The sequence below is a fragment of the Lolium perenne genome, chromosome 3, assembly GCF_019359855.2.
Source record: "Lolium perenne isolate Kyuss_39 chromosome 3, Kyuss_2.0, whole genome shotgun sequence".
In the NCBI taxonomy this organism is placed as follows: Eukaryota; Viridiplantae; Streptophyta; class Magnoliopsida; order Poales; family Poaceae; genus Lolium; species Lolium perenne.
In genome coordinates this window covers 171,104,118-171,176,206 of record NC_067246.2, presented here as the reverse complement: position 1 = coordinate 171,176,206, position 72,089 = coordinate 171,104,118, and the positions used below count along the sequence as shown (strand labels likewise).

At 45.5% G+C, this 72,089-nt stretch overlaps 1 long non-coding RNA gene across 5 annotated transcripts; it reads right to left on the bottom strand.

Annotated features, from left to right (window-relative positions):
* Positions 1–36,080: 36,080 nt before the first annotated feature.
* On the bottom strand, positions 36,081–40,733 carry LOC127342640 (uncharacterized). Of its 5 annotated transcripts, none has more exons than XR_007876794.2 (3): positions 39,750–40,708; positions 39,439–39,575; positions 36,081–39,347 (listed from the first exon to the last, which is right to left on the bottom strand). It is a non-coding gene; the product is annotated as an uncharacterized lncRNA (long non-coding RNA). The 5 variants fall into 5 exon arrangements; XR_011755567.1 differs by having other exon boundaries at positions 36,081–38,201; positions 38,750–39,347; positions 39,439–40,706; XR_007876793.2 differs by having other exon boundaries at positions 36,081–37,893; positions 37,971–39,347; positions 39,439–40,703.
* Between the last annotated feature and the right edge of the window lie 31,356 nt (positions 40,734–72,089).

Here is a 72,089-nt window from a genome sequence, read left to right as displayed (position 1 = left end):
CCCCTTGCACCACTGCCCTAGCCACCTCACCACCATGCGCCAACGCACCTCCTACGCCACCCTAGCATCGCCATTGTCACGCTCGAGGACGACACACGCCGGCCGACGCGCGCCCTGGACGCGCTCACCATGCCGGTGACGTCGCGCGTGGACATGCGCGCGGACGTCACAGTACACGTGCCGCGCAGCCACCTCGCTCACGCCCTGGACCCCCTGCGAGCACCTTGAGCCTCGCCGTGACACCGCGACGCCGTTGGACACGCTCTCGACCACGACCCGCACCCGCCGTCGCCGGAGAAGCCAACCCTGGTCCGCCGCGGGCGCGACAGACACGGAAGCAACGCGACATAACCAGGCCCTCCCCGACCACGCTGTCGCCACCATTCGCCTCGCCTGGACACGTAGAGCATCGCCATGACCACGCCTAGCTCGACCAGCCGCCGGAGAAGCCGCGCCATGGTCGCCCGCATCACTGCCCCGCCACCCTCTCTCAATCCTATAAATAGGGAGTTCCCTGGACAGAACCAAGCACACCATCTCACTCCCCACCTCTCACTGCTTCTCAACCACCACTCCACCCATCGAATCATCGCCAGAGCCGCCCCAATTTGGAGATCGGAGCCGCCAGTACCTGGTGGACGCCGCCGTCGATTGGAGCCGAACCAGGAGCTGCCGCTGCTACCAGGCGACTCGCCGTCGTCCACAACTTCACCACGCACACTGCCATCCCTCGCTGGAGCACTGGTTAGCCCGCCGACCCCCTACTGCCGCCGCCGCATCGTCGGGTTCTCGTCGGCGACGACGATGAACCACGGCCGTTGATCTGCGTTCTAATCCAACGCTCCACTTTAAAACGTACCGCTTCGGTGACGCTGAGTCACTGACGCGCCGACCCCACCCTGTCAGCGCGCCGCGCGTCTGTGGACCGTGGTTGGGCTGGACTGGGTTGGTTTGGGCCGTTTTTAAATCTGGCAGCCCGTTTAGTTTTCCCGCCGGCCTGTTAATTCAAATCTAGTTTAAATATTTCCAAATGAATTTCAATACTGCTGCCACTTTCAAATTCAATAGAATTAAATTGGCTCAACCAAATTTGATGAACTTTATATTGTTGGAAAGCTACTGAAATTCCCTACAACATGCCACTGGCCCCATGGCCAGATTCTTTGTAGAATTAATGTGATAAAAATAACAAGACAGGGAGTTTTCCCTATTCAAATAATTCTTAAAAATCAACCAAAATAGATATTAAGAAAATTCCAACTCTAATAGCTCACATTTGACTTACACTAATTGTTTCTGCAATAAAATGGTGTGGTCACTTTGCATGATCATGCCCTAGTTTAATTAATGGATCATTTGACTAGTTTAACTAGTTGATATTGTCCAAAACTATTAAAGTAAATTATGTGGAGTCTTATACTTCATTTAAACTTGTCTCACATGAATTCATGGGATGTTTGGACCCCTGGTCCCAAACTCTCTTATATGAATTATTTGAGATTTAAATCATATGTAGTGATATTAAATGATATGAGGTGATCCACCTCATTTAAATCATTTTCCCAAATGATGATGATGAACATTTGACTTAGGTCAATATGAGTTCATACATGATTGTTTGAGAAATTAAATCTTAAGAAGATTTCAATGAGAGGAAATTATTTCTCAAGAACCCTATGGAAACTATCATTTACATATGAAATACAAAGAAGTGAATTCTATTTAAACCCCACAACCCATGTACTCTAGTTAATTTATTTGTGTGCATAGAGTAGTTTGTGTGTTATATGTGATGTATGGAATAGCCATTGAATTAGTGAGTAATTATACTCGTATTCCAATTTAGACGGTAGCACCGGAGAGTACACCGAAGAAGAAGGTTGTTACCAGGAGGAGGAGGAGGAACAGTTTGAGAACTACCAAGGCAAGCTAATATTCTTGCAAAGTGCAAAGCCCCTTGGGGCAAGGCACCATGTTCTTATCTTTTCTTATATGAACCCATCCCAAGTTTTTACTTTACAAGTTTTTACTTGTTTTCTAAATGAGTTACTTTGATAGTTAACTTTGGTCCAAGTACAAGTTGATTACTAGAGTAGTGAGTTAGTCTTCTCCAAGCAAAGCAAGTTAGCACCCCTCATGAATTAGAGCTAGTGCTAATGAATTAAAACTTGACTACTCTAGATGGGAACAATGTGAATTTGAAGTGATTTTGAAACCTTGGAATGAAGATGCATTCCATTGAATGATTTTTGAAGGTGAATGTGAACAAGAGAAGATGGTGATTTTTGATAAAACAATGGTGTTGGTTTGGATGCGATACCTTTCCAATTATTAAGTACCCCCACAATACCTGATTATGGGTAGGGCTTAACTGGAAGTTTATGCGTCTTAGTATGGGTTCCCTCTAAACAAGCGTCATCGGGGTTATGCCGAAAGCTACCTCTACAACAAAAGAAATGATATGATATGATGCGAAATAAGGTGAATGTCCGGCCCAAGCCCTGTGCAGTTCCCAGGCTGACTGTCTGTCTTCACTGGGAGGCCAAGCTCATGGGGAGAGGTGCTCATACTAGGATTTGTAAGTGAAAGGTTATGGTTGATGATCCGCGTACTGTGTTACGATGATTCGGGGTAATCCCGACGGATGAAATCAAATGTTGTGGCACAAGTGTGCAACCTCTGCAGAGTGTAAACCTATTCGAATAGCCGCGTCCACGGTTACGGACGGTTGGAAAGGCCATACAGTTTCCGATGTCATATCTTTGAAAATGATGTTGAAAAGGGTGATGGTGAAAGGATTTGTGGTGGATTGAATTGAAATCACCACTTGAATGGTGGGAATGACACTAATGTTCCCACTTGAGTTAGTTAGCACTTGAATAAGCTTTTCTCAAACTTTGTGAACTAAAACTAGCTTTATGCAAATAAACTAGAGCTTAGCAAACCATACTAGAAATGTCTAGCACTTACATTAGTATTAGTTTGCGAGTACTCAACGTACTCACGGCTTTGTCCCTGGCTATTCAAATGGCCAGAGTATGAAGATGACCAAGGAGATGACCAGCAGGACGCCTACGACAACTAAGCGCCTTCCGACGTCAAGCGTTGGCCTGTGGACTAGAGAGTCCTTGTATCTTACGCTTCCGCTATGTTGAACTATGAACTTGTGTTTGTTCGTTGATCAATAGATCAACTATTCGTGTAATATGGATCATGTGATTCCAAATTTGTAAGACTTATGGCTTGTAATGAATAATGACTGTGATACTTAACTATTATGCCTCGCAACAACAATATTCCTGGGATTGCGATGTATGACATAATAGGCATTCGGACTTAAAAATCCGGGTGTTGACAAGTTGGTATCAGAGCCATTGTTTGACTTAGAAGACCTTAGTTAGAAAGGGCTTTCTGAAAAATTTAACTTTGAAATCAAATGAAAGAAATTATTTGTGAAAATTTACTACACTCTTATCTTTGAGACTTTGCCAAAATTTGATGAATCATGTCTATCTTATTTGAATCAACTTAAAACTTTGCCACACTTTGCACTCTCTAACTTACTCATCCAATTCTCTTTCAGATGGCGCTGAATGAACCCATCAACACCAAGTTTTACCAGCTTGGGAACGGAGGAAGCTTGATCTTCGAGCACGACCTCAACGCCGTCTCTGACTTCCTTGGGCGCCCACACCCCGAGTTTCACGGGGTTCAGCTGGACGACACGCCCGGAGGAGAGTTGCAGTGGGTGATCACTGCCGACTTGAGGGGCAAGATGGAGCCTCCCACCTCGGAGAGGATCCTCTTCTCCTTCCGCGAGAGCAACTGGCTCGACGGACTCGCATGTGGCCTTCAGGAGGCACTTGCGTGCCTCTGTGGACAGAACGTGGTGCGCATCCTCGCCTCTCGCTACGCCCACCTTGTGAGGCGTGATGCCGCGGGAATGCCCATGGAGCTGCAGCCGCACCCGGAGTTGAGGCACCATGCTGAGCACCTGGACTTCATGCTCTACCAGACTCAGGGGGACCTCGACGCCTCTCGCGCTTACGCGAACCAGACCCATGCTCACATCACCGAGCAGGGTGAGGCGATCAAACTACTCAACAACGACCGCAAGAGCCTTCGCCAGCAGCGTGCCAAGAAGGACGCTACGATTCGTCGCCTTCGCGCCCGGATCGCGTCACTTGAGGCCACTGTCAAGGCCCAGGAGGATCAGATTCGTCAGCTGGAGGATGACGATGGAGGCATCGACATTCAGGGAGGAGACGCCTTCCTGAGCGACGACAACGACTTTGAGGAGGACGAGAACACCGAGGAGGAGGACTACGAGTTCCTGGAGGCAGGACCCGACGACTACGTCCCGATCGATGTCGATGATGAGGAGTAGTTGCACTAGTACCACTTATAGTAGGTGTGAGTTGTATCCCGTCCTTTGTATCGTAGCATGAGAATGGTTCTTAAAACCATTGGAGTATGTGTGTAGTTTGTACTATGTGTTGCATGAATGAATGAATGTTATGTTTGTCATGAAAAGATTACAAGTTTTCAAATGTTTTTCAAACTTAACCAAAATGAACCATAGAATGTTCCCTCTCATCTCATAATCTTCTACATCTTCAGATGGCCCCTCCAAATCGCACCAACGACGCGATGTTGCAACTGCTGCAAACCATGCTTGCAGACCGGGAAACCGAAAGAGCCGAACGCCAAGCCAACCTCATCGCCTTGCAGAACATCGCCAACCAAGGCCATGGAAATCATGACCACCCCGGATCCAAGCTCAAGAACTTCCAAAACACCAACCCTCCGGTGTTTAGCAAGACCGAGGAGCCCCTCGACGCCGACGATTGGCTCCAGACTATGGAGAACAATCTGGAGGTAGCCGGAGTGGAAGCCAACGAGAAAGTCCTGTTCGCCACTCACTATCTCGCTGGACCAGCCCGCGCTTGGTGGACAAGCACCCGTGCCATGAACGGAGGTCAATTCATGACTTGGGAGGATTTCAAACTCAAGTTCAGCAAGTACCATGTACCCCCGGGTCTTATCAAGAAGATGAGGGATGAATTCCGTGAGCTGAAACAAGGTCGCATGACGGTGGCTGAATACCGCGACAAGTTTCTCACTTTGTCAAGGTATGCCCCTGATGAGACCGACACCGTTGAGAAGAGGAAGGAGAGATTCCTGAACGGACTGCATGATGAGATGCAGACTGTCCTCGTCAACATCCCCTTCGCCGACCTCGAAGCCCTTGTTGACTCCGCCATCCAGATGGAGGGCAATTTAAACCAAGCCAATGAAAACCGCAAGCGCCGCATGGTGAATCAGAGTGGATCAAGCCACCCCCAGAAGTTTCGCCCTAGCTCAAGCGGAGGTTTCACTCCGAGAAACAACAAACCCCAGATGCAGAACTCTCGCCCCGGTTATCAGAACCGGAGTGGAGGAAACTCCAAGCCAGGAGGCTACAACAACAACTACAACAACAACTACAACCGCGCTCCACCCCGAGCCCCTAACAACAACAACACCAACACCAACACCACTCCCAGAACCGGAAGCAATGCCGTTCCCGTTGCGAACAAGCAGGACAAGACCACTATCACTTGTTATGAGTGTGGTGTAGTGGGGCACTACTCCAACGAGTGTCCCAAGCGTCTTGCCAAGCTCGCCGGCAACACCGCTGCACCTGCTCAGCAGCAACGCCGTGTCTCCACCGGCAAGAAGTTCGCCCCCAACAACCCCAACAACCGCAACGGCCGCCTCTACCACATGAACGCTGAAGAAGCCAGGAAGCACCGGATGTTGTACTTGGGTATGTTTTCATCAACCACATCCCCGCGTAGTGTTGTTTGATTCCGGAGCATCTCATTCTTTTGTCACCGAAGACTTTGCATCAACAAGTAAAATTCAACCCCTCAGTTTGAAGCATGTTATGATAGTTCAAATCCCCGGATCAACCACCAAAGCCAGAAAATTTTGCAAAAATGTGCCAATCAAAATCCATGATGTAGATTTCTTTGCAAATCTAATCATACTTGGAACCAAAGGTTTGGAAGTTGTCCTAGGAATGGACTGGATGTCCAAGCACAATGGATTGATAGACTGTGCCAAGAAAGCCATAACCATGACTAGCAGCACCGGTATCATAGTTGAGCACGTCTCTGAAAAACTACCCAGAAAATTCACCTGCAACCAAAGTGTATCCAAGCCAACTCTGGATCAAATCAGGGTCGTTTGTCGCTACCCTGATGTGTTTCCGGATGATCTGCCCGGTATGCCCCCGGATCGGGATATCGAGTTTATCATCGAGTTAATCCCCGGAACTGGACCCATAGCCCAGAGAGCTTACAGCATGAACGCAACCGAGCTTGTGGAGCCGAAGAAGCAAATAGATGACATGTTAGCCAAAGGTTTGATTAGACCAAGTGCATCCCCCTGGAGATCCCCCGTCTTGTTTGTCGACAAGAAGGATGGTGCAAATCGTTTATGCACGGACTATCGTAAGCTTAACGATGTCACCATCAAAAACAAATACCCCCTACCCAAGATCGAAGACTTGTTTGACCAACTCACCGGATCCCGAGTTTTCTCCAAGATAGATCTTAGAACTGGATACCACCAACTGAAGATCCGAGCCACCGACATTCCAAAAACTGCCTTTACCACCAGATATGGGTTGTATGAGTACAACGTCATGTCGTTTGGACTGACCAATGCCCCCGCTTATTTCATGAATCTCATGAATAAGATCTTCATGAACTTTTTGGACAAGTTTGTCGTTCTGTTCATCGACGACATCCTCGTCTACTCCAAGTCCGAAGAGGAACATGAACAGCATTTGGAGATTGTTCTAGAAACCCTTAGACAACACAAGTTGTATGCCAAGTTTAGCAAGTGTGAGTTTTGGCTGGAAGAAGTTGGATTCCTCGGACACATCTTGTCTGCAGGAGGAATTGCCGTAGATCCCGCCAAAATCAAAACTGTTATGGAATGGCAAGCCCCAACCACACAAACCGAGGTCCGCGCTTTTCTTGGATTAGCCGGATACTACCGCAGATTTGTAGAAGGTTTTTCGAGCATCGCTTGACCAATGACCCAACTGCTGAAAAGGGACAGAAAGTTTGAGTGGACCGACAAATGCGAAGAGAGCTTTCAACAGCTCAAAAATAGACTGACAACAGCCCCAATCCTGATCATGCCAGATATCGCAAAGCCCTTTGACGTATATTGCGACGCCTCCAAGACTGGACTTGGATGCGTACTTATGCAAGAAGGCAAGGTTGTATCCTACCTTTCAAGACAACTCAAGCAACATGAACAGAACTACCCAACCCATGACCTCGAGCTTGCAGCCGTGGTCTTAGCCTTGAAAGTTTGGCGTCATTACCTCATGGGTAATCGCTGTGAGATCTACTCCGACCACAAAAGCCTCAAATACATATTCACCCAGAAGGAGCTGAACATGAGACAACGCCGATGGATCGAATTGATCAAGGATTACGACATGGAGATTCACTACCACCCCGGCAAGGCCAATGTGGTAGCGGATGCTTTGAGTCGACTGCCGTGCCAGTTGAACTCCATGCTCGCAACCGAACAGCCCAGCTTGTATCAAGAGTTTGAACAGTTCAGACTTGAACTTGTAAGTGAAGGATTCCTAGCCAGCATAGAACTGCAACCCACCTTGGTTGGTCAAATCAAGGAAGCCCAGAAGGACAACGCTAGCATTGACGGAATCAAGAAACAGATAGCCGCAGGAAAAGCCCCCGGATTCACGGTAGACGAAGCCGGAGTGCTTTGGTACAAAGAACGTCTCTGCGTACCATCGGACTCTGACTTGAAACAAGTCATTCTGCAAGAAGCCCATGACACCCTTTATTCAATCCACCCCGGAGGTACCAAGATGTACCAAGACCTAAAAGAACAATTTTGGTGGCACGGAATGAAGAGAGAGATCGGTAGCTATATCGCTAAGTGTGACATCTGTCAGAGAGTCAAGGCAGAACATCAACGACCCGCCGGACTGTTACAACCCCTCCAGATTCCGGAATGGAAATGGGACTCCGTAGGAATGGACTTTATCACCGGACTGCCCAAATCCAGCAAAGGCAATGATTCAATATGGGTAGTGGTCGATAGATTGACCAAAGTCGCCCATTTTATCGCCGTCAAAACCACCTATCAAGGCCCCAAGTTAGCTGAACTTTACATCTCCAGAATAGTCGCTCTACACGGAACCCCCAAATCGATAGTGTCAGATAGAGGATCACAGTTCACCTCAAGGTTCTGGCAGAAAGTGCATGAAGGACTAGGCACTCGCCTAAATTTCATCACCGCCTATCACCCTCAGACCGACGGACAGACTGAGAGAGTAAACCAGATACTGGAAGACATGCTTAGAGCATGCGTACTGGAATACGGATCCAAGTGGGAAGACTGCCTACCTTACGCAGAATTCTCTTACAACAATAGTTACCAAGCCAGCCTACAGATGGCCCCCTTTGAAGCCTTGTACGGAAGGAAGTGCCGTACCCCCCTGAACTGGTCAGAAGTCGGAGAGAGCCAAGTTTTCGGCCCAGATGTTCTTCGCGAAGCCAAAGAGAAAGTCCACAAGATCCGAGAGTATCTCAAAACGGCGCAATCCAGACAGAAGAGCTACGCCGACAAAAGACGTCGGGAGATGACTTTTGAGATCGGAGACTTCGTCTATCTCAAAGTATCCCCCTTGAAAGGAATGCAAAGGTTCCAACTGAAAGGAAAGCTTGCACCCCGCTATGTCGGACCTTTCAAAGTCCTCAGCCGCCGAGGTGAAGTATCTTATCAACTGGAGTTGCCTGAAGAAATGTCGGCGGTGCACGACGTGTTTCACATCTCACTTCTCCGGAAGTGCCTTGAAGTCCCGGAGAAGACCGAAGTGTTCAAGAACATCGATCACCGATCGGTGGATATCAACAAGGATCTGACTTACCGCGAAGTGCCGATTCGCATCTTGGAAGAAGCTTACCGAACCACCCGCACCCGAAGCATCAAGTTTCTGAAGATCCAATGGAGCAATCATACCGAGGATGAAGCCACATGGGAACGCGAAGACTTCATGAAGAAGGAGTACCCAGATCTCTTTAGTACCTAACTTTCTTTTCGATCTCGGGACGAGATCTTTTGTAAGGGGGAAGGGTTTGTAACACCCCAAATTTCAATAAAAAGAAAGTTAGAGAATTCCAGAAAGCAAAATTTCAAACCAACAAAAACTTTTCTATTTGCATATAGTACCATGCATAGGACTTGTGCATTTGATTGATATGCCGTGATGATTGTTATTACTTGTATTTGCCATGCTCTAAAACCCTAAGGTGATCATATGAAGATCACCAACTAAATAAATCAAAGAGGAAGAAAATCCAATAATTGAAAAACCCTAAAAACCCTAACATATGCTCTATGGCATTTTTATAAATTTTGACCCTAGACCAATTTGGTCTTCACCATTAGTTGAATAATGTTATTAAACACTTATTACAACTTTTGGAATCAAAGCTTCACAATTCAAATGAAATCCAAACACAAATTCCACTCACATATGATAATGGTCAATTTTGACAATTCTAGTCTGATCACCACTTTGAGCCCTTGCCATTCATTTTTCCCAAACCAACTCTTGCTAACTCTTTGCACCATTTCAAAGTCAACATCAAGGTGAACAACTTTGATGAAGATCACCATGCCAAAATCATCTTTGATCATGAGCAAGGCTCATCCAAAGTTTCAACTTTCTCACATATGCAACATTCCCCACTTAGCCAATTTTGCAAATTTTGGAATTCTAAAAATTCCACCACCACCTCAAATCACCTCTGGTCAAATACAACTTATATCAACGCTCACATTTCAAAAACATTCACCATTTGAATTATTTCAAATTTGGATATTTTTGGAATTTGCAATTTCAGGCACTATTTGCAACTATTGCAAATAGTGAATCTACCTCACCTAAACTACCCTAATCTATCACATTGTGTTCCCTGGTCCCCTTAAACCCTAATTGATGCATAGTGAGGCTAAGGAGAGGAGAGAGCAAGCTAGGGCATGGCCATGCCGGCCATGTCCCCGAGCCCGTCGACCTCCCTTCTCTCCCCTTGCACCACTGCCCTAGCCACCTCGCCACCATGCGCCAACGCACCTCCTACGCCACCCTAGCATCGCCATTGTCACGCTCGAGGACGACACACGCCGGTCGACGCGCGCCCTGGACGCGCTCACCATGCCGGTGACGTCGCGCGTGGACATGCGCGCGGACGTCATAGTACACGTGCCGCGCAGCCACCTCGCTCACGCCCTGGACCCCCTGCGAGCACCTTGAGCCTCGCCGTGACACCGCGACGCCGTTGGACACGCTCTCGACCACGACCCGCACCCGCCGTCGCCGGAGAAGCCAACCCTGGTCCGCCGCGGGCGCGACAGACACGGAAGCAACGCGACATAACCAGGCCCTCCCCGACCACGCTGTCGCCACCATTCGCCTCGCCTGGACACGTAGAGCATCGCCATGACCACGCCTAGCTCAACTAGCCGCCGGAGAAGCCGCGCCATGGTCGCCCGCATCACTGCCCTGCCACCCTCTCTCAATCCTATAAATAGGGAGTTCCCTGGACAGAACCAAGCACACCATCTCACTCCCCACCTCTCACTGCTTCTCAACCACCACTCCACCCATCGAATCATCGCCGGAGCCGCCCCAATTTGGAGATCGGAGCCGCCAGTACCTGGTGGATGCCGCCGTCGATTGGAGCCGAACCAGGAGCTGCTGCTGCTACCAGGCGACTCGCCGTCGTCCACAACTTCACCACGCACACTGCTATCCCTCGCTGGAGCACTGGTTAGCCCGCCGACCCCCTACTGCCGCCACCGCATCGTCGGGTTCTCGTCGGCGATGACGATGAACCACGGCCGTTGATCTGCGTTCTAATCCAACGCTCCACTTTAAAACGTACCGCTTCGGTGACGCTGAGTCACTGACGCGCGGACCCCACCCTGTCAGCGCGCCGCGCGTTTGTGGACCGTGGTTGGGCTGGACTGGGTTGGTTTGGGCCGTTTTTAAATCTGGCAGCCCGTTTAGTTTTCCCGCCGGCCTGTTAATTCAAATCTAGTTTAAATATTTCCAAATGAATTTCAATACTGCTGCCACTTTGAAATTCAATAGAATTAAATTGGCTCAACCAAATTTGATGAACTTTATATTGTTGGAAAGCTACTGAAATTCCCTACAACATGCCACTGGCCCCATGGCCAGATTCTTTGTAGAATTAATGTGATAAAAATAACAAGACAGGGAGTTTTCCCTATTCAAATAATTCTTAAAAATCAACCAAAATATATATTAAGAAAATTCCAACTCTAATAGCTCACATTTGACTTACACTAATTGTTTCTGCAATAAAATGGTGTGGTCACTTTGCATGATCATGCCCTAGTTTAATTAATGGATCATTTGACTAGTTTAACTAGTTGATATTGTCCAAAACTATTAAAGTAAATTATGTGGAGTCTTATACTTCATTTAAACTTGTCTCACATGAATTCATGGGATGTTTGGACCCCTGGTCCCAAACTCTCTTATATGAATTATTTGAGATTTAAATCATATGTAGTGATATTAAATGATATGAGGTGATCCACCTCATTTAAATCATTTTCCCAAATGATGATGATGAACATTTGACTTAGGTCAATATGAGTTCATACATGATTGTTTGAGAAATTAAATCTTAAGAAGATTTCAATGAGAGGAAATTATTTCTCAAGAACCCTATGGAAACTATCATTTACATATGAAATACAAAGAAGTGAATTCTATTTAAACCCCACAACCCATGTACTCTAGTTAATTTATTTGTGTGCATAGAGTAGTTTGTGTGTTATATGTGATGTATGGAATAGCCATTGAATTAGTGAGTAATTATACTCGTATTCCAATTTAGACGGTAGCACCGGAGAGTACACCGAAGAAGAAGGTTGTTACCAGGAGGAGGAGGAGGAACAGTTTGAGAACTACCAAGGCAAGCTAATATTCTTGCAAAGTGCAAAGCCCCTTGGGGCAAGGCACCATGTTCTTATCTTTTCTTATATGAACCCATCCCAAGTTTTTACTTTACAAGTTTTTACTTGTTTTCTAAATGAGTTACTTTGATAGTTAACTTTGGTCCAAGTACAAGTTGATTACTAGAGTAGTGAGTTAGTCTTCTCCAAGCAAAGCAAGTTAGCACCCCTCATGAATTAGAGCTAGTGCTAATGAATTAAAACCTGACTACTCTAGATGGGAACAATGTGAATTTGAAGTGATTTTGAAACCTTGGAATGAAGATGCATTCCATTGAATGATTTTTGAAGGTGAATGTGAACAAGAGAAGATGGTGATTTTTGATAAAACAATGGTGTTGGTTTGGATGCGATACCTTTCCAATTATTAAGTACCCCCACAATACCTGATTATGGGTAGGGCTTAACTGGAAGTTTATGCGTCTTAGTATGGGTTCCCTCTAAACAAGCGTCATCGGGGTTATGCCGAAAGCTGCCTCTACAACAAAAGAAATGATATGATATGATGCGAAATGAGGTGAATGTCCGGCCCAAGCCTCGTGCGCTTCCTGTGCTGACTGTCTGTCTTCACTGGGAGGCCAAGCTCATGGGGAGAGGTGCTCATACTAGGATTTGTAAGTGAAAGGTTATGGTTGATGATCCGCGTACTGTGTTACGATGATTCGGGGTAATCCCGACGGATGAAATCAAATGTTGCGGCACAAGTGTGCAACCTCTGCAGAGTGTAAACCTATTTGAATAGCCGCGTCCATGGTTACGGACGGTTGGAAAAGCCATACAGTTTCCGATGTCATATCTTTGAAAATGATGTTGAAAAGGGTGATGGTGAAAGGATTTGTGGTGGATTGAATTGAAATCACCACTTGAATGGTGGGAATGACACTAATGTTCCCACTTGAGTTAGTTAGCACTTGAATAAGCTTTTCTCAAACTTTGTGAACTAAAACTAGCTTTATGCAAATAAACTAGAGCTTAGCAAACCATACTAGAAATGTCTAGCACTTACATTAGTATTAGTTTGCGAGTACTCAACGTACTCACGGCTCTGTCCCTGGCTATTCAAATGGCCAGAGTATGAAGATGACCAAGGAGATGACCAGCAGGACGCCTACGACAACTAAGCGCCTTCCGACGTCAAGCGTTGGCCTGTGGACTAGAGAGTCCTTGTAAGACTTATGGTTTGTAATGAATAATGACTGTGATACTTAACTATTATGCCTCGCAACAACAATATTCCTGGGATTGCGATGTATGACATAATAGGCATTCGGACTTAAAAATCCGGGTGTTGACAGAAGGTGATGGATTGCTTCGCTTAGTTTCCTGCATGGCATACACGTAAACATTAAATACGAGCCTCGATCGGCTCTCAGGTTATCCTGTGAATCGGCTCAAGGAGCCGATCCACCCATGATTCGTATTGGATCTACGATAACATGGTGGTCCTGCTTGATCAATATTGAGTTAAAACGACCTACGACGATTTAGGGTTTTCACCATGTAATGGGAACGTCCTACACGTGATTGAGCCTGGCAGCCACACAAGATGATAATAAACCAGCCCTAGACAAGGCCTAAAAACCAACATGGAGTTGATTCTCGGAACATCTTCTCTAGGGCTAGCAAACTACACCCTACGTGCTACTGGATCCTTCAACCCGTTTGCAAGGCCTAACTATGTAGATATTAAACTAATCCTTGAAGAACAAGGAGCAATCGTAACGGATCAGATCTACTAAATAACGACTAAGCAAGGTGCCACCCTTGCACCTCAGATCGGTACAAGGGTGGCTAGATGTCTAGGGATAGCATAGGTAAAAGCATGTATAAAGGTAAAACAATGCTAACCCTAACACATCTACGATAACTACGTTGCTCGCCATCAGCAAGGCTTCAGCACGAGCAACGCATGAACAACGAATAAACTCGATACTGCCTAGATCGCGAGATGCGATCTAGGCAGCATGGTGCTTACCCGGAAGAAACCCTCGAAACAAGGGGTTGGCGATGCGCCTAGATTGATTTGTTGTGAACGTGATTGTCCTCTTTCTCAATAACCCTAGATACATATTTATAGTCTGTAGACTCTCTAACGTGGGAATAATCCCAACCGTGTACGAGCTAAACTCCTTTAATCCTAACCGATACGTATCCTACTATATTTACAGATACACGGGCAATTTAGCCCAAACTCTTGTAAAGGCCGATTCATGCATATTTTCCGTGTATATTCTCCAAGCCCATCTCAATCACGGCCCACCTCTGATCCGGTTAAATTCTGGTGATAACGGGATCAACATCATCTCCAGTTTCATACTCATTGTCCTCATTAATGATCATAACTTTGCGGTTAGGACAATCTCGCTTGAAGTGACCCTTACCACCACATGTATGACAAAGCATATCACGGTTGCGCGCTGTCGACATGTTAGAACTAGTTCCACTTGCTGCATGGACGGGCTTCTTGGTGTTGGATACCGTAGAGACCGGCTTGCTAGACGAAGTAGGAACATCCGCAGGGCGTGAAGATGGCGCCATGGAGGGCGGCGTCCGGGGTGTGTAACGCCCAACGCCTGTAGCACGGCCCTTCATTTGCAGTTCTTCAGCCAACTGTGACTCAGCTTCTCTTGCATGATGTAGTAGCTCGTTCATAGTAGCATACGTGTGATGACGCACAATGCCTTTGATGTTAAACCTGAGACCATTCAGAAATCTCTGTAGTGTCATCTCAAGAGACTCACGGACACGGGCACGCTGCATAAGCATCTCCATCTCCTTGTAGTAAGCATCAACTGTCAACACACCTTGTTTCAATTGGGTCAACTTGTCAAAGACGGAACACAAGTAATTGGTAGGCACAAAATGAGCTCTCATTGCCGCCTTCATAGCACGCCATGTGATAATGGGCAGCTCACCATCTTCTTCTCGAACATGAACAAGTCCATCCCACCAACGCAATGCATAGCCATCAAATTCAGAGGAAGCAAGCTTAATCTTCCTATCTTCAGTATAGTCAGGATGTAAACGCCATGATCTCTCAATCTTCAGCTCCCATGTGAGATATTCTTCAACATCAGTACCTCCTTCAAATATGGGAATTGAGAACTTGGGCTTACCCAAACCATCTTCTTGTTGTTGAGGAATACGTTGGGCTCCGACGAGGGCAAAACCACGACCATGGAAATCACCAACACCACGGCCAATACCAGGACCCATACCACGTCCTTGACCATTAGCAGCTTCATCATTGTCACCTTGCACACTGCCATCGTCATCAAGCGGTGGTTGTTGTGGTTGCACCATAGTACGTATCTCACCAACGGCATTGGTCAACGTTTGTATAGATGCTTGAAGAGTCGTCATCGATGTTTGAACGGTGTTAACCGCTGTGGTAGCCTCATCGACCTTCAAGTGGACACTCTGAATATCTTTATCCAACACGTCAGTAGCAACTCGTATTTGACGTTGCATATGATCACGAAGTGCCTCAAATTCACACCAAGTAACTGTTGTTGCGGCGTCCTTTTTCTGCATCACATCAACATCCTCAGAAGACATGATTAGTAGGTTAGTGTACTAAACAAAAATCTTTGGTGGTACACTCACAACTCACTCAAAACTGATAAGAAAGGTAAATCTTACCGCTCCAAAGTGAATTAGTATTGCTTACCAACTTGGATTGACGGACTAGTGCACGGATGTAGCGAAGCGAATATCAAGGGTATAAGAACAAATCACACGACAAAGCAGGCTATATGTGAGGCTGTAGGTGGGCTACCTATTTGCACCAATAACAAGCTCTAGCGTTGACCATAGACAACCAATGATACTCACACAAGGCGATAAATGTGGCAATGCAACTATATGTAGGAAAGGTTGCAATGCACTAGAGAGACGCTAGCAAAGCTCAACGAGACAGTCACAAGATTGCTCAACTACGGGTGCAGTAAAGTAAACTTAGGCCTTCACTTGATTCTTCTAGCACTTCACTTTTCTTTTCTTTTTTGGATTTTCTATTTTGTATAACACGCAGCTATGAAGCTCTTTTTGCTTCTTTTCAATTTCCCTTTTTTTGACGCAACTCCTTGATAACACGGCCAACAAAATATGGAAAGCACCAAAACCCTAACGAGCAGCTTGTCGAGCGGTAAAACTAGTCTCTTATGGGGAAGTTCCTAGTCACTTTATATCGAAAGGCTGTGGCTATGGTTGGGAACAAGCACACTGTACGCTATGTGGACTTGGAGTAATAAAAACTGACACCACTGATAAAGTAAACACAAGACAAATGTGGAGACTCAAACCCTAACAATACTAGATTAAAGAAAAAGATACGCAAAAACAACTACGAAAAGCAACTAAAACTCGAAATTAGTGCAATCTAAGGCTATGGCAAACCCTAACCCTAACTTTTTATGGATTTTTCTGGATAGGAAAACACTCACAACTCAACTATGGGGTGGATTGTGGATGGCTTACCGAGGAAAACTGGAAATCTGATACCAAGATGATATGGGATTGCCCGATCTTCTCAGTAAGCGACGGGTGGTGATGAACACACGATGGTAGCAGCGGATGGAATCGATGATGATGAGGAGGATAACTTGTATGACGCTGACGAAGTCTCTCGATTGATTCCTGTCGCCAATGCAACAACTCTCAACCCTGCAAGATATTCGCAACTCCACACACTTGCGCACGTAGCCGCCGACCACGAAGCGGTAGATTGCAATCTTCTAATGCCCAATGGAACAATAGATCACACAAACTTTCAGTAGCATAAAACTCCAGATCACAACGAATTGGAGAATTGGGGAACAATAGTTTTACTTAGCAAACAACTATGAACGGATGAAGCCCGGTGATCAGAGGGGTACGTGAGCACCCCCTGGCTACTCGACATGTGTCTAACGGCATCCAATGTTCCGTTAACACTCTACAAAACGAATGAAGACACTCGAGGAGACACAACTGCTGCTTGCCGCTGCAGCGCGAGCAGGGATAGACACACGAACCGCTGCGCAACGGCCAACAGCGGCTTGCCGGCGGGCGGTGGCCGCGACTACAATGGGTCGGCGGCGACGGAGACTTCAGCTACGACAGGGACAACTGTAGGCCGCGACTGCAGAAGCTCGTCAATACAAATCATGTCCTCAAAACAAGTTGAATCAACAGATCATAAAAAACAAAAGGGATTTGAGGTCCAGGGCTCATCAATAGATAAGATTTTTTAGAGGAATTGCAACCCAGGCCCCCGCAATCATGGTTGCCTTGCTCGCGGCAGAGAACAGGCAGGAGCAGCTGCTCATGTCGAGCTGCACAACGAGCTCCACCGCCGCTGCCGGACCCTCAGCTCCGCCCCTCCCCTGCCAAATCTTTTTCTCTCTAATTCAGCTCGTGGGAGGAAACTGTGATAGCGTGGCTTGGCCTCCATCCGTGCGAAGAGCTGGAGCGCGTCATCGTCCATGCCAGCCTGCGCGTAGCCGCAGATCATGGCGTTCCACATCCCCAGCTGCCGGCCCGGCTCCGGCACCATGCCGAACACCCTGCGCGCGTTGCCCACCTGCTCGGTGCGGAAGAGTGTCTGCGCGTGGTCGACGAGGCCAAGGCGCGCGTACATGGAGAGCAGCGCGTTGAAGGGGAACCGCTCGCGGCCGTGGTTGAGGAACCCGATCCTGAGCGCGAAGGCGTGGGCCTCGCGGCCGAGGCAGTGGCCGGCATCGACGGGGAGGTGGGAGCAGGCGAGGAGCACGCTGATGCGGGCCTCGGCGAGCATGGCGCGGAGTGATACGTCCAATTTGTATCACTATTTTATATCATAATTTGCTGTTATTCATTGATATATTTCATATTTGGAGATGATACTTATGTTATTTCATCTATTTTGCATGATTCATGATTATTGGAGGATCGCGCACCGGAGTCAGGATTCTGCTGGAAAAAGCGCCGTCAGAATGCAATATTTCGGAAGATCAACAATTGACGAAAGTTATATGAAAAATCCTATTTTTCCAGAAGATGACGAGAGCCAGAAGGAGGAGCCGAGGAGGGCCACCATGGGCCCCCCTCACAGGCCGGCGCGGGCCCTGCCCTGGCCGCGCCGCCTTGTGGGGAGGGGGCCCAAAGCCCCCTCTGGCCTCCTCTCCTTCGCGTATTTCTTCGTCCCGAAAACCTAAGCTCCAGGAAATAAGTCGCGAAGAGACACAGCCGCCTCTGCGGGGCGGAGAACACCAGAGAGAAAAGAGCTCTCCGGCAGGCTGAGATCTGCCGGGGAAATTCCCTCCCGGAGGGGGAAATCGACGCCATCGTCACCGCCATCGAGCTGGACATCATCTCCATCACCATCACCATCATCTCCATCATCATCACCGCCGTCTCCACCGCTGCACATCGTCACCGCTGTAACAATTTGGGTTTGATCTTGATTGTTTGATAGGGGAAACTCTCCCGGTGTTGATTTCTACTTGTTATTGATGCTATTGAGTGAAACCGTTGAACCAAGGTTTATGTTCAGATTGTTATTCATCATCATATCACCTCTGATCATGTTCCATATGATGTCTCGTGAGTAGTTCGTTTAGTTCTTGAGGACATGGGTGAAGTCTAAATTTTAGTAGTGAAGTATGGTTGAGTAATATTCAATGTTATGATATTTAAGTTGTGGTGTTATTCTTCTAGTGGTGTCGTGTGAACGTCGACTACACGACACTTCACCTTTATGGGCCTAGGGGAATGCATCTTGTACTCGTTTGCCAATTGCGGGGTTGCCGAAGTGACAGAAACCTAAACCCCCGTTGGTATATCGATGTAGGAGGGATAGCAGGATCTCAGAGTTTAAGGCTGTGGTTAGATTTATCTTAATTACTTTCTTGTAGTTGCGGATGCTTGCAAGGGGTATAATCACAAGTATGTATTAGTCCTAGGAAGGGCGGTACATTAGCATAGGTTCACCCACACAACACTTATCAAAACAATGAAGATTAATTAGCCGTATGTAGCGAAAGCACTAGACTAAAATCTCGTGTGTCCTCGAGAACGTTTGGTCATTATAAGTAAACAACCCGGCTTGTCCTTTGTGCTAAAAAGGATTGGGCCACTCACTGCAATTATTACTCTCGCACTTTACTTACTCGTACTTTATTCATCTGCTACATGATGACCCACAAGTATAGGGGGTGTATCGTAGTATCTTCGATAAGTAAGAATGTCGATCCCAACGAGGAGCAGAAGGTGTTGAGAAGTAGTTTCGATGAAGGATTCACTGTAAATGCTCACAGACAAGTATTCAGGGGGGTTTGATGTAGCAGATGAATAAAGTACGAGTAAGTAAAGTGCGAGAGTAATAATTGCAGCGAGTGGCCCAATCCTTTTTAGCACAAAGGACAAGCTGGTTTGTTTACTTATAATGACCAAACGTTCTTGAGGACACACAGGATTTTAGTCTAGTGCTTTCGCTACATACGGCTAATTAATCTTCATTGTTTTGATAAGTGTTGTGTGGGTGAACCTATGCTAATGTACCGCCCTTCCTAGGACTAATACATACTTGTGATTATACCCCTTGCAAGCATCCGCAACTACAAGAAAGTAATTAAGATAAATCTAACCACAGCCTTAAACTCTGAGATCCTGCTATCCCTCCTGCATCGATATACCAACGGGGGTTTAGGTTTCTGTCACTCCGGCAACCCCGCAATTGGCAAACGAGTACAAGATGCATTCCCCTAGGCCCATAAAGGTGAAGTGTCGTGTAGTCGACGTTCACACGACACCACTAGAAGAATAACACCACAACTTAAATATCATAACATTGAATATTACTCAACCATACTTCGCTACTAACATTTAGACTTCACCCATGTCCTCAAGAACTAAACGAACTACTCACGAGACATCATATGGAACATGATCAGATGTGATATGATGATGAATAACAATCTGAACATAAACCTTGGTTCAACGGTTTCACTCAATAGCATCAATAACAAGTAGAAATCAACACCGGGAGAGTTTCCCCTATCAAATAATCAAGATGAAAGCCAAATTGTTACAGCGGTGACGATGTGCAGCGGTGGAGACGGCGGTGATGATGATGGATATGATGATGATGGTGATGGAGATGATGTCCAGCTCGATGGCGGTGACGATGGCGTCGATTTCCCCCTCCGGGAGGGAATTTCCCCAGCAGATCTCAGCCTGCCGGAGAGCTCTTTTCTCTCGGGTGTTCTCCGCCCCGCAGAGGCGGCTGTGACTCTTCGCGACTTATCCCCGGAGCTTAGGTTTTCGGGACGAAGAAATACGCGAAGGAGAGGAGGCCAGAGGGGGCTGTGGGCCCCCTCCCCACATGGCGGCGTGGCCAGGGCAGGGCCCGAGCCGGCCTGTGAGGGGGGCCCATGGTGGCCCTCCTCGGCTCCTCCTTCTGGCTCTCGTCATCTTCTGGAAAAATAGGATTTTTCATATAACTTTCGTCAATTGTTGATCTTCCGAAATATTGCATTCTGACGGCGCTTTTTCCAGCAGAATCCTGACTCCGGTGCGCGATCTTCCAATAATCGTGAATCATGCAAAATAGATGAAATAACATAAGTATCATCTCCAAATATGAAATATATCAATGAATAACAGCAAATTATGATATAAAGTAGTGATGCAAATTGGACGTATCAACTCCCCCCAAACTTAGACTTCGCTTGTCCCCAAGCGAAACTGAACTCGGTAAACAGGACCACATGTTTATGGAGTGAAGAGTCGATAAATAAAATACGGACAAGAAGCATCATATTCATTCACACAAGACATTCTAGTAAACAACTTCCTCATATAATTCAACTTGAAACAAGTATAAGGTAATCACAAATAAAGGTGCATAAGAAATCATAGCTGGTGATGGCAAACTTCGTTCTTGGTCAAAGAACAATTAACAGGTTATACTTATCTATCGAGCAACGCTCTTATGTTAAATTTTATATGGCACAACTTGCATACTCAATCATAATAATCTTCTTATGATCATTGATAACTTTCAAAGCTATATTCATTCAGATAAAACTTGTACTAAACAGGGAAAAGTAAAAGACATGATGAAGTAAATCACAATATAATGGTTTGATCACAACAACTCAAATGCCTGCTTAAGATGGAGGGAAATAGGTTTACTGACTCAACATAAAGTAAAAGACAGGCCCTTCGCAGAGGGAAGCAGGGATTAAATCATGTGCTAGAGCTTTTTCAGTTTTGAAATCATATAAAGAGAATAAAAGTAACATTTTGAGAGGTGTTTGTTGTTGTCAACGACTGGTAGCGGGTACTCTAACCCCCTTGCCAGACAAACCTTCAAAGAGCGGCTCCCATTTAATTTTTATTTTTGTGTGGCACTCCTTCCAACCTTTCTTTCACAAACCATGGCTAACCGAATCCTCGGGTGCCTGCCAACAATCTCATACCATGAAGGAGTGCCTTTTTATTTTAGTTTTATTATGATGACACTCCTCCCCACCTTTGCTTTCTCAAGCCATGGCTAACCGAATCCTTCGGGTGCCGTCCAACAATCACATACCATGGAGGAGTGTCTATTTAGGTTAATTAATTTGGGACTGGGAATCCCATTGCCAACTCTTTTTGCAAAATTATTGGATAAGCGGATGAAGCCACTAGTCCATTGGTGAAAGTTGCCCAACAAGATTGAAAGATAAAACACCACATACTTCCTCATGAGCTATAAAACATTGACACAAATAAGAGATAGTAAATTTTGAATTATTTAAAGGTAGCACACGAAGTATTTACTTGGAATGGCAGGAAATACCATGTAGTAGGTAGTTATGGTGGACACAAATGGCATAGGTTTGGGTTGAGGTTTGGATGCACAAGAAGCATTGCCTCTCAGTACAGGTCTTTGGCTAGCAAGGTTAATTAGCAAGCATAAGAGTCAAGGGAAACAAACAAATATACATGTGATAGAAACAATCATGCATCTTCCTTGTAAGCACAAACAATTTTAACTTCGGAATAATAAGCTATGAGCTAACAAGAAAGGAAGATAATGAAACAACTACATGTATTTCTCTTTTCTATTTAAACCTCAAAGTGCTGTTGCTATTGACCAATGCTAAGTTTGCCAAAACCAAATAGATTTATTCAATGCTCCCAAAGTGATACCAATACTAATAACAAGATGAATCATATAATAAGGATTGCAAACTAAAATATGATGTGCAATATGTAAATGATAAGACTTCTCATTAATATTTCATAACGATAACTCACACCAAGGGATACATAGACAACCAACTAAAGGAGAGATACTTCCACACTGCAACCCATCTTATATGATAACTTCCCTACTCATGATATGACACTACTTGATAGTAAAAAGTAAAAGGTAGTGATGATGTGATACCGCGGCACTCCTCCAAGCTTGGAACAAACCAAGGGGATGCCAATACCGATGATGAATTACTCCTTCGGCGGTGGTGATGATGAATTCTTCCCGCGATTCTTACAGATCTCCTTCAGCTTCAGCTTCTCAGTTTGGCAGTTCTGCACTAAGACTCGAAGAGATTCATTATTATCTGAAGTTGGCGGTGGTGGCCTTGTGATGGGAATCGAGTAATATTCCAGCATTCTACGGAGTCGGTAATTCTCCTCCTGAAGTATCTCCACTTCTCTTCTTAGGGCACGGTATTGATCACAAAACTCATCGGTAGCCCGTAGAGCTTCTTCCAACACGGGGAAAGAATCGAGGCTAAGAGCAGGTGGTAAGGGTCCCTGCAAGTTATGAGAAAAAGAACGTCGAGTGTCAACAGATCCCACCAAGATTTGCTTACTCCCCACGGCTTGTTGCTCTTGTTTTGATGACACCCTCTTCACTTCTTCCTCTGAAAGCCCCTTGCCCTTGTTGTTGGAGACCATGGTGCTTCTAGATTGAAAATAGATCCTGGCAAAAACAGCTCGAAACAAAACACGTCGAGAAAACGATATACGGACCTCCAGGGGTCCGGGGGATTATATAGCAGGAATTTTCACGACAAAAGGAAAGTACCAGGTCGAACCAGAGTCGGAGAGGGGCGACGAGGCGGCCAGCTCATAGGGCGGCGCGGCCAGGCTGGGGCCCGCGCCGGCCTATGGGGGCACGCCCTCGTGCGTCTCCTCCACTCCGTTTCGATCTCGTAATTTCTCATATATTCCAAAAACAGCAAAAACATTGTTCGGAAAGTAAATTGCGAACTTTTTATTACCAGTACTGTTACCTATTCAAAGTCGAGTTCTTGGCGAACTGTCAATTTGACCTTTAATGAAAGCCTCCGGTGTTTCCACTCGAATAACATCAACATCTACATTGTAAGAATCACCTGAGATATAATGCTTGAGTCTTTGTCCATTCACCACTTGTGTGGCATTGCCTTGGAGAGAGCTAATTTTAATTGCTCCTGAACGATACACCTCGTCAACAACATATGGTCCTTCCCATTTCGAGAGTAATTTCCCCGCAAAGAATCTGAGACGAGACCGATACAATAGGACTTTATCTCCAATATTAAATTCTCTTTTGATAATCCTTCTATCATGCCATTTTTTAACTTTCTCTTTAAAGAGTTTAGCATTTTTATAAGCTTCACTTCTCCATTCATCTAGAGAACTCAATTGTAGCAATCTTTTTCTTACCGGCTAGTTTAGGATCTTTATTGAGTTCTCTTACAGCCCAATAAGCTTTGTGCTCTAGTTCTAAAGGTAAATGACAAGCTTTTCCATAAACCATTTTATAAGGTGACATACCCATGGGATTTTTATAAGCAGTTCTATAAGCCGATAGTGCTTCCTTCAATTTACTAGCCCAATTCTTTCTAGTTTTATTAACAGTCTTTTGCAAGATAGCTTTAATTTCTCTATTTGATAGTTCTACTTGCCCACTAGTTTGAGGATGATAAGCGGAAGCAATTCTATGATTAATACCATATTTAGCAAGAGTTTTTCTAAAACCACCATGAATAAAATGAGAACCTCCATCAGTCATAATATATCTAGGAACTCCAAATCTAGGAAAAATAATATCTAAGAGCATTCTTAAAGAGGTCTCACCATCAGCACTTTTTGTAGGTATGGCTTCCACCCATTTAGTAACATAATCAACAGCAACAAGTATATGAGTGTTACCTTCTGAAGAGGGAAAAGGTCCCATGAAGTCAAATCCCCAACAATCGAACGGTTCAATAACAAGGGTATAATTCGTAGGCATTTCATTGCGTCTGGAGATATTACCAACCCTTTGACATTCATCACAAGATAAAATAAACTTCCTTGCATCTTTGAAGAGAGTTGGCCAATAAAAACCTGATTGTAGAACCTTTTGCGCGGTTCTATCTCTGGCGTGATGTCCTCCATAAGCACTACCATGACATTTACTCAATATCTCTTGCTGTTCATATTCGGGAACACATCTTCGCAGAATACCATCCACTCCTTCTTTATATAAGTGTGGGTCATCCCAGAAATAATGCCTCAAGTCATAAAAGAATTTCCTCCTTTGCTGAGCTGAAAGGGTTGGAGGCAAGTACTTGGAAACAATAAAGTTAGCATAATCAGCATACCAAGGACTGTCTCGCGAGCTCACCTTTATTACAGCCAATTGTTCATTTGGAAAACTATCATTAACAGGAACATGATCATAAGCAATATTTTCCAATCTAGACAAATTATCAGCAACAGGATTATCAGCACCTTTCCTATCTACAATATGTAAATCAAACTCTTGCAACAGAAGTACCCATCTGATAAGCCTCGGCTTAGCATCTTTCTTTTGCATAAGGTATCTAATTGCAGCATGATCAGTATGTATAGTAACTTTTGAATCAACAATATAGGATCTAAACTTATCACAAGCAAAGACTACAGCTAACAATTCTTTTTCAGTAGTAGCATAATTTCTTTGAGCAGCATCAAGGGTTTTACTAGCATAATGAATAACATTCAATTTTTTATTTACTCGCTGTCCAAGAACAGCGCCTACAGCAAAATCACTAGCATCACACATAATTTCAAATGGTAAATTCCAATCAGGAGGTTCAACTATAGGAGCAGTTGTTAAGGCTTTCTTTAGAGTTTCAAAAGCTTCCTTACAATCATCATCAAAAACAAAAGGTACATCTTTTTGAAGAAGATTAGTAAGAGGCTTTGAAATCTTGGAGAAGTCTTTAATAAACCTCCTATAAAACCCAGCATGACCAAGAACACTACGAATACCTTTAACATCCCTAGGATAGGGCATCTTCTCAATCCCTTCAACTTTAGCTCTATCAACTTCAATACCTCTCTCGGAAATTTTATGTCCCAATACAATTCCTTCATTAACCATAAAGTGGCATTTCTCCCAATTAAGAACAAGGTTAGTTTCTTCACATCTCTGCAAAACTTTATCAAGGTTCCGCAAGCAATTATCAAAAGAATTCCCATAGACAGAAAAATCATCCATGAATACCTCTACAATACTCTCGTAAAAGCCATGAAAAATAGCAGACATGCATCTTTGAAAACTAGCAGGGGCATTACATAAACCAAAAGGCATGCGTCTATAAGCATAAGTTCCATAGGGACAAGTGAAAGTGGTTTTCTCTTGATCCTTAGTTTTAACAACAATTTGTGAAAACCCAGAATAACCATCAAGAAAGCAAAAATGAGTATTCTTAGACAACCTTTCTAACATTTGATCAATAAAAGGTAAAGGGTAATGATCTTTCTTAGTAACCTTATTAACTTTTCGATAATCAATGCACATTCTATACCCTACAACTACTCTTTGAGGTATGAGCTCATCATTATCATTAGGCACAACAGTCATTCCTCCTTTCTTAGGAACACAATGCACAGGACTAACCCATCTACTATCAGCAATAGGATATATAATACCAGCTTCAAGAAGTCTCAATACCTCATTTCTTACCACATCCTTCATCTTAGGAATTAGACGACGCTGAGGTTCAACAACAGGCTTCGCATCATCTTCCATATTAATGGCATGTTGGCAAATAGAGGGAGAAATCCCCTTCAAGTCATCAAGAGTGTAGCCAATAGCTCCTCGGTGTTTCTTCAATATTTCCAATAACCTTTCTTCTTCAAACTCTGAAAGCTTAGAACTAATAATAACAGGATATATTTTCTTATCATCAATATGAGCATATTTAAGATTATCAGGCAATGGTTTTAAATCAAAGACAGGATCTTCCTTTGGTGGTGGTGTTGTACCCAGATCTTCTACCGGTAAATCATGTTTAAGAATAGGTTGACGAAGGAAAATTTCATCAAGCTCATCTCTTTCTTCCCTAAAAACTTCACTCTCACTATTCTCCAAATGTTGCTGCAAAGGATTATTAGGAGCAAGAGCAATAGATGCACACTGTTCAACTCTAAAATCATTATTAGGCGAATCAGCTTTATAAGGAGTTTTGGCAAATTTAGAGAAGTTAAACTCATAAGATTCACCAGCAAATTTAGTCAAAATTTTCTCTTTCTTACAATCTATAACAGCTCCACAAGTATTTAGAAAAGGTCTACCAAAAATGATAGGACAATATTTACTAGCAGCAGAACCAAGTACCAAAAAGTCAGCAGGATATTTAATCTTACCGCATAGAACTTCCACATCTCGAGCAATACCAATTGGAGAGATAGTTTCTCTATTAGCCAGCCGAATAACCACATCAATATCTTCAAGTTCACAAGAACCAATTTCGTGCATAATCTCCGTGTAAAGCTCATAAGGGATAGCACTAATACTTGCACCAATATCACATAAACCATAATAACAATGATCTCCAATTCTAACAGATAACATAGGAACACTAGCTTTCCTAGACTTATTAGGATGTGAAACAATATTAGAAGCATCTTCACAGAAAATAATATGACCATCCTCCACATTTTCAGTCACAAGATCTTTAACTATTGCAACAGCAGGTTCAACTTTTATTTGTTCTTCAGGTTCTATAGGTTTCTTTTCACTTTTATGAACCGCACTATTTATAACAGAGTACTCCTTCATTTTAGCAGGGAAAGGAGTTTTTTCAATATAAGCTTCAGGAATAACATGATCAACAGTTTCAACTACAACACATTTATTAATAGATGAATCAATTTTATCTTTATACGGTTCATGATACTTATCAAAGTTTTTCTTAGGCAATTCATAATGAGAGGCAAAAGCTTTATAAAGATTTGCAACAACTTGAGAATCAAGACCATAAGTAGCACTCATATTACAAAATTTATCAGTATCCATAAAAGCTTCAATGCATTTGTAATCATAATTTATACTTGATTCTCTATCTTTGTCGTTCTCCCATCCTTCAGTATTCTCCTGGATCCGATTAAGAAGGTCCCTTTTAAACTCTTCTTTGTTGCGTGTAAATGATCCAGAACAAGAAGTATCCAGCAAGGTCTTGTCTTGAAAAGAAAGTCTTGCATAGAAATTATCAATAATAACATTACCAGGAAGCTCATGAATGGGGCATTTGAGCATTAAAGACTTCAATCTCCCCCACGCTTGGGCAATACTCTCTCCATCATGAGGCCAAAAATTGTATATGCGGTTCCGATCTTTGTGAATTTCACTTGGAGGATAGAACTTAGAATAAAATCGGGGCACAATATCATTCCATTCAAGAGAATCCCCATTATCCAGTAATTTATACCAATGCGCCGCTTTACCAGACAGCGATATAGAGAATAGTTTCTTCCTCACTTCATCCATAGCAATACCTGCACACTTGAATAAACCGCATAATTCATGTAAGAACAGTAAATGATCTCCAGGGTGGACAGTTCCATCCCCTGTATAACGGTTATCCACTACACGTTCAATAATTTTCATAGGTATTTTGTATGGTATTTCTTCCTCACCTGGCGCCTCATCCACTACCTTTGCAGTAGTAGTAGATTTTCCAAATAAAAACTCAAGAGAAGATCTTTCCAAAATGAATTATGGCAGCAGGCAGAAATAAAATCAGCACAAACAGTAGAAATTTCCCTTACCAATTCCACTTACCAATAGCGCTTCACACCCCGGCAACGGCGCCAGAAAATAGTCTTGATGACCCACAAGTATAGGGGGTGTATCGTAGTATCTTCGATAAGTAAGAATGTTGATCCCAACGAGGAGCAGAAGGTGTTGACAAGCAGTTTCGATGAAGGATTCACTGTAAATGCTCACAGACAAGTATTCAGGGGGGTTTGATGTAGCAGATGAATAAAGTACGAGTAAGTAAAGTGCGAGAGTAATAATTGCAGCGAGTGGCCCAATCCTTTTTAGCACAAAGGACAAGCCGGTTTGTTTACTTATAATGACCAAACGTTCTTGAGGACACACGGGATTTTAGTCTAGTGCTTTCGCTACATACGGCTAATTAATCTTCATTGTTTTGATAAGTGTTGTGTGGGTGAACCTATGCTAATGTACCGCCCTTCCTAGGACTAATACATACTTGTGATTATACCCCTTGTAAGCATCCGCAACTACAAGATAGTAATTAAGATAAATCTAACCACCGCCTTAAACTCTGAGATCCTGCTATCCCTCCTGCATCGATATACCAACGGGGGTTTAGGTTTCTGTCACTCCGGCAACCCCGCAATTGGCAAACGAGTACAAGATGCATTCCCCTAGGCCCATAAAGGTGAAGTGTCGTGTAGTCGACGTTCACACGACACCACTAGAAGAATAACACCACAATTTAAATATCATAACATTGAATATTACTCAACCATACTTCGCTACTAACATTTAGACTTCACCCATGTCCTCAAGAACTAAACGAACTACTCACGAGACATCATATGGAACATGATCAGAGGTGATATGATGATGAATAACAATCTGAACATAAACCTTGGTTCAACGGTTTCACTCAATAGCATCAATAACAAGTAGAAATCAACACCGGGAGAGTTTCCCCTATCAAATAATCAAGGTCAAACCCAAATTGTTACAACGGTGACGATGTGCAGCGGTGGAGACGGCGGTGATGATGATGGAGATGATGATGATGGTGATGGAGATGATGTCCAGCTCGATGGCGGTGACGATAGCGTCGATTTCCCCCTCCGGGAGGGAATTTCCCCGGCAGATCTCAGCCTGCCAGAGAGCTCTTTTCTCTCTGGTGTTCTCCGCCCCGCAGAGGCGGCTGTGACTCTTCGCGACTTATCCCCCGGAGCTTAGGTTTTCGGGACGAAGAAATACGCGAAGGAGAGGAGGCCAGAGGGGGCTGTGGGCCCCCTCCCCACATGGCGGCGCGGCCAGGGCAGGGCCTGCGCCGGCCTGTGAGGGGGGCCCATGGTGGCCCTCCTCGGCTCCTCCTTCTGGCTCTCGTCATCTTCTGGAAAAATAGGATTTTTCATATAACTTTCGTCAATTGTTGATCTTCCGAAATATTGCATTCTGACGGCGCTTTTTCCAGCAGAATCCCGACTCCGGTGCGCGATCTTCCAATAATCATGAATCATGCAAAATAGATGAAATAACATAAGTATCATCTCCAAATATGAAATATATCAATGAATAACAGCAAATTATGATATAAAATAGTGATGCAAATTGGACGTATCACTACATCAAAACCCCCTGAATACTTGTCTGTGAGCATTTACAGTGAATCCTTCATCGAAACTGCTTGTCAACACCTTCTGCTCCTCGTTGGGATCGACATTCTTACTTATCGAAGATACTACGATACACCCCCTATACTTGTGGGTCATCAAGACTATTTTCTGGCGCCGTTGCCTGGGAGTGAAGCGCTATTGGTAAGGGAAATTTCTACTGTTTGTGCTGATTTTATTTCTGCCTGCTGCTATAATTCATTATGGAGAGATCCTCTCTTGAGTTTTTATTTGGAAAATCTACTACTACTGCAAAGGTAGTGGATGAGGCGCCAGATGAAGAAGAAGTGGAGGAAGACTCGCGCGCATACCCGCGTGCTACCATCGCAAGCATCGAGGTGGTGGATAACCCTCTTAGTGCAAACAGGAGCGCAAGAATTCGCACCGGAGGAAGGGTCCCACGTCATTACCTAGCTCCAAAGACATCTTCTTCAGGCACTCACCACCCCTTCCGCAATCTAATTTACAATAGTCAAATTGAAAAGACTCCCAAGGCAGCATTGCCTAGCAATTGGGATATAGATCGTTCTAACACTGCAGGAAGGATGAAGCCTGAAGCTGAAGGGTGGGGAAATAACTCCAAGAATTGGGACTCGCCGTCGGACATACTTCTTAATCACGTCGAGCACAATTCGGAGATGATCCGCAACCTCATGTACAAGATTGATGAGCTTCAGGAGCTTGTTGAGAAGCTTGTCGAGAATTCATCATCACCACCGCCAAAGGAGTAATTCATCATCGATATTGGCATCCCCTTGGTTTGTTCCAAGCTTGGGGGAGTGCCGCGGTATCACATCATCACTACCTTTTACTTTTTACTGTCAAGTAGTGTCATATCATGAGTAGGGAAGTTATCATATAAGATGGGTTGCAGTGTGGAAGTATCTCTCCTTTAGTTGGTTGTCTATGTATCCCTTGGTGTGAGTTATCGTTATGAAATATTAATGAGAAGCCTTATCATTTACATATTGCACATCTTATTTTAGTTTGCAATCCTTATTATATGATTGATCTTGTTATTAGTATTGGTATCACTTTGGGAGCATTGAATAAATCTATTTGGTTTTGGCAAACTTAGCATTGGTCAATAGCAACAACACTTTGAGGTTTAAGTAGAAAAGAGAAATACATGTAGTTGTTTCATTGTCTTCCTTTATTCTTAGCTCATAGCTTATTATTCTAAAGTTAAAATTGTTTGTGCTTACAAGGAAGATGCATGATTGTTTCTATCACATGTATATTTGTTTGTTTCCCTCGACTCTTATGCTTGCTAATTAACCTTGCTAGCCAAAGACCTGTACTGAGAGGGAATACTTCTCGTGCATCCAAACCTCAACCCAAACCTATGCCATTTGTCCACCATAACTACCTACTACATGGTATTTCCTGCCATTCCAAGTAAATACTTCGTGTGCTACCTTTAAACAATTCAAAATTTACTATCTCTTATTTGTGTCATTGTTTTATAGCTCATGAGGAAGTATGTGGTGTTTTATCTTTCAATCTTGTTGGGCAACTTTCACCAATGGACTAGTGGCTTCATCCGCTTATCCAATAATTTTGCAAAAAGAGCTGGCAATGGGATTCCCAGTCCCAAATTAATTAACCTAAATAGACACTCCTCCATGGTATGTGATTGTTGGACGGCACCCGAAGGATTCGGTTAGCCATGGCTTGAGAAAGCAAAGGTGGGGAGGAGTGTCATCATAATAAAACTAAAATAAAATGGGCACTCCTTCATGGTATGAGATTGTTGGCAGGCACCCGAGGATTCGGTTAGCCATGGTTTGTGAAAGCAAAGGTTGGAAGGAGTGCCAACCCAAAATAAAACTTTATGGGAGCCGCTCTTCGAGAGTTTGTCTGGCAAGGGGGTTAGAGTACCTGCTACCAGTCGTTGACAACGACAAACACCTCTCAAAATGTTACTTTCATTCTCTTTATATGATTTCAAAACTGAAAAAGCTCTAGCACATGATTTAATCCCTGCTTCCCTCTGCGAAGGGCCTGTCTTTTACTTTATGTTGAGTCAGTAAACCTATTTCCCTCCATCTTAAGCAAGCATTTGAGTTGTTGTGATCAAACTATTATATTGTGATTTACTTCATCATGTCTTTTACTTTTCCTTGTTTAGTACAAGTTTTATCCGAATGAATATAGCTTTGAAAGTTATCAATGATCATGAGGAGATTATTATGATTGAGTATGCAAGTTGTGCCATATAAATTTTAACATGAGAGCACTGCTCGATAGATAAGTATAACCTGTTAATTGTTCTCTGACCAAGAACGAAGTTTGCCATCACCAACTATGATTTCTTATGCACCTTTATTTGTGATTACCCTATACTTGTTTCAAGTTCGATTATATGAGGAAGTTGTTTACTAGAATGTCTTGTGTGAATGAGTATGATGCTTCTTGTCCGTATTTTATTTATCGACTCTTCACTCCATAAACATGTGGTCCTGTTTACCGAGTTCAGTTTCGCTTGGGGACAAGCGAAGTCTAAGCTTGGGGGGAGTTGATACGTCCAATTTGCATCACTATTTTATATCATAATTTGCCGTTATTCATTGATATATTTCATATTTGGAGATGATACTTATGTTATTTCATCTATTTTGCATGATTCATGATTATTGGAGGATCGCGCACCGGAGTCAGGATTCTGCTGGAAAAAGCGCCGTCAGAATGCAATATTTCGGAAGATCAACAATTGACGAAAGTTATATGAAAAATCCTATTTTTCCAGAAGATGACGAGAGCCAGAAGGAGGAGCCGAGGAGGGCCACCATGGGCCCCCCTCACAGGCCGACGCGGGCCCTGCCCTGGCCGCGCCGCCTTGTGGGGAGGGGGCCCACAGCCCCCTCTGGCCTCCTATCCTTCGCGTATTTCTTCGTCCCGAAAACCTAAGCTCCAGGAAATAAGTCGCGAAGAGACACAGCCGCCTCTGCGGGGCCGAGAACACAAGAGAGAAAAGAGCTCTCCGGCAGGCTGAGATCTGCCGGGGAAATTCCCTCCCGGAGGGGGAAATCGACGCCATCGTCACCGCCATCGAGCTGGACATCATCTCCATCACCATCACCATCATCTCCATCATCATCACCGCCGTCTCCACCGCTGCACATCGTCACCGCTGTAACAATTTGGGTCTGATCTTGATTGTTTGATAGGGGAAACTCTCCCGGTGTTGATTTCTACTTGTTATTGATGCTATTGAGTGAAACCGTTGAACCAAGGTTTATGTTCAGATTGTTATTCATCATCATATCACCTCTGATCATGTTCCATATGATGTCTCGTGAGTAGTTCGTTTAGTTCTTGAGGACATGGGTGAAGTCTAAATGTTAGTAGTGAAGTATGGTTGAGTAATATTCAATGTTATGATATTTAAGTTGTGGTGTTATTCTTCTAGTGGTGTCGTGTGAACGTCGACTACACGACACTTCACCTTTATGGGCCTAGGGGAATGCATCTTGTACTCGTTTGCCAATTGCGGGGTTGCCGGAGTGACAGAAACCAAAACCCCCGTTGGTATATCGATGCAGGAGGGATAGCAGGATCTCAGAGTTTAAGGCTGTGGTTAGATTTATCTTAATTACTTTCTTGTAGTTGCGGATGCTTGCAAGGGGTATAATCACAAGTATGTATTAGTCCTAGGAAGGGCGGTACATTAGCATAGGTTCACCCACACAACACTTATCAAAACAATGAAGATTAATTAGCCGTATGTAGCGAAAGCACTAGACTAAAATCCCGTGTGTCCTCGAGAACGTTTGGTCATTATAAGTAAACAAACCGGCTTGTCCTTTGTGCTAAAAAGGATTGGGCCACTCGCTGCAATTATTACTCTCGCACTTTACTTACTCGTACTTTATTCATCTGCTACATCAAAACCCCCTGAATACTTGTCTGTGAGCATTTACAGTGAATCCTTCATCAAAACTGCTTGTCAACACCTTCTGCTCCTCGTTGGGATCGACATTCTTACTTATCGAAGATACTACGATACACCCCCTATACTTGTGGGTCATCACGGAGCTCGGGGGCGTGGCGTCGAAGAGCGTGAGCGCCGCGGCGAGGTCCCCGCAGCGCGCGTAGGCGGTGAGGAGCGTGTTGGCAACGGTCGGGGTGGGACGGTGGAGGAGGTTCCGGCATAGGGACGTCGTGTGGAGTGCGCGCGCGGCGCGGGCGTCTCAGAGCGCCGCCGCGGACTTGATGGCTGGAGGGAGCGCGAAGTGGTCGATGGAGGCGGAGGTTGCGAGAGAGGAGAGTGCGCGGAGGTGGCGGCGTTGAAACTCCTGGCGCAGGCCGTCGGCGAGTCCGACCGGCGCGAGATGGTGGCGAGAAGTAGGGCGACGAGGAGGCAGCTCTCTGGGGCGGCTACGTCGGCTACGTCGCCGGAGCAGGGGCGGCGCGCGAGCCTCTCGTCGGTGGGGGAGGAGCAGGATGGGAACAGAGGAGAGGAGAAGATGGGGATTGGAATTTCACGCCGTTTGCTCGCCGTGAGCATCGAATAGCGGAGAGCGAATCTAAAAGCAAATCCAACGGTGTCTAGGGGGTGCTCACGTATCCCCCTGATCACCAAATCCACTCTCCAACTATGAACTAGGGTTTATCTTAAACGTGATCTAAAGCAGCTAGGGGGCGTCCTGGGCACTTATATAGGCGTCCGGGACGACTTCTGGTCGAAAAGATACAAGAATAACCGACCCAGATTAGATCTGGTCGAGACAGATTCGGACAGGGCCGGTCTGGAATCCGGTTGACCGGGCCTGGGACCGGGCTGGCCGGTCTAAACCGGGCGACAGACTGGGCGGCAACCGGAAGTGTCGCAGAACTTCGTCCGGTTGGCGCCAGTATGACGCCCGGTTGGCGCCGGGTGAATCCGGTCTGCCGCCCAGTTGAACCGGGCCAGGGCCCGGACACGTCGGCGTGGCGGCCGGTCTGACCGGGTGCTGGGCCGGCCTGGACTTCTTCTTCTCCTCTCGCGCATGCCTCCCGCTCCTCCCTCGCGCATCCATGAGATATCTTCATGTCCAACTCCATGTCCAGCTTCGCGTCCTTCTTCACGTCCAACTGTTCCTCTCCTCCTCGTGTGATGCTTGTCTCCTCTTCATACCTGATGATACATAAGTAACAAGACTTAGGCAATATAAAGTTCTCATCAATCAAGGTATCGTTTAGGAACAAGTTCACCTGTTGTTTAAGTAGCTTCGCACGAGCCCTTGTAATAGGTCCAATCCGAACTTCATCGGACTTGAGCTTCACAGCAGGTTCATCTTCATTTGGCAATGACGGAGGTAGTGGTGTAGTAGGGATGTCCTCATCACTCTCTCTTTAGTTTTTCTCTTTGCGTGGTTCCCCGAAGAACTGCGCGGGGAGAGAGACAACCCCGTCCAACACGCGGGAACGCTGTTAGGATCCGGATCCAGAAGATCTATTTTCGCAACTTCGCTGGATCGAAGTCTGGAGCATCGTTAAGCACCGTACGTGTGCGAAACTACGAGGTGCTTCCACCTGCGGCACTTGACATCGTGTGAGAGGACTTCATCCCGACCCTGAGGTCAACAACGAGTACGAGTACATCATCCATGTTCTAGCGGAACGTTAACCGCTTTCGGTATATAAGGGTATGTCACTGAAAATATTTTCCGTTACAGCATTACTCTTAGATAGATCTAGGCAATCGAGATAAGCTAGTTAGAATTTTTTGTTTTCTGGTACAAATCCCTACAGTGGTATCAGAGCCAATCTAATGTAGTTATGCTTGTACAGTTAGAACACATGCATAGCATGTGGGCATCGATTCTATAATTATTATCCTCTCATTGTACCATTTATTGTGAGAATAATCGTTGACTAGAGTTTTTTTTTCTTCCCTTTTATAATTTATTTACGTTAGGCATGATACCTAATTGGGTATACTCTATCTTTAAATAAAATGAAAGATTGGTATGTTTAGATAAAATTTAAAATGAACAAGAAGTTTTGTACGCATGTTACACTCATGATGGCTTCTCCTGTATGTCTTTGCGGTGGCGAGTCCGCAACAAGGGTAGTGTAAACTAGATGAATATGCGCGCTTCGCTGCGCCGCCTACATTTGTTATGACATAGCCTACATTTATTATGACATAGCATGTATTTCAAGTTTTTCATCTATGCGGCTGCCATGTATACCATGTGTTTAGGTTTTTAGACATTTTTTTGTTAACGTCACACATAGATCTAAATTGTTAGGCCGTCTCTCAGCTAGCCCACATACAATTTAAACGAATTACAACAATATTAGTTGAATCAGAAACCTTCAGAAACACCAACAATTTGGCATAAATAAATAGGAAAACATGGATATGGGAAATATCATATGGCCTTATATCTCGATTAAGTTCAGACAGGCATTGATCAATACAGAATTGAAACATACATTATTTGATCAATGTAGAGGTCAACCTTTCGATCACTAAGCATAGAAATTAATACAAATCTAAATTATACATTGCTTAAGTTGGATAACAAAGCAAGGGCATTATACTATATATCACATGAAACGACACATTATAGAAAGTTTGTACGTAACACAGGAAAGCGATGGCACTACCATGTAACTTTTAGAACCTTTGGTTGTGTCATACATCAAGACACAATACAAAGATCTTCACCAATATTAGCCACAGTTCTTCAATAAGCAAGAACAACAGTTGGATGATGTGGTGCCTTTCGATCTCTTGGAAGGATCATACACTTCAAGTTTTGGAGTGATCGCTCAACTGACACTTCCATGATTGTTCAGAGATATGGTTTGTGTCCTCTCAGGAGTTTCCTACATCAAAGGTTGGTTTCTAGCCAGAAGCAAAACTGGAAAACAGGCGCATGCAGAACATAAATGGTAGTCTGCACCAAAATAATTGGAGGAGTACATAGCACCAAGCTCTGGGTATATCATCAGCACCAAAATAGTTTCTTCTGTAACACCACGCAATACATGTCTTCTTCCAGCTGCAGAAATACAAACAGAACAGCATAAGCGTTGGGGAAAACATGCCTACTTACTGGAACACAATATACCACTATCCCAACAAACATGATTATCCATACCATTGTTAATTTCCCATTAACAAATCACTTAATAGTACACCATAGCAACCCATTATGTAGAAAGCTACCGATACTTACCTCAGATAGCTCAAGTCTGGACACTCTCATAGTATACATGGATATCCAATCAAATCCTTGGATAAAAATACAGCGTAAGTCATATTAGTTGTTCTACTATGCATAACAGAACATAGAAAAAAACATCAATATATTATCAAATAAGAAATAATTTTGGTAATTTTTTTATTTCAACTGACCCCTTATGTTTTACTAATTTCTCAAATTTTTATTGTTCACAAGAAATCTAATCAAATCATTTTGTCTCCAATGCAAGCCACACAAGAATAGCAACACTATGTGTCCAGCTCAAGAATACTAAGACATGTCAAGCAAGCACCGGTAATGCACTAAGCACAACTTTCATCAAAGTAATGAAGGGGCTAATATAAGGAACATGTTGAGTTAATAGGCATAAATTGGAATGACGCATGTAACATAAATAACATTGCATCCATAGAGTGAGTTTGTATATTATGTTGTCCTACAGGTTGCATGTATATGTAGCCAACACGGTCCAATGCTAAATCTTGACAGGAATCAATCCATGTATAATGTATTGTCTATTTTATGATGTAACTCAATCAAATGATCAAGAATTAGTCGTCAAGGAATGATAACTGGAATTAAATAGCATGTGATCAATGTTAATTAGGCGAATTGAAACACCCAAACATAGTACAAAAAAAGGTTCTTGGCGTGGGACACCAGAGAGGGCGATGCCTTCAACCTTGAACCAATCATGGTGGTCTCGATGGTTAGGCGGGATGGGGCGTGGATACAAAAATGAGCAGAGATAGCAACACAAACATGCGACCAGAATAGATGATGGAGCAGCTACCATGGTCGCCTGAGTTTGAGGGTGTGCAAGGGCGCCGAGCAAGCTATAGGTTGACACCGGTGCGAGCTCTAGGCACCGCTGACTTCGCCCTTTGCTCGCCTCTTCACGATACCACATGCTTTGGCTGAGAGCTCGCCACCATCTACCATGGGCACGCGGTAGTGCCTGCATCCGTCCGGCAGCCAAGGTGAGTGGTCTTGCCACATAAGGATATGGGCAGCGCATTCAAGATGAAAACTGACATGTTAGTCGATAGTCTGTGCCACGTATGCACTGCGGCCAGGGGAATTAATAGGCACCGGGGCTGTTCGTGACAATCGGATGCTCGCGTTCGCGACTGTCCGTGCGGGCCTGGTGATGAATCCTCCTAAATGCTTCACACGTGGGTTGTGGTAGCAGTCGCTGCCGTAAAATCCCGCAACTTGCGAACATATAATTTGGCTTATTATGCATCACCATCCCGCTATCGTCTTCTAAACAAAAATCACTAAGAATGAGAATATAAAGGTAAATCACTTATCTAAAACTCACATGAACTTCATAATTGCACATGGTACTATAATGAAGGCCACCGTGACAACAACCTCAGGTCTAGGGCTAGCTTAATTTTGCACTCGACGTTGGTGTTTACCTAGTTCAACTACTTCACATGTATAATTGCTGGCACATTAATTGTCGTTATAATTTAGAACAACCTAAAATTTATTATGAGCTATTCCAACAGAAAGTTGCCTAATTGCAACCTAAAACCAGTGGTATGTTCGAATGCATTGTTCTATGTCTGCAGATAGTACAGTTTGTACATTGAGTATCCAAAACTTAATTTATTTGGTCCACTAAACAAACACTAATGATAATTCACAGAAGCACAAATAACTGACACTAATGCTTACATTAGAACTTATCTTCGCTACTCAAGAAAGCAATGCAAAGGTGTGGTGTGAATTTCTCAGGTATATAGACATAAATAATCAGCACAAATAATAGAAGGATAGTTTAAATAGATTACATAGGAGCTTACATGTATTTAGATATCAGAAACGATATACTGTGAATTTCACCCAGCACAAGTGCATGTAGATACCCTGGTAATCTCCAGCAACATATGCAACATTGTTGGCATGCGTAAGGTGTGTTTTTTTCAAGATCTGAAATTAGTTGATGGCAAGTGGACATAATAATAATTGGATGCTATATGATTGGCCTGCTTCGAGAGCTTTTGAACATATGAGAATTAAGGGACGTACATTACAGATCTGTTATAAACTGGGGGTGCTAATCTTTTTTTGCAAACATGGGACTACCAAAAAAATGTTAACCCGGAAATATAAAAATATTTGTTCAGAGAAACAAACCCAAAATTATAGCTGCAGATGAATCCAATACCGGGACAAATTTGAAACAAATCTCCTGTTCCACATGAGTATTTCAAACAGAGGAAAACCTTAAAATGTGTGCTCGGAGAGGCCGCTGCAGACAACGCACGCGGTGCCGACAACAGAGGGAGAAGAGCATTGTCCGACTCAACATGATCAATCTGTAGCAGTTGTTTGGGATATGGTATTCAGAGACCCATAAAACCGAATGATCAGACCAATTGCTTACATCCCAGATTAGCACTACAAACAGGTATACATAGATGTAAGAAAAATAAAGAGAATAGGAAGCGCAACATATGTAAGCAAAATTAGGAGAATAGGAATCGTTCACCTGCAGCTATGAGCCCCATGAGGCCATAACGTCAGGGGCAGTGGCTACCAAGCCGCTCGCACTTGTAGCGCGGCTCCTGCAGCCAAACGCTGAAACCACAGAAGTCCCCTTGACATCGACGATGGAGGAAGGCAGCACTTCAACCCAGATTAAGATTAGCAATACAAACAGGAACAGTTGTATGAGCTAATGTCAACTCGGACATCATAAATTAAAAATAAGATCACTTTGCAGTTCTGCACTTGCACGGTCTAATGCCTGAAGCCATGTACATATCAATTGAGGAAAATCAGGTGCGAGCATGCACTCACTGCTGTTGCCACCGTACGACTGCGCCCCTGTGCCTGCCGGAATACGCTGCGCCGCCGTGAACCCCTGAGTCTAGAGGTGGCTCAAAGGGGCGGGGGCGAGCTGCCGGCACCTAGACTGCGGGAATCAAACAAACGGACCAGCAGGTTGCGTGTCTTTGTCCGTGAGGCACGTCGATCCTCCGCAGGAGACACCCTCCGTCTAAAAATCGAATTAACCCCATCTTCGTCGGCCATGGCACCCCTCGGCGAGTGGAAGAGAGTTGTCTGTGGGAGGAGGCAGCCTGATGGCTCAGTCCACGCCTCCATCGATCTACAGGAACCGCAAATCGTTGGGGAGCGACCTAGAGTCGGGACGCGACCTGGTCGCGGGAGGAGGCGTGTTGGCGGCGGGACTGTGGCCGGGAGACTTCGTTTGAGATTTGGCGGCGGCCTGCGGGCGGGTGTGTGGCAGCGGACGGTGGCGGCCAAACCCTAGGTAGCGATGAGCCTGTGAATACAGGCGACGCGAGACGCCGCACAGAGTTGGCGTAGAGATGCCGGCGGTAGAAGGCCGAAGCGGAGGCAGCAATACAGATCGGGCCGGGAACCTCGGGTGGTGGCCTCACATCCCTCCTCCCGCGCCATCTGAAGGAGAAGAAGAGCTGTTGGAGGAGAGGTCCGAGACCGCCACTGCCGGAGAAGACGAAGAGCGCCGCCGCCTCCGCCGCGCCGCTACGAACACCTCCATTCCCCCGCGACCTCCACCGGCCGGACCACCAGCCACCACCACCCGCGTCCGCCTTGCCCTCCCCAAAGCTCCACCTCCGCCGCGGAGAGCCACAGCGTCGCCCGCTCCGGCGAGGTGGACGGCGATGCTCCGGCTACAGCCCTCTCTCTCTCTCTCAATTGCGGTGCCTGGCAAAACACGGATGGGATCAGGGCAAAATAAGATTGTACGCGGAAAGAAAAGAAGATGTTGTTCGGTGGCGGGCCCCACACAGCTATACCCACCGTCAAACCTCTGAGAAGCCAGGGATTACAACGGCCTTAATCTATTTTAGAATTTTGGTTTGGTCAATGATTCTCATATTTCGTTATTTTGGCCATGTGAATGCTTCCCTGACAGTAAGTTAAATTAATTAGTAGTTAGTAACCTCATTATACATGGGCAAACCTAGGGCCGGGTTGGGCCTGAAAAAGCTCGAAGCTAAAAACCTAGGCCCGAACCCGGCCCGACCGTAGGGCCTAGAAATTATGCTTGAGCCAGCCCGAAGCCCGAAAAGTCTAGCTCACCCCGACTATAGCCTAAACCGTGTATTTTGTGCACCTAACACACTGAAGGGTTCATCGAGACTAAAGATAATTTTGGATTCATCGGAAATAGAGAGAGATCTAGAAAGGGTTCCGAAAGTATCCAAAAGATGTTCGGAGTGGTTCGGGAGGTGTCTCAGTTCATTGTCAATTAAATAATATGTTAATCAAATGAATTGATACAATAAAATATCATTTATTTTATTAAAAAGGCTCCATGCACCTCAAAAGGGGGTCGGCTGGCGCACCACCACTCCCTCCCCTTTTGTCCCACCTTGCCAATCCTAGACACCTAGTCCCCCTTGCTCCTATATATAAGTGGAGGGAGCAAAATACACAATAAAATAGAGAAATCTCTCTCTATAGTTTTTCTCTCTATGTGGTTCCCCGAAGAACTGCTAAATATCCAAGGATGTCGCCTAGAGGGGGTGAATAGGCTTATAAAACTTCTACTTGAGGGCTTAACAAGTGCGGAATAAAAGTATGTTTTACGTGTCAAGCACAAAGCCTACAAACTAGGGTTTGTCTATGTGCACCAACAACCTACGCTAAGCAAGACAAGTAACAAGGTGATAGAAAACTATATATAGAACATCAAGCACGAAGGCTATCATAATGTAAAATGCATAGGTAAAGGAGCTTGAGATGAGAAGTAACCGAAGCACGAGGAGACAACGATGTATCTCGAATTTCACAGCCCTGCGGGTGCTACTCTCCGTTGGAGCGGTGTGGAGGCACAAGTGACATAGTGATACGGGGTGGCCTTCGGACACCACCGCCTCAAGACCGACAAGCCCTCCTCGTGGTCCAATGACACGAGCTCGAGCCCAAGCCCTACGCCAAGAGGTGAATTCGCTCCTCTCCACGTACTCCTTTGACACCCCTTTGGATGGCTTGCTACTTCATGCCAATACCCTATGTTCAATCAGGTACATCGACCAAGAAGCGAGCCATGAAGACCAAGCCAATGGAGAGAGAGCTGGAAATGACGAAGATGGAGCTACAGCTGCCAGGCCGGAACTTCCGCCCTCCAGGACCGGAACTTCCGCCCAGATGCCCTCCAGATGCTCTCCAGATGCCTTCCAGCTCCCAGCAACATGGATCAGGCCGGAACTTCCGCCCCGAGGGACCGGAACTTCCGCCCAAGTTCCGCCCAAGTTCCGAAAGTCGGCGAAAACCTTACTGGATGTTACTGCGGGACAATGGCGCAATTCCGGAACAAGGCCGGAACTTGGCCGGAACTTCCGCCCCGACCGGAACTTCCGCCTCCAGGCCCGGAACTTCCGCCCCTGACCGGAACTTCCGCCCAAGTTGACCGGAACTTCCGCCCCATCGAACTTCAGCACAACAACACTTTTAGTTGTAACTTATCCCTTCGCCCCACCTACTATAAATAGCCTAGTTGGCTCAGATCTGAGATTAGACTTGATGTGAAATTAAACCTGAGCTTAGCTCACCCTTGTGGGAACCCTACCTAGATCTTTGATCTTGTACCCACCCGGGCTCCTTATCGACTTGTCAAGATCTCTTTGGTGACTTCTACCGTTTGTTTGATCTTTTGCTTGCACTTCTACCTATTTGGTCTTTTGCTTGCACTTCTATCAACCTTCCGGTCTTTTCACCCTTCTAGATCTTGCGAGCTTCGATTTATCGATCTCTTTGCGGGACTTCTACCGGAAGGTCTTTTCTCGCAACCTCTATCGAGTAGGTGTATCGGGCCTACGAGGGAAAACCGGTTTGTGTGCGTGTGTGTGTTGTATCCCCACGATTCCCCCTCGCGTTCTTCGTGTTCATCGCGTTCATCCACCTACCCCCACGAGTTCCACCCAAATCCGTGAAGATCGGGCACATCCTTGGACTTAGTCCACATCATATGGTATCAGCAGCTCTTTGGTTGCCACGGATTTGACCCCCACATACCCCAATTCCACCAATTTCGCCCAAAAAAATTTCCAAATTTTTTTCCCAAAAAATAGCCCGGCCTTGGATCGATCTCTCGATTTGTTGAGTTATTTGTGGTTTTGCTCCAATAGAAACTTGTCTTTGGTGTTGATCTGCAATTCGCCCACCTTCCCACAGCTTTTAGTGCCAAATTTTCCGCGAATTCGAAGGATTTCGGCCCGGATTTCCGCCCAAATCGACGAACAGCCCGCAGATCTGATTGCGACCGGAAGTTCCGCCCGGAAGGACCGGAAGTTCCGCCCCCGGACCGGAAGTTCCGCCCCTCAGGACCGGAAGTTCCGCCTGGCCGAAATTTTGACAGCAACCTTCGTTTTTCGTTTTGGTACTAACCCCCTTGTGTTTGGACTTCGGTTTGAGTGCCATTTCAGCTACCACAAAGCTTCCGCAACATCGACAACGACGACGGCACCCCGAGGATCCAAGCGGTTCACTTGACACCTCCACCATAGCAAGTTCAAGATCGTCGGCCACCATCATCAAGTGGTATAACTTGCTCCTAACTTGTAGCCCTAGCCTCTTTTGCGTACCTTTCCTATCGAGAGTGGCTTTCTAGTGTTGCGAAGCATTGCGCAAGCGTCCCGACCGTGAGGGTGTGCGTGTGTTGAGCAAAGCTTCAAAGCAAGCTCGTGTGAAAAGATAAGCAAAAGAAGTGTGACATACTTACATAGATAGTAGTATCCTTACATAGTGAGAAAAAGAAAAATACAAAAAGAAAAAGAAAAGTGTGTGAGTGACACCTATACACAAAAGAGTCCAAAGCTTTTAAGCAAAAGAGAGAAAAGAGAAGAGAGGCGTCTTGCGCAAATCTTGTTGCTTCTCAATTTTGCAACCAAGCCACGGTCTCTCTTGTGTTGGCGTGACACCGAGCTAGTAGTCTTCGTTAGGACCATTTTGTTCTTGCTCATTTTCCAAGTCGCGCTAACCCCATTTTGTCCCACGCGTGTGTTCCTCCTTGTGTATGCCTTTTGTGATCACCGCCTTTGACTTGTGACTTTTGGATCTTACCCACTTTTGACAATAGACTTCTCGTTTGGTTCTTCCATTTGGCTTTCCACATCCATACCTAACACCATATAGAGTTTTTATTTTTGTGTGTGTGCATACATATCAGTTTCCCTCCGTCTTGAAACACCTTTTCGATTTTGGTTTGCAAGTTTTGACATTCTTGGTAGTCTTTCCTAACCACCCACCACATAGTTCTTGTTTTAGTTGTAACCATGTCTAGTGGAGAAGGGAACCAACTACCGATGACACGGCACCAACATTGGATAGCTACTCAAGCCGTCCACGCCAAGCTAAATCAATTTGAAGCCATGCACATGGATACCAATGTCCGCTATGAAGAACGAGCTCAAGTGCAAAGGAATGACCTAAACAATCAAGTGCAAGACCTCAATGAGAAGATTGAAACTCAAGGCAATGAGTTGAAGGCCACACTTGCCATACAAGGTCAAGAGACAAGGGAAATGAAGACGGCGTTGGACAATATCCTCCACACACTCAACCGTCAAGAAGAGAGAAGACACCACTCAAGGTCTTCACGCTCTCATAGCTCAAGGTCAAGAGCTCCTACACCATCTCGCCATGATTCTAATGAAGACCCACGCCACCATAATGTGGATGTCCAAGTGCTTCACCAACAAGCTCAAGAAGCGGAGCAAGCTCGACTTCGACTTGTTCAAGAGCGTCAACGCCTTGAAGAAGAGCGCCTTCACCAAGAGAATCTCAATGCTCAATTCCAACAAGAGCAAGAACGCCTTCACCATGATCAAGAGCTAGTTCGAGCAAGGGAACAAGAGCGCCTCCGCAATGAACAACAAGCACTTGAAGAACAAGAGCGGCAACGACAAGCACAAGAAGCTCAAGCTAGAAGACAACGCCTTCATGAAGAGGAACAAAGGCAAGCGCGCCAAGAGCGCCAAATCATCAATGTTGTTCATCCTCAACGCCCTCAAGGTCAAGATAATCGCCGCCATCATGATGATCGCCCTCATGCTAGAAGACCTCCTCCAAGGGCACGAAATGAAGAATCAAGTCATCACCAAGCATCAAGTGAAGAAAGTGTGATGCCTCGACGACACCACAACAATGATGATCAAGATGAAGGTCATGGAAGACCACCTCCTCGTCAACAACATAGCAACAACAATAGAGATGCTCAAGGTCCACAACATCCACCTCAACAACGTCAAGATATTGGTGAAGAAAGACCACCTCCTAGGCGCAATGACCGCAATGAAGAGGAAATCTTTGGGAAGCTCAAGTTCACCATGCCCAAATTCCACGGAGAAGAAGACCCCGATGCATACCTCTCTTGGGTTCTCAAGGTTGACAAGATATTCCGCATACACAACTTCTCCGAAGCAAAGAAAGTGGCCATGGCATCACTAGAGTTTGAAGGGTATGCAAATGTTTGGTGGGAAGAAGTGAACAAGAAGCGTGACAAGGAAGATCTAGACCCCATTGCTACATGGGAAGAGATGCAAGAAGTCATGCACAAACGCTTTGTGCCCAACCATCACAAACGCGACCTCTTCAACAAGCTTACCCAACTCAAGCAAAGCTACAAGTCCGTTGAGGAGTACTACAAGGAGATGCACATGACCATGATGAGTGCCCATGTGGACGAGCGAGAAGAGCAAACAATGGCAAGATTCTTGAATGGATTGAACATTCCCGTCAAGAGGATAGTGGAATTCTTGCCTTACACCAACATGGTTGAATTGCTTCATCAAGCTACAAGAGCCGAGCGCCAAGTGCGAGAAGACATAGCAAGTGCAAAAACAAAGTCCTTCTTCGCCGCGCGCAATGCAACAAATACCTCCTCAAGCATCAAGAACACAAGTGCTATTGCTCCCAAGGATCCTCCTAAGCAAATGAAGAGTGCCTTCAAGACAACAAGCTTCAAGCCGGATCAATCAACTATGTCCTCCAAAGCTTCCACGGGATCTAGTAAAATCACATGCTTCAAGTGTGGAGCTCAAGGACATAAATCCTTTGAATGCAAGAACACAAGAGTTATGATAACTCGAGATGATGGCGATGTGGAGTACTTGAGTGAAGGCGAATATGAAGCCTTGGTACAAGCCGCAACCAATCATGAAGATGATGACTTGGAAGACCAAGAGCAAGTCCTATGTGTGCATGATGCAAGCCCGTCCCTTGTGGTGACCAAAGTGTTGACAACACATGCACTTCCCAATGAAGATCAAAGGTGCAACATCTTCCAAACAAGAGCCGGAATCAATGGCAAGTCAATAAAGGTTATCATCGATGGAGGGAGTTGCCACAATCTTGCAAGCACCAAACTATGCTCCAAGCTCAACCTCACACTCCGGAAACACCCCCATCCTTACCATGTGCAATGGCTAAGTGACAATGGAAATGTCAAGATACAACACACCGTCTCCGTATCCTTCAAGATTGGCGCCTATGAAGACACCGTTGATTGTGATGTAGTGCCCATGACGGTGTGCCACATGCTACTTGGTCGCCCTTGGCAATATGACAAAAGAGCAAGCCATGATGGCTACACAAATGCCTATAGCTTCAAGGTCGGCGACAAGACGTTCATCCTACGCCCAATGACTCCTAGCCAAGTAATTGCGGACAATGCAAAGGCTTTAGCGAGGGCTAAGGAAGCTACCATCACTAGTGAGATGAGTGGTGAGAGAGTGACCCACCAAAAGGAAAGTGAGCGCCACAAGCCATATATGAGTGAGATGAAGAGTGTCCTCATAGCTACCAAGAGTGAGATGAGAGAATTGCACCACAACCCATCCACCATATTACACTACGTGCTCATTTGCAAGGGACCATCCTCGGAGACTAACAACTTAACAACACTTCCTTCGTCTTTGTTGTCTATTTTGAAGGAGTTCCAAGATGTCTTCCCCGATGAGCTACCTCATGGACTACCACCGCTTCGAGGGATTGAGCACCGCATCGATCTCATACCCGGCGCCCCACTACCAAACCGCGCCGCCTACCGCACCAACCCCGAAGACACAAAGGAGATCCAACGACAAATACAAGACCTCCTCGAAAAAGGGTATGTTCGTGAAAGCTTAAGCCCTTGTGCGGTTCCCGTGATTCTTGTTCCTAAACCGGATGAGACGCAACGAATGTGTATGGATTGTCGCCCCATCAATGCCATTACCGTTCGATACCGCCATCCCATTCCGCGTTTAGATGACATGCTTGATGAATTGAGCGGTGCCACGATTTTCTCTAAGATTGATTTGCGTAGTGGCTACCATCAAATCCGCATGGCAATAGGTGATGAATGGAAGACGACATTCAAGACCAAACTTGGTCTCTATGAATGGCTTGTCATGCCATTTGGCCTTTCAAATGCTCCATCTACTTTCATGCGACTCATGAATCACATCTTGCGTCCTCTCATTGGCAAGAGTGTGGTTGTCTATTTCGATGATATTCTCATTTATAGCAAAAACCTCGAGGACCATGTGCAACATGTGAGAGAGGTCTTGTGCATCTTGCGTCATGAAAAGCTTTATGCTAACCTCCCCAAGTGCACCTTTGCTCAAAACAAGTTGGTTTTTCTTGGCTTTGTGGTTTCCGCTAATGGTATTGAAGTTGATTCTTCTAAGGTTGAGGCCATCCACAATTGGCCAACTCCTACCAATGTTGCTCAAGTCCGAAGTTTCCATGGACTTGCCGGTTTTTACCGCCGCTTTGTGAAAGATTTTAGCACCATTGCTTGCCCTTTGAATGAGCTTACCAAGAAGAATGTTCCGTTTGTTTGGGGCAAGGCCCAACAAAATGCTTTTGATGAGTTGAAGAAACGCCTTACCGAGGCACCACTCCTTGTTCTTCCAAACTTTTCCAAAACTTTTGAGATTGAGTGCGATGCAAGTGGACTCGGTATTGGTGGAGTGCTTATGCAAGATGGAAAACCCGTGGCATACTATAGCGAGAAGTTAGATGGCGCACGCCTCAACTATCCTATATATGACAAGGAACTTTACGCTTTGGTTCGTGTTCTTGAAGTTTGGCAACACTATCTTTGGCCAAAAGAGTTTATTATCCACTCCGACCATGAGTCTTTGAAATATTTGAAAAGTCAACACAATTTGAACAAAAGACATGCAAAGTGGGTTGAGTTCATTGAGTCCTTTCCATATGTGATCAAATACAAGAAGGGCAAGGACAATGTTGTGGCGGATGCTCTTTCCCGCAAACTCACCCTCTTACTCACTCGCTTGGATATTAGTGTTTTGGGTCTTGATGAAATCAAAGATTTATATGCTTCCGATGCTTTCTTTGGCCCAATCTTTGCAAAGTGTTCTAGTGAGAAGGGCATCGATGATTTCTATTTGCACCAAGGATTCTTGTTCAAGGGCAACAAACTTTGTATTCCTATGTCTTCGCTTCGCCTTTTGCTCTTACAAGAATCGCATGGTGGTGGTCTTATGGGACACTTTGGACGAGAGAAGACATATGCCATGCTCTCCACTCACTATTATTGGCCAAGAATGTACCGCGACGTGGAGCGCCTTTGCCGACGGTGTACAACATGCTTACAAGCTAAGTCTACCTCCAACCCTTATGGTATTTACACTCCATTGCCTATTCCATATGCACCATGGACCGATATTAGCATGGATTTCGTTCTAGGCTTGCCTCGCACTAAGCATGGTCATGATTCTATATTTGTGGTAGTGGATAGATTCTCTAAGATGGCTCATTTCATACCTTGCCATAAGAGCGATGATGCTTCACACATTGCTTCATTGTTTTTCAGGGAAATTGTTCGCCTACATGGAGTACCGCAAAGCATTGTGTCGGATCGAGACGTCAAGTTCATGAGTTATCTTTGGAAGTCACTCATGGCAAAGTTTGGAGTGAAGCTCTTATTCTCATCATCCTCGCACCCGCAAACGGACGGCCAAACGGAAGTGGTCAATAGAAGCCTATCCTCTCTTCTACGCATCCTCGTGAAGAAAAACTTGAAGTCATGGGAAGAGTGCCTTCCACACGCGGAGTTCGCCTACAACCGCGCCAAGCACTCGACAACATCAAGGAGTCCCTTCATGGTCGTCTACGGGTTTGAGCCGCTCACGGCACTCGACATACTACCACTTCCACTTCATGAGCGGACAAACATGGACTTCGACAAGCGCACCGCCGCCGTGAAGAAGCTACATGAAGATACAAGGGCAACAATCGAGCAACAAGTTCTTCGTCAAGCAACACGCCTCAACATGAAGAAAAAGGCACGGATCTTCAACGAAGGGGACCTAGTGTGGATACATCTTCGCAAGGACCGTTTCCCTCAAGAAAGAAACTCCAAGCTCAAGCCCCGAGGTGATGGTCCCTTCAAGGTCCTCAAGCGAATCAACGACAACGCCTACGTCATCGACATACCAACATCCAAGTACTTGGTGAGCAACACATTCAATGTGTCCGACCTCTCGCCATACCATGAAGATGAAGAGACGTTAGAGTCGAGGACGACTCTTTCCCAAGGGGGGGAGATGATACGGGGTGGCCTTCGGACACCACCGCCTCAAGACCGACAAGCCCTCCTCGTGGTCCAATGACACGAGCTCGAGCCCAAGCCCTACGCCAAGAGGTGAATTCGCTCCTCTCCACGTACTCCTTTGACACCCCTTTGGATGGCTTGCTACTTCATGCCAATACCCTATGTTCAATCAGGTACATCGACCAAGAAGCGAGCCATGAAGACCAAGCCAATGGAGAGAGAGCTGGAAATGACGAAGATGGAGCTACAGCTGCCAGGCCGGAACTTCCGCCCTCCAGGACCGGAACTTCCGCCCAGATGCCCTCCAGATGCTCTCCAGATGCCTTCCAGCGCCCAGCAAAATGGATCAGGCCGGAACTTCCGCCCACCGGAACTTCCGCCCAAGTTCCGCCCAAGTTCCGAAAGTCGGTGAAAACCTTACTGGATGTTACTGCGGGACAATGGCGCAATTCCGGAACAAGGCCGGAACTTGGCCGGAACTTCCGCCCCGACCGGAACTTCCGCCCCTCCAGACCGGAACTTCCGCCCCTGACCGGAACTTCCGCCCCATCGAACTTCAGCACAACAACACTTTTAGTTGTAACTTATCCCTTCGCCCCACCTACTATAAATAGCCTAGTTGGCTCAGATCTGAGATTAGACTTGATGTGAAATTAAACCTGAGCTTAGCTCACCCTTGTGGGAACCCTACCTAGATCTTTGATCTTGTACCCACCCGGGCTCCTTATCGACTTGTCAAGATCTCTTTGGTGACTTCTACCGTTTGTTTGATCTTTTGCTTGCACTTCTACCTATTTGGTCTTTTGCTTGCAATTCTATCAACCATCCGGTCTTTTCACCCTTCTAGATCTTGCGAGCTTCGATTTGTCGATCTCTTTGCGGGACTTCTACCGGAAGGTCTTTTCTCGCAACCTCTATCGAGTAGGTGTATCGGGCCTACGAGGGAAAACCGGTTTGTGTGCGTGTGTGTGTTGTATCCCCACGATCCCCCCTCGCGTTCTTCGTGTTCATCGCGTTCATCCACCTACCCCCATGAGTTCCACCCAAATCCGTGAAGATCGGGCACATCCTTGGACTTAGTCCACATCACATAGGCATCCCGAATGGGCTTGCCGAATAAAGTACCCGAGGATGGCTGGAGGCCCACGACCCGAAGTTTATGAAGACCGAAAGCTCAACAAGCGTCGATATGGAAAGTAGAGATGGATTAGGAATAGAGTCTTGTAATAATACGGGAAGGACTCGTATAACCTCCTGGACTTTGTAACTGGAGCGATACGAAAGCCTCGGCTCCACCTCCTATATAAAGGGGAGCCGAGGGAGAAAGAGGGAATCGAATCATTGTCAACACAAACCCTAGTTTTCGTAGTCGAGCAGATTTCGGCTGAACCTTCAAGTTCTACTTTTCCTATACTTTCCGCGAAACCCTAGTCTACAACTTGTAGGCATTGACAAGTTAATCCCTTGTAAATTGGCGCCCTCTGTGGGAATTCGAGGCGACAAGGAGCTGATCTCGATGGCACTGTCAACATCAACAACATCATCAGTAGCAAGCAACGCGATGGACGGAGGTAAACAGGTCAAACCTGATCTCGTCGATTGTGTTCCTCACCCTCCCGCCCGTTTGCATGCATATGCCGATCTGGAGGAGTCGACGGAGATGACGTTTGGGAGTTTCCACTTCCTCGTCGGGAAAGAAGGATCGCACCGTTTTGCGGCACCGATTTTTTCGGGACCGTCAGCGGCCGATTCCGACTTTTCGGGATCATCAACATCAATCATCGAGTCGGGCGACGACGAGGTTTCATCATCAAGCCTTACCAAGCCCGCCATCGGCGGAGAACTCGTCGATATGTTCGGCAACATGTCTTTCGGGTCGTTCACGGGCTTTGATCTGAGCAGCGACGCGGAAAGCATTGACAGCTTCAACTTCATCGACAGATCTACTTCTATTCGGGAGGTCTTCGCCGATCTATCAGACGGTGTCACCAACCCTGAAGAAGAAAACAAAGCTACAATATATCATCAAATTTGTGTAACCGGTGAATCAAGCCATCTAGAAGAGACGTCAGAGGCTTTCGATGATCTGGGTAATCCATACATCGATCCCGCTGATCTCACGCGAGGAACTGGAAATAAGTATGTTGGCTCCATACCTCGCGAAAAAGTGCAGCTCTTGCAAGCAGCTTGGGATAGAGCTGGAAGAGCCATGAACGGCACAGAGCCGATATCCACAACAACCACATTAGAAGAATTGCAAGCATATCAATATAGACTCGCTCGTGCTAGACGTGAACTAGAAAAACAAAGAAAAATACTCGACGATAGAAGAGTTGCAGCTTCTGCATCATGTGCGCGCAGGGCCAACCTGAGTCGACAATCAGGAACTTCGGGAGATAGTCAAAGAGCGGCACGCGCAAGAGGAAGATCTTGGCTAGCTAACGTGCATGAGCATGAAAGAGAGAACCTGATACAAAACCTCGACATGTCCTTTATGTCGATAGATACAAAAGGGCATATCATCCCCAAAACACCGAAAGCATGATATATGGCGACTCATGCTTTCATATTGGCATCCAAGCCACCTCCTGGAGATCCTAGAGAGGCTTTGTACCAGATGGCTATGACAGGAGTTGGTGTCATGGGGACGGCGATAGCAGGATCGAGTACGCCGCAACCCGAGAGCATACCAAGGCAAAATAATCCTCGACCTACTACGGCAGCGCGAGATCCCCCTCAAGAAGGTGACGCAAGAGATACAACGATAAAAGCACGAGTTGATAGAGCACGATAGGAGAGAAGAGAACATCGGCACTCACCAGAAGTCGATGAAGAGGATATGTGCGGACTCCCTTGTTTTAATCGACGAGTTCGCAAAACTCGGGTTCCTTCTGGGTTTAAGTTACCTGACAACTACAAAAAGTTTGATGGCTTGGAAGACCCAGAGGATTGGTTAATAGACTACCTGGAAACAATGAAATTGACGGGTGGAACTAGAGAAACAGCCATGCGGAGCATCCAGGTTCACCTCAGCGGAGCCGCAAGATCGTGGATAAAGAAATTACCAGAAGGATCCATCGACAGCTGGGAGACTTTCGAGGACTTGTTCATGAAAAACTTCCATTCCACGTGCAAGAAACCTGCATCAATAGAGCAACTAAGGGTCTGCAAGCAGAAGTATGATGAACAAATGAGCATGTATATCCAGCGATGGAACATCATAAAAAATTCGGCAGAAAACATATCTGACAAAGAGCAATTGACGCATTTGTCGCGGGGATCCGAAGAAGAGACTTAATCGAGGATTTGGGTAGGTCCAACCCGAGAACAATAGCAGAGCTCATGGAGATAGTGAATCGCTGGGCGGATGGCGAAGATGTTGTTCATAATAAACGGCACAGATCACCCGAAGAAGATCGCAACAGAAACAACAACCAAAATAGGCGATGATATTCTCGCTAGTTCTCAGATTACGACGGTCCCAACCAAGTGGCGGCTGGCTTCCGAGGAAACAATGGAGGAAATCATCTGGATGCTTATCAGAGAGGCAGCGAGCAGCGCAACGATCATAGAGATGCGCCAAGCTCCAGCAGACAAAATAATCGACCAAAATTCCAGAGGCCATACAATATATCACCCGAAGATCTTCTCAGTTGTCCATGCTAGACGCACTTTTACCTCGACAGTGAAGGGAAAAGACAGTCAGACCACCTTCAGAAGGACTGCTGAACATTCCAAGCTCTGCATAGATATGCAGAGCATACAAATGCACAAGCAGCGAAAATGGGGCGCGTACAGGGGCCATGGAGTGAGGTCCATCTGCCACCACCACCCGCAATTACTAGTGAAAATCAACATCAGTTGCAGTTGGCGGCAGCTCGAACCAACAACGGCCCCTACATTGATCCAACAGAAGCAGTGTCGATGATTCAGAAAGGTAGACTGATGCAGCCCGACCTACGTTCTTCGCTTCATCATGTGCTTCAACGACAAGAACCACACTCAAGGCTGAGGTCACGGAGGCATGGAAGAGAAGAAGGAAGAAGAGCGCCCGAGGTCGCCAAGAAGAGACGGTGCATGAAGCACGACTGCTAGGCCGGATTATCCGCCCCACTAAGGCCGGACAATCCGCCCCCGTTGCGCGTCCAAGTCAACTCGGGCCAAGGCCCATGTACCCCTTTGTTTCCCTAAACTACCCCTCCTTAGTGGCTCCCTATATATAGGCTCCCACCTCCCCCTTCATGAGACTAGATTTGATGAACTAGAATTTGGCTCATGCCTCCACCATCCCTTTGGGATTAGGGAAACCCCCTCCTTAGATTACCCAAAACTATTGTACAAGGCACTCCTTATATGATTGGTCTCTCACACTTGTGATTCTACCACCGGTCTCTCACTCGTGTGATTCTACCGATCGTATACCGATCTTCCTCTCGGGGATTCTACCACGTGTCTTTCTCTTGAGAGATTATATCGGGATATGATAACCCACAAGTATAGGGGATCGCAACAGTCTTCGAGGGAAGTAAAACCCAAATTTATTGATTCGACACAAGGGGAGGTAAAGAATACTTATAAGCCTTAACAACTGAGTTGTCAATTCAGCTGCACCTGGAAAAGCACTAGTAATAGGGGTGATGTGAAAGCAGCAGTAATATTAGAGCAATAGTAACAGTAACACAATAGTAGTAGCAGTAACACAGAGGCAATGGCGCCAGAAAATAGTTGATACCACTTCCAATGACATATAGAACGAGTATATGATGATGAGAGATGGACCGGGGTTCCCAGCTATCTTCACTAGTGGTAACTCTCAAATAACAAGTGACAAGTGTTGGGTGAACAAATTACAGTTGGGCAATTGATAGGATTGAAATAGCATTAAGACAAAACATCAAGATTATTAATTATGTAGGCATGTTTTCCATATATAGTCGTACGTGCTCGCAATGAGAAACTTGCATCACATCTTTTGTCCTACCAGCCGGTGGCAGCCGGGCCTCAAGGAAATCTACTGGCAATTAAGGTACTCCTTTTAATAGAGCACCGGAGCAAAGCATTAACACTTGGTGAAAACATGTGATCCTCATATCACAGCCTTCCCCTCCGGTTGTCCCAATTTCTGTCACTTTGGGGCCTCGGGTTCCGGACAGCAATATGTGCAAACAACTTGTAGATACAATCTAAGCAATAATTATAGAGCTTAAATCTAAGATCATGCCACTCGTGCACTAGTGACAAGCATTAAACACAACAAGATTGCAGCAACAATAACTTCACAAACTTATATAGATAGACTGATCATAATGTAACAATTCATCGGATCCCAACAAACACAACACCGATTACATCAGATGAATCTCAATCATGTAAGGCAGCTCATGAGATCATTGTATTGAAGTACATGGGAGAGAGAGTACCAACTAGCTACAGCTAGAACCCGTAGTCAATGGGGGAACTACTCACAGAGCATGATGGAGGCGGTGGCGTCGATGGAGATGGCTTCCGGGGGCACTTCCCCGTCCCGGCGGCATGCCGGAACAGAGATTCTGTCCCCCGAAACGAAGTTTCACGATGGCGGCGTCGCCCCTGGAGTCTTTCTGGAGTTTCGTCAATTGTTATCGAGTTTTTAGGTCTCGAGGGATTTTATAGGCAAAGAGGCGGCGCAAGGAGGTGCCTGGGGGGCCCACCCCATAGGCTGGCGCGCCCCCCTCTAGGCCGCGCCGCCCTGTGGTCTGGGAGCCCTGGGCCTCCCCTCCGGCTCTCCTTCGGTGTTCTGGTCCGTCTCAGTGAAATAAGATGTTTGGCCATTGTTTCGTCGAATTCCGAGAATATTGCCCGAACAGCCTGTCTGGAACCAAAAACAGCAGAAAACAGGAACTGGCACTTCGGCATCTTGTTAATAGGTTAGTTCCGGAAAATGCATGAAATCATTATAAAGTGTGAGCAAAACATGTAGGTATTGTCAGAAAACTAGCATGGAACATCAGAAATTATAGATACGTTGGAGACGTATCAAGCATCCCCAAGCTTAGTTCCTACTCGCCCTCGAGTAGGTAAACGATAAAAAGAATAATTTCTGTAGTGACATGCTACTTACATAACCTTGATCATACTATTGTAAATCATATGAGATGAATGAAGTGACTCAAGACAACGATCTATAGTTTGCTTAACAAATATATAACATATAGCAAAACTTTTCATGAATAGTACTTTGAAGACAAGCATCAAAAAGTCTTGCATAAGAGTTAACCCGTAAAGCAATAAATTCAAAGTAAAGGCATTGAAGCAACACAAAGGAAGATTTAAGTTTCAGCAGTTGCTTTCAACTTTCAACATGCATATCTCATGGATAATTGTCAACACAAAGTAATATGATGAATGCAAATAAGCAAGTATGTAAGAATCAATGCACAGTTGACACAAGTGTTTGCTTCTAAGATGGAAGGAAGTAGGTAAACTGACTCAACATAAAGTAAAAGAAAGGCCCTTCGCAAAGGGAAGCAGGGATTAAATCATGTGCTAGAGCTTTTTAAGTTTTTGAAATCATATAGAGAGCATAAAAGTAAAGTTTTGAGAGGTGTTTGTTGTTGTCAACGAATGGTAGTGGGCACTCTAACCCCCTCATCAAACAGACTTTCAAAGAGCGGCTCCCATGAAGGACGTTATCTCTACCAGCAAGGTAGATCATCCCTCTTCTCTTTTGTTTACACATGTACTTTGGTTTTATTTATGGATGACACTCCTCCCAACCTTTTGCTTACACAAGCCATGGCTAACCGAATCCTCGGGTGCCTTCCAACATTCACATACCATGAAGGAGTGTCTATTTGCAAAATTAAGTTGCTTACTGATGAATCAGGGCAAAACATGTGAAGAGAATTATTAGTGAAGGTTAATTAATTGGGGCTGGGAACCCCGTTGCCATCTCTTTTTGCAAAATTATTGGATAAGCGGATGAAGCCACTAGTCCATTGGTAAAAATCTGCCCAACAAGATCGAAAGATAAAACACCACATACTTCCTCATGAGCTATAAAACATTGACACAAATAAGAGATAATAACTTTTGAATTGTTTAAAGGTAGCACATGAAGTATTTACTTGGGATGGCAGAGAAATACCACATAGTAGGTAGGTATGGTGGACACAAATGGCATAGGTTTTGGCTCAAGCTTTTGGATGCACGAGAAGCATTCCCTCTCAGTACAAGGCTTTGGCTAGAAAGGTTGTTTGAAGCAAACACAAGTATGAACCGGTACAGCAAAACTTACATAAGAACATATTGCAAGCATTATAAGACTCTACACTGTCTTCCTTGTTGCTCAAACACTTTTACCAGAAAATATCTAGACCTTAGAGAGACCAATCATGCAAACCAATTTCAACAAGCTCTACGGTAGTTCTCCACTAATAGGTTTAAACTACATGGTGCAAGAGCTTAATCATGATCTACTTTAGAGCTCAAAACAATTGCCAAGTATCAAATTATTCAAGACAATATAGAGCATATTCTGTTTCCAACCAAATAACAATAAATGCAACAACTTCCAACTTTTGTCATGAACATTAAGAGTAAAACGAAGAACACCAGCTTTCATATGAAAAAGCGGAGCGTGTCTCTCTCCCACACAAGGATTGCTAGGATCCAAATTTATTCAAACACAAACAAAAATAAAAGCACACAGATGCTCCAAGTAAAGCACATAAGATGTGACCGAATAAAAATATAGTTTCACTAGAGGTGACCTGATAAGTTGTCGATGAAGAAGGGGATGCCTTGGGCATCCCCAAGCTTAGACGCTTAAGTCTTCTTGAAATATGCAGGGATGATCCACGGGGGCATCCCCAAGCTTAGACTTTTCACTCTTCTTCATCATATATCATCCTCCTCTCTTGACCCTTGAAAACTTCCTTCACACCAAACTTCTCATAAACTTCATTAGAGGGGTTAGTACTCAAAAAACTTTGGTCCACTTTGGTCCTGTAGTGACACATTGCAAGAACTCAATAAAACATTAGCTACAGCTCTCCACGTCTAGAAAGCCTTGCTTAAAGTCCACAAGAGACAATGCAAAAAAAAACCCGAGACAGAATCTGTCAAAACAGAACAGCCAGTAAAGACGAATTTTTAAGAGGTACTTCCGTTGCACAAATCAGAAAACTCAAAACTAATGAAAGTTGCGTACATATCTGAGGAACACGCATGAAAATTGGCAGAATTTGTTGGGTTTCCTACAGAGAGACCTACTCAAATTCGTGACAGCTAAAAATCTGTTTCTGCGCAGAAATCCAAATCTAGTATCAACCTTCTATTAGAGACTTTACTTGGCACAACAATGCAATAAAATAAAGATAAGGAGAGGTTTCTACAGTAGTAACAACTTTCCAAGACACAACAAAACAGTAGAAAAATAAAAACATGGGTTATCTCCCAAGAAGTGCTTTCTTTATAGCCATTAAGATGGGCTCAACAATTTTAATGATGCTCTCGCAAGAAATAAGAGTTGAAGCAAAAGGAGCATCAAGAAGAAAATTCATAACACATTTAAGTCTAACCCTCTTCCTATGCATAGGAATCTTGTACACAAATAAATTCATGAAGAACAAAGTGACAAGCATAAGAAGATAAAACAAGAGTAACTTCAAAATTTTCAGCATATAGAGAGGTGTTTTAGTACCATGCAAATTTCTACAACCATATTTTCCTTTCTCATAATAATTTTCAGTAGCTTCATGAATAAACTCAACAATATAACTATCACATAAAGCATGTTTCTCATGATCCATAAACACATAATTTTTATCAAGCTCAAAAATAGTGGGATTAAAACTTTCAAACCCACTTTTATCAATAATATAACAAGGTGATTGATCATTCTCAAGAGATACGTGACTCATAGATAAAGTCAAGACCTCTCTAATCCCATTTTCATTAGTAGTACAATTAATATTATCAAGTAACATAGGACCATCATCTAGAGCTTTATCATAAACATTTGCTACGCAAAATTCTTTAGTACCATGCATTTCGACATCAGGCACAAACAAAGCATTATCATAAGATTTATCAAAATAGCATGGATTATCATAGATAACAGTAGCATAATTATTCTCACAAGTTTTACTCATAGGTAATATTTCAAGAGAATCCACAGGAACATAACATTCATCCTCCTTTGGTAAGCATGGAGGACAATCAAATAGTGTAAGAGATAAAGAGTTACTCTCATTAGATGGTTGGCATGGGTAGTTAATCCATTCTCCCTCCTTTTGTTCATCACTCTCCTCTTCTTTTTCATCCAATGAGCTTTCAGGTTCATTAATTTCCTCCTCTTTTTCATCCAATGAGCTTTCAGGTTCATCAATTTCTTCTTCCACAGGTTCCTGCAAATTGTGAGTGCATTCTTGTGCATTAATGAGTCTCTCTTTATAATCAATGATATAAGGATTATCACTGTAACTTTCTATGCAAAAATTAAGGATAGAAGAGACATAATCTTTAAGGTCCTTACAAGCAACACAAGTTTCATAATTTTTAGCCATGAAGGATTCTATCTCAGAGGCTCCCATAAATAAAACAAATTGTTCTACCTCTTCGAACCCAAGATGAATATAGTTATTCCAATTATAGTTCATAATTAAGACTTCTTCACTAAAGCCACATTAGAATTTAAGATGTTTAGTATCATGTTGAGAGCAACAGTTTATATCATGGCGTTTAAGCAAGATTTTAGCAATTGTATTCAATTTTTCTAACACGGCACTCATGACTTCACCCTTTCTTGATTCTCTATAATTATCATATAATTCTATAAGCTCCAACATGGTTATGCGTTCTTCCATAACAACAGTTTTTAAATTTTCGGTTTTTCAAAATTTTATGGATTTTTGGGTATATAAGAAAAATAAAACAAGACAAAAACAAACTAGGCAAAAGTAAACTAAGAAAAATAATACTAGACAGAAATAAACTAAGCACAAATAAACTAGACAAAAATAAACTAAGCAAAACAAAATAAAATAAAATAAAAACAGAGAGAGAGGTAGAGTGTACTCCCCAGGTGAACTTATGAGTAGAGCCATGCCTCCCCGGCAACGGCGCCAGAAAATAGTCTTGATAACCCACAAGTATAGGGGATCGCAACAGTCTTCGAGGGAAGTAAAACCCAAATTTATTGATTCGACACAAGGGGAGGTAAAGAATACTTATAAGCCTTAACAACTGAGTTGTCAATTCAGCTGCACCTGGAAAAGCACTAGTAACAGGGGTGATGTGAAAGCAACAGTAATATGAGAGCAATAGTAACAAAGAATACGCGAAGAAGAACACAGAGGTAATGGCACCAGAATATAGTTGATACTACTTCCAATGACATATAGAACGAGTATATGATGATGAGAGATGGACCGGGGTTCCCAGCTATCTTCACTAGTGGTAACTCTTAAATAACAAGTGACAAGTGTTGGGTGAACAAATTACAGTTGGGCAATTGATAGGATTGAAATAGCATTAAGACAGAACATCAAGATTATTAATTATGTAGGCATGTTTTCCATATATAGTCATACATGCTCGCAATGAGAAACTTGCATAACATCTTTTGTCCTACCAGCCGGTGGCAGCCAGGCCTCAAGGGAATCTACTGGCAATTAAGGTACTCCTTTTAATAGAGCACCGGAGCAAAGCATTAACACTTGATGAAAACATGTGATCCTCATATCACAGCCTTCCCCTTCGGTTGTCCCAATTTCTGTCACTTTGGGGCCCCGGGTTCCAGACAGCAATATGTGCAAACAACTTGTAGATACAATCTAAGTAATAATTATAGAGCTTAAATCTAAGATCATGCCACTCGTGCACTAGTGACAAGCATTAAACACAACAAGATTGCAGCAACAATAACTTCACAAACTTATATAGATAGACTGATCATAATGTAACAATTCATCGGATCCCAACAAACACAACACCGATTACATCAGATGAATCTCAATCATGTAAGGCAGCTCATGAGATCATTGTATTGAAGTACATGGGAGAGAGAGTACCAACTAGCTACAGCTAGAACCCGTAGTCCATGGGGGAACTACTCACGGAGCATGATGGAGGCGGTGGCGTCGATGGAGATGGCTTCCGGGGGCACTTCCCCGTCCCGGCGGCGTGCCGGAAAAGAGATTCTGTCCCCCGAAACGGAGTTTCGTGATGGCGGCGGTGCCCCTGGAGTCTTTCTGGAGTTTCGTCAATTGTTATCGAGTTTTTAGGTCTCCAGGGATTTTATAGGCGAAGAGGCGGTGCAAGGAGGTGCCTGGGGGGCCCACCCCATAGGCTGGCGCGCCCCCCTCTAGGCCACGCCGCCCTATGGTCTGGGAGCCCTGGGCCTCCCCTCCGGCTCTCCTTCGGTGTTCTGGTCCGTCTCAGTGAAATAAGATGTTTGGCCTTTGTTTCGTCGAATTCCGAGAATATTGCCCGAACAACCTTTCTGGAACCAAAAACAGCAGAAAATAGGAACTGGCACTTCGGCATCTTGTTAATAGGTTAGTTCCGGAAAATGCATGAAATCATTATAAAGTGTGAGCAAAACATGTAGGTAATGTCATAAAACTAGCATGGAACATCAGAAATTATAGATACGTTGGAGACGTATCAGGATAGTGGTTCGGGCTATCGGGAGTAAACCGGAATTGTATCGGGTTGCGTTGCGTGTGTACGCCGTGTTCTTCGCTGTGTTGTTCGTGTTCATCCATCTCCCCCTCTTGTTCTTGGTCAATTCGTGAGATCAGCAACCCACGTGGCCTTAGGCCCCATCATATGGTATCAGAGCTTGGTGAGAAAGATACACAAAAGATACACAAAAACAAGGAAACACAAAAGTCTTAGAGCCCATATGGTTTGGGCTAGCAAGCTCGGTGGGAAAGATACACAAAAGAAGAAAAAGCATGACATATACATAGAGAAAAATAAAGCTTTTAAGGATAGAAAAAAAAGTGAAAAAAAGGAAATAGAAAAGAGAGTGTGTCCACCGATACCGAGAAGTACAAAGCTTGTGAGCACTAAGAGAGAAAAGAGAAGAGTGGATTTGTGCAAATCTTGTGGCTTCTCTCATATGCAACCAAGCTACGGTCTCTCTTGTGTTGGCGTGACACCGACCTTATAGTCTTCGTAAGGACCATCTTGTTACTTCGCTCACTTCCTTGGCCGCGCTAACCCCATTGATCTTCTTGTGTGTGTTTCCGTGTTTCCTTCACATAGATCACCACTTTTGACATTTGATTTTGGATCTTACCCACATTTGACAATAGACTTTTCTGTTGGTCTTTTTCGTTTGCTATCCACCTCTTACCCACCACATATAGAGCTTCTTAGCCTTTTGCGTGTGATGTGAGTGTGCGCGTGAGTAACCCCGATACATTTCAACTTTGCTCTTGACTTGAACCATTTTTCCGATACTTTCTTGAAAGGGAAGATACTTGTGTAGTTTTCCTTCCACCATACATATACACCTATCCTAGTGATATATATACATGATGACCCCACAAGAGCAAGCCGAGATGAGAGCATACTTCACCGAGCTAGATGCTCGAGAAGCCCAAATGACACCCAAAGATAAAGCCGAGTGCAACGCATACTTCAAACACCTTGAGAGCAAGAGTGATACACCCCATGAGTCGAGTGAGGATGTTTTGATTTCTAACAACTTAACCTCTACTCCGCTTGTGTTGTCTTCCTCTTTGCTAGGTTGCTCGGACATCGATGACACCATTGCCATGGAGATGAGGGACTCCACTATATGTGAGATGAGCGACTCCACTATATGTGAGATGAGTTACTCCACTATATGTGAGCTTGATGAGTGCTTCCACTTCGAGAGCATGAGTGATACACCAAGTGAGATGAGAGTGGTAGTTGATAGGTCATGTGAGGCCACCTCTAGTGTGTTTCCTTGTGTCTCATTAGGTTCCATGGATGACGAGACACCGATCATGGAGAATATGTACATGGTGCATGAAGATGATGATATCACACCATGCTTGTTGCTTGAAGACAAACATGGAGGCCACATAGAGCCTACCACTTCCACAACACCTACCTCATATGAGCGGGACTACAAAGGTACCTATATGGGTGTTGATGATACCATGATCCCACTAGTGGACATGAAGATTGATGAGTGCATGCATGTCGTGGTATCGTCACGGCATATGCCATAGGGTGGCAAAAGAGAGTGGTTCCTAGTATGATCTTACGGTGGTACCCGGATGCGGGTATGAGCACGAGCGACACGGCGACGTACCCAGATTCGAGGCCCTCCTGTAGGGGTAACACCTCTACTCCTGCTATGAGTGTATAAGATGTAACACAATACAATGGTGCTCCTAGAGATGTATCCGGCTGTCCCTGGGAGGCTAAGGTAGACGAAGGTCTCTCTCACAGGGCAGTGCTAATACTAGAATGAGTAAGGGTTGATCGATCCCCTGCACGAGAGGGGGAAGTGCAGCTTATATAGGCGCTGGCACTTTACAAAGAAGTCCCTATGACCTATTGGCCGGCTGGCCGGTTCCGGCTTCCCGCTCCTTCCCGAGGCGCCGCTGTCAGGAGCCGTTGGACGTGGAAGCCTTGTCTTGTCACCAGCCGAAGTCAGCGGTATGGAGAGGAGGTGTCCCTGTCGCCATCGATGGCCTATAGCCGTACGGCGCGGCGTGAGCCATGATGGCCTGTCCGGCGGAGGCACTGTTGCTCTACAGTGCCCCGCGCTTTACGGAAGGTGAGATCATCGTGGACTTTAGGAGCCGGATCACCTTTCCAGTTCCTTCTCCTGCAAGGCTCACCAACTCGGAGCATGTCAGGGAGATTCAAACCAAGTCGGATATGGCAAGTTGAAGCCGGCCCAGCCACAGCGCAGACGGCTATGGCCAGACCAGCGTGGACTTTGAACTAGCCGGCTCCCAAGGCAGCCGTCCACGGCTCCAGCCGACTGCTCCTCAGCCGGCCTTTGCCGCGGGCTGACAGGCCTTGAGCCGGCTGTTCTCAGTCCTTTGCCCTACCCGGGGTCTTCCCCCCGACAATGCATGATCTTGATGATACAAATGCTATGTCATATGCTTCTTTCATTTTCCCATGTGATGATTTGCTTGATAACATTGTGAATCATGTGGAATTGGTTGCTTGTGATAACATGACCATGCCATGCTATGGGAGTTTCACTTTCTCTCCTATTGCTTGCAATATGTCGAACAATTGCTCTTTCCCATGTATTGCTTGCAATGAAAATGATAATGCTTGTGTTGTGACAACCTTGATGAACAATTGCTCTTTCCCTAGGTTGGTCAACAACAATGATGAAATTTTGAACATGTTTTGTGCTACATGCTTGCAATATTCTCCCATTAGTGCAACCAAAATGTTGAATACTTTCTCTTTCCAATGCTTGGTTTGCCATAATGTTAATATGCTTGTGAATGAGATTGCCCCCATAGCTCTCTCAAATTATGGAGACTTTGCATATATCCATGTTGATCATGTTCCCATGTTTACTCCGCATATTCACCATATCTATTATGATGCTTGGCTTAATTCTAATGGTGATGTGCAAAAGAAATGGAACATCATGATGGATGATGTGTTCATATACCATGCACACACGTTCTTTGCTTTGCCTATTGTGTGTGTAGGTACACGCAAGACAAGGTCAACCTCGATTGAGCATGATTTGACCAAACGAGCTCTTGAGAGCATAATACAAGTAAGTACAAGATCGAACCCGGCTCTAATACCTTTCCCATGATTTGCATTGAACATGCCGAACAATTTCTCTTTCTTATGGTTCTTTTGCAAGCATGATGATGTGATTCTTACCATTGGTGTTGCCACAAATATGAGGACCAATTTCTCTTTCTGATGGTTTGTGTGCACACATGTTGATGATATTTTGGACACTCTCCCTTATGTGTTTTTGCCAAATTCTCCTCTTATTGCTTCAAGGATGTTGAACAATTTCTCTTTCTGATGCCTTGAGTGCAATAATGCACATGAGTTTCTACATGAGATGGACATCATAGTCGTCTCACAATTTGCAGTTTTTGTGTTCCCGCATTTGGAAGATGCTCATACGGAGTTCTTACACATTGACCTTGCACATGAATTATTCTTGATATATTTGTGTTGTGCTAACGGTGTTGTGAACATGAATGGACATGTCATTCATGATATGCTCCTCTATCACGCACGCACATACTTTGCTTGGTCTTTGTTGTGTGAAGGTACACGTGACTTGTGGATGAGCGTCAATGAATGGGCTCAACCCCACACATCTACTACACAAGATCTCTCGATGAGAGCACACCGGTACCTTGCTAAGGTGACCTCCTTCTACTTGCGCTCTCTTGCTAAATCCATTGAACTTTGGCTACGCTTTGATTGCTCCTTTGCTTTTCTTGTGCTATTGATAGGGCTCTTGACAAGTGAAGGGACATTAAAGCGTTGGTGTCATCTACCTCCTCTACACATTCATGAAGACTCATCGTCGAGGACGACTCTTTTTCAAGTGGGGGGAGATGATGCAGCCCGACCTACGGTCTTCGCTTCATCATGTGCTTCAACGACAAAAACCACACTCAAGGCCGAGGCCATGGAGGCATGGAAGAGAAGAAGGAAGAAGAGCGCCCGAGGTCGCCAAGAAGAGACAGCGCATGAAGCACGACTGCTAGGCCGGATTATCCGCCCCACTAAGGCCGGACAATCCGCCCCCACTGCGCGTCCAAGTCAACTCGGGCCAAGGCCCATGTACCCCTTTGTTTCCCTAAACTACCCCTCCTTAGTGGCTCCCTATATATAGGCTCCCACCTCCCCCTTCATGAGACTAGAGTTGATGAACTAGAATTTGGCTCATGCCTCCACCATCCCTTTGGGATTAGGGAAACCCCCTCCTTAGATTACCCAAATCTATTGTACAAGGCACTCCTTATATGATTAGTCTCTCACACTTGTGATTCTACCACCGGTCTCTCACTCGTGTGATTCTACCTATCGTATACCGATCTTCCTCTCGAGGATTCTACCGCGTGTCTTTCTCTTGAGAGATTCTATCGGGATAGTGGTTCGGGCTATCGGGAGTAAACCCAAATTGTATCGGGTTGTGTTGCGTGCGTACGCCGTGTTCTTCGCTATATTGTTCGTGTTCATCCATCACCCCTCTTGTTCTTGGTCAATTCGTGAGATCGGGCAACCCACGTGGCCTTAGGCCCCATCATAGACCTTCGAATAGGATGCAAAAGGTAATTTTGCGACAGGTGTACATGGCAGAGAAGATGCCTCCACCAACCATCGAGTACCTTAATCTTTCTGAAGATGTGCCACACTATACATACCTGTTATGGAGGATTCCTGGTCCCAACGGCCGAATCACAGTGAAGGAAGTTTTCTCTAGCAGATAAATGTGACAAGGACTTTCATAAGCTTTCTGAAACCTTCGGGATGCAGGCTGAGTATGAAGCTTCTAATCTCACCACCAACTATGACGTGTTACCCGACGGAGGAAGGCCACTCAAGGAGCAAACCTTCGACACCTCCAAGAATTCCAAGGAAGTGCAGATTCACCCGACAGATCCTAATAAGACGACATCTATCGCAACAAATATGGATAGCGCATAGGAAAACGCGCTCATCGAGTTCCTCCTTAAGCGCTGGGAAATCTTTGCTTAGTGTCCAGCCGACATGCCAGGAGTACCCAGTGAACTCGCCGAGCACCCCCTTAATCTAGATCCAAGAGCCAGACCAATCCGATAACCTTTGCGGCGTTTCTCTGAGCCAAACCGCAAAGCTATGCTATAAGAGATTCGTCGACTCAGAGAAGCAAATTTCATCAAGGAACTACATACCGAGGCCACATGGGTCACTAACCCAGTATTGGTCCCGAAGTAAAACACCGATGTCCTTCGCATGTGCGTCGACTTCACGTGTCTCAATAAACATTGTCCAAAGGATCACTTTCCCCTCCCGAGGATCGATTAAATCATCGACTCCACAGCGGGATGCGAACATCTTTCCTTCTTGGACGCGTATTCTGGTTACAGCCATGTCTGTTTAAAAGAAGAAGATGAAGTCAAAACAGCTTTCATAACCCCTTACGGCGTGTTTTGCTACATAAAAATGCCCTTTGGGTTGAAAAATGCGGGAGCCACTTATCAGAGGATGATGCAGAAGTGTCTCGCCACATAGATTGGCAAGAACGTCCAAGTATACATTGACGATTTCGTCATAACAACAAATCAAGGATCATCTTTGATCGATGATCTTAGAGAAACCTTCGACAACCTCGACAAGTTTCACCTCAAGCTGAACCCGACGAAATGCTCCTTTGGTGTTCCTGCGGGAGAACTCCTCGGATACTTTGTGTCAGCCAGAGGAATCGAGGCAAACCCCGAGAAAATACAGGCTATCGTGATGATGAGGAAACCAACCAAGATCAAGGTGATACAGCATTTGACGGGCCGTATCGCGGCTTTGAGCAGGTTTGTCGCCAGATTAGGAGAAAAAGCGCTGCCTTTCTACGCGCTCATCAAGCAAGGAGATAAGTTTGAGTGGAACGAATAAGCAAACAAAGCTTTCGAGCATCTCAAGTGCACAATCTCGACACCTCCAGTATTTGTGGCTCCGAAATAAAAAGAACCCCTCCTGTTATACATTGCGGCCACACCTCAGGTGGTCAGCACAATTGTAAGAACATGTCCATTGCCCCATGTGTGGTTTTGGTAATTGATGACAATCCCTATGGACTAACGGTTGCATTGAGAATCTATCTTAGGTCGAGTCCATAGCGATGTGCTGGTCTCAAGGTTGCAAGATGGAGAAGATGGAGTACAATGACGAAGACGGTGTCGAAGAGAGACGAAGACCATGTTGAAGGTGAAGAGAGATGAAGACGGCGTAGAAGATGGATGAAGACGGTGGCGTGCATACAAGATCGAAGAAGACGGTGGCGTGTATGTTGGAGGAAGACGGTGGCATGTACAATGATGAAGAGGGTGAAGACGGAGCTTGTCGACTCGAGAGGAACGCGCAAGGATAAGGTTTGTGCTCGATAGGATAGTGAGTCGCATCATCGGAGAGAGCTCAAACCTTGCATGCATTGCATCGTGTTTCTTGGTTCTTCTTGGTTCTTATCCATGAAACGGATTCCGGTTGCATCGCATGTTGCATGTGCGAGGGTGATGATTTTCTCTATATACTGTATTGAGAGGTTACACCTCTATGACCATGAGAAAATCATCACTCACTCTTTTGCAAGTTTTCACCTTGTGAGTAGGTAGCTCTTGTCGCCCTCTTTCCAACAAAATTGGTTTCACCGCAATCGGAGTTTCCTATCTCGAGTTATTGATTTTTTCTGTATCGCGGTTTAAAGAAAAAGAAAAAAAGGTGGAGCGGTACTACCGGGCCAGTACCGGCCAAGTACCGTAACAGTCTCTGAGAGCCCCTAGACTCCGACCGGTATCGAACCGGTACTGGGCCCGGTACTACCGCTCGGCCCGCCCAGCTTTTTTTTCCAGCCTCCCATCTTCATCTCTTCAGCCTACTCCCGCACGTGGGCCGCAACCCACCTTCCGGCCCGCCCCGCGCCGCACCTTGCACCCGCAACTGGGCCGCGCCCCAGTCCTTAGCCCAGCTGCTCCCCGCAGTAGGCCAGCCACCCCACGCCGCTGCCTGCCCGCAGTGGGCTGCCGGCCCCTTGCTGGGCCGCCCCCATGCGTGGCCGCCACCGCAGCCCACCACCACGCCCAGGTCGCCCCCGCGCGGGCCGCCGCCGCAGCTGCTCGCTCGCCTGTCCACGCTCCCGCTCGATCGAAGCGAGGAGGCGTTGACCTCGCGGGAGAGCAGCTCGATCCCTGCTCCCGCTCGCCTGTGGCGCTGTTGCCTGGCCCCACGCGCCGTCTGCACCATACCGCATGCTGCTGCTCTGATTCATCTCCCACACACGCACGCTGTGCTACTGCTCTGCATTCTCTCTCTTGCATTATTTCTCAGATCTGGACACAAGCGGTAGTACCGCTCCGCAGAGCGGTAATACCGGTTTGGGCCGTTTTTCGTCTATTTTCTGCACAGTTCGCGCGCGAGCGGTGGTACCTCTTTGACAAGCGGTAGTACCGCTCGGGCGCGAATCTGACCGTTTTTCTGCCCCAACAACTATATTTCTGGGCCCCTATTTATACCTCTCTTCCACCTCCGACCCAAACACTTCTTCCTCTCCATTCTCTCTCCTCCATTGTTGACCTTGAGTTGTTTCTTCCTCCTCTTGATTCCCCCACTATTTCTTGCATATTTTTGGGGGAAAGGAGAGAGGAGATCTAGATCTAGAGCTTCACCAATTGAATCTCTCTCCAAGTGAGGGGATCTTGCTAGATCTAGATCTTGGAGTTATTTGGTATTTCTCCACATATTTGTTCTTCCTCCCTTATTCCCCCAATATCTTTTGTAGCTTTGTTGGAATTTGGGAGAGAAGAACTTGGGCATCTTAGTGGTGTTATTAGCCATTGCATTAGGTGCATCAGTTTGGGTTCTCTCCGGGGTTTCGGTCATGTAGAGGACGTGTTTGACCTTAGTGGTGTCCTTGTTACCTTTGTGGTGTTGTAGCCTTTGTGGCCTTGTCGTCTTTGTGGCGTGGTAGTCTTTGTGGCGTTGTTGCCTTTGTGGAGTGTGTTAGCCTTTGTGGTTTTGGAGCCGGTTGTGGCACGTTGGTGTCTTGGTGGCTTTGTTGCCGGTGTGGCGTGTTGTAGCCTCTTGTGGCCTTGTACTTGAGAGCCTCCGTGTTGTGGAGTTGCCTCAAGCTTGATACTTGGGAGTTTGCCCAAGCTTGTACGGGTTCGGTGACCACCCTCAAGGGTCCCTTAGTGGATCGAGGATTTCCTCCTTGGAGGAAAGGCTCGAGGAGAATACGGTGGCCCTAGTGGCTCATTGGATTGCCTCGTGCCTCCACACCGCTGCAACGGAGACGTAGCACCGTTGGGTGTGAACTTCGGGGTACAACGTCGTCTCCTCGTGCACCGGTTACTTCTCAACCCAAGCTCCTTTACCTATGCGCTTTACATTGTGATATATATCATGCTTGATGCTATACCTAGCTTGTTATCACCTTGTTGCTCATCATGCTAGCATAGGTTGTTGGTGCTCTTAGGCAAACCCCTAGTTGACAGGCTTTGAGCTAAACTAGTAAACACTAAGTAAGTTTTATTCCGCCTAGTTTAGCTCTCAAGTAGAAGTTTTTATACACCGCCTATTCACCCCCTCTAGGCGATGTCCTAGTACATTCAATTGGTATCAGAGTGTCGCCGTGGTGAACAAACAGATGCCATAGGATGGCTTAAGTTGGGGCCGAATGTGCGCTAGAGGATTCGGGGGAGGGTTTTGGTAACTGTGGGATGAACTCCGGATGGATTACCGGTAGCTTTCCTCAAGAACTTGGCCTTGGCCAGAGGTTGAAGAAGAAGAACACAAGCACTATCTCAACTTCTGATCTCTCCATTCCATGGTTGAATCGGGTTACATGTTCTCAAATACTAGATGGGACGTCTGTTCTTACATGCCCGTGTTAGGGTGTACCCCCTCTCCTTATATAGGGGAGAGGGTGGCTTACAGGGGAAGAAACCCTAGGAAACCCTAATGGCATCTTTGACTGGACAAACTGCTTTACAAAGCCTCTTTGGCCCAGGTGACACCGGTAGAGCTTTAATCAGGAACGGTGACATCCTCCGGTACCTTTTGCGTCATCATCTGATTTAGCCTCAGAGCTTCGATTAAAGCTGAAGTGCTTCGCTCATCTTTGTCCTCTAGCTCTTGAGAGAATCTTTGACCAGCTTGCCGACGTGCTACAGTGTAGCCTGTACCGGTAATCCGGTACCTTCTTAGCTTATTCCGGTATACCCCTCCAGGGATACCGGTATAGATTCACTTTGCCATAAGCTTAACTCTTTTACCCGGAATAATCTTTAAGCCGGTACGTTACCAGACCTAACTAGGCAAGTTTGGCATGCCTTTGGCATACCGGGGGCCACCCCCCAACATTAGTCCCCAAAGCTGGTATAGTCCGGCGGATCCTATCCGACAGACCGTGCCAGGTTCCCATTACTCAACGTACCGGGTTAAACCTTCCAGCAACCAGTTCAAACCTTTCGGCATCTCTGCCGAACTTTTCTTTCCATACCGATCTTTTCCGGCATCTTTGTCATTAAACTCTCCTCGACGAAGTCGAGAATATCTCGGACACAGTGCCTGTCAGTGACATGCGCACTGTGCCTGGCGCCACAGTGTCATGGGTCACTTCCCTTCGGCTTCTGCGCTCGCATTAAATGCGCCGCACCGGATCCCCACTGCCGTTCCGGATCCATGTGGCCTCCCTGTGGCACCTTATTTTCAAGCGTGTATCTTTGCGCCATGTGTCGGCCCACGAGGCGAAACGTCGCGGCCCAGCGGTTGCCGGCCCACTAACGCCTCTCCCTATTTAAGGGCGCAGCGGTTCCATCTCCTCTTCTTCTTCGCATTCTCCAAGTCCCAGAGCACTTCACTGCCCTCGCCCTTTGCGCTCCCTCTGCTGTCGTCCGCTGCCAGAGCCTTGCCCTCCGGCGAACTTCCGAAGAAACTCCGCAGGGCTTCACTCCGCAGAGATTCTCCACAGATCTTCGTCTCTCCTGCATCGAGCGCCTCACGACACTTCCTTTTCTTCTTCTTTGTTCACCGCCACCGTCTGCAAGCTCGCCTACCTCCGGCGGCCGCCGTCCTCGTCGCCTTCCGCCGCCTCCAGGTCAGTCTTGCAGACGAAACTCTTCTCCCCCTTTATCGCATTATTCTTGGGCCGGTAGGATATTTACCTTTCCTTTTCTTTTGCTTTTTCTCTTACTCGTAGATCTTCGCGAGAAGCTAGATTGGGGGAAAACTGTTTCTAGTTAGATCTCGGAACCTTGCCGGAAAATGTCTTCCGAGGAGTACCTAACGGATTCCGCTTCCGGTAGTCATCATACCGTGATCCCCACATCATCTTCCGGAGGAGAAACCTCGGTCGAACGGACCTCTGACGGGCTCGAGGCAGACCTTGCCCAGAGCGAAGCAGGTACCATTAGCTCAACTCAAGCTACTGATAACCAAGGAGAAGCCGGCAGCTCGAGCCAGGGCGCCGGCGTAGATTTGGACCCCTACACACGCGGGGCTTGGATGCGCTCCGATGTGACCCAGGCGAAGATAGATTAGCTCTATCGCTCCCGGAGGATACCGGAGGAGGTTTGGTGCCACATACCCGGCAAGGAGCGCCAGCCCGAGCCTCAGCCGGGCGAGTACGTGGTCTTCACCGCTCATTTTGAGCGCGGCTTTGGCCTTCCAACGTTGGATTTCTTCCGGCGCTTCCTTAACTTCTACGAGCTTCAGCCCCACCATCTTCTTGGCAACTCAATCTTTTACCTCTCTTCCTTCACCACCTTCATGGAGGGATACACCGGTATCACTCCTTCTGTTGACAATTTCTCTTTCTTTTACTATCTTCGGAAGAATTCTATCCAAGATAGAAAACTTCCTCATCCCAAACCTCTTGTCCGGTG